Source organism: Ananas comosus, linkage group 3 (genome assembly GCF_001540865.1).
Source record: "Ananas comosus cultivar F153 linkage group 3, ASM154086v1, whole genome shotgun sequence".
Lineage (NCBI taxonomy): Eukaryota > Viridiplantae > Streptophyta > Magnoliopsida > Poales > Bromeliaceae > Ananas > Ananas comosus.
In genome coordinates, this window is record NC_033623.1 from 13,439,275 (window position 1) to 13,503,897 (window position 64,623).

Genomic DNA, 64,623 nt, shown 5'->3' on the forward strand with positions numbered 1-64,623 from the left:
CTCATAAAGTTGTTTTCAATGATGGAGCTTCCGAATCGACGATCCACTTCGTTAAATATGATCTAGAGTATTTGAAACTTGTAGAAAATAAATTTCGTAAATTTTCAAAATCATAATAAAGTCCATCAAGCGGGTATAAAATGAATGGTCAAAATCGAACGACGTCCTAAAAAGTATGATCAGATCCTTTAATTCAAGATCAGAGTTATTGATCTTTATCTATGTAGTGAATAGAATTTTCTATCAAAAAATCAACAAATTTCGATTCTTTAATACCGTTAAACTAGCAAGTATCTCATACCGGCCGTTAAAAATTGTCAAATTTGTGACCTCTTGATCGTAAGGTAAATGATGTCGAAAAATTATAAAATTTGATTTCTAGAAGTTTTCAACGCTGTAAATAACGTTTAATGGTGTGGATTGTCGATTCGGAAGCTCTACCATCGAAAATAACTTATGAGTACAAGGGCGATCGTACTCATAATAGTATAGTAGCCGGACCCTATAGTATATATATATATATATATATATATATATGAATTTAGCTATATATATAATTACAACCTGAAGCTGAATCCACTGAAGGAAAGATGCAAAATGACATGAAGATGATGAATAATTGGGTTTCAGCCCAAGGCCTGATCAGGAATGTCCAGGGCTAGCCCAATCATCAGCTGATAGACTCTGGCCCATCTGGATATTTAATTCTGCAAACTTATGAAGAGTATCCCTTTATCATCCTAGCATGAGCTGGAATTTGTTGCCCAGGTTGAGATCTGGAGTTTGATCCTGCTTGTGCTTTTGTCGAATTAGGCTCGCGCCTCTTATTAAAACAAAAGTACCATACATACCAGAGGATTCGAGCCAGAAACCTACAGACAAAGCTCCAAGAAACAAAAAGAAACAGCAACAGCAACAACAACAACAACTTGAGCTATTTCTTTATGCTAAGCGGTAGGCTCAGTATCGTAAATTTTACAAAATGCTTCTGATTAGATTGGAGTGCGACTGCATTGAGAAGATTCTCAATGAAATGACCTCACCGAGACAATTTGAAGAGCTGTGTGATTTACCACACTTTTGAAACTTAATTGTTTATTTCAGTATAAAGACACTCTGTCTAAATCTCAACATGATGGGTGATAGATCTCGAGGGGCCAGCAAAAAAGAATGAGATGCTCCTAATACAAATATTGTTTAGTAGTATTGACTCGATCCAAATCCAAATTAATGTGACGAGCACGTACTTAATTACTTTCTTGTTATTCTCCAGAATCAATCTAGTTTTGAAAAAATTGAAATTTAAAATTTTTAATTCCTTTATTTTTCGTTTCCTCGCAAAATTGAGCAACGTTGCTCGTGCATGTTATTCACCCGAAGAATCCGGCACCACGTCGGGTCAACATAACGACTTTGAAGGTAACTCAATCAACTAGATCTTTAATAAAAAGAAAGAAAGAAAAAAAAAAAAAAGTGAATTAAAAACTACTAAACTTGATCATTAAAAGATCTGTGTAAACTTTTACACCGACATGATGACCATTTAATAAATATAGAAAATTTACGGCACGACTTTGTTGAAAAGTTTATTACAGGAATTATTAAAATAATTTGATGGACGGTATAATTCATACCGCGTCCGAATTTTAAAACATTGTTTTAAAATAAAAGTAAATTTTTCACATGAATGAATTTCACTACAACATTGAACATTGATAAAATATAATGAGGCGCTCCTCACTTTTAAGTGTTTTCTGAAATATTTGAAACTGTTTAATTGAAGGGTTGACTTTGTCCATGATTTTTGGGTAGGAGCATTTCATAATTTGGAACTCTTTAATTGTAGAGTTGACCCCAAGTCCATGAAGATAATTAAGGCTCCAGCAGCCATGCATATTAACAGACATGTAGAATTAATATTTCTCATTATGTGCAGAGAGAGAAAATGAGTACCATGAAATATAATTTAGATTCTAAAAACTAAATCTTATATTTTTTAACATCATATGCCGAATTGAGCTAGACTACTTTAGAAGTATCATCTCTTTTTTACTTCTAAGTTTCTAGCCTTTGGATCTATTTTTGATTACTAATAGCCTTTGGATCAAATACTATTTTACCTACCACCACCTACTACCATCATTCCAACCTTACTTTTCTCCATCAAAGAGTTAAAAACTCAAAAACACTAACCTCTTGTCGCTTTTGAGAGTATTCTAGCCCAACTCTCATATACCTTACGATCAATGGGCATCAAAATTGATATTTTTAACGATCGGTATGAAACGTTTTTCAAGTTAACGGTCTAAAAGAATCGAAATTATTTAATTTTTAATAAATAATTTTATTCACTGTGTAGATCAAGATTAATAACTCTCCGTCTTAAATTTAAAAATTCTATCCTCTGTTTTTAGAATATCATCCGATTTTAACTATTCTAGAATATTTAATTCTCTAAATTATATATATTTATTAGTATTAATAGTTGAGTCAAAAATTTCAACATCAAAAATAATTTATAAACACAAAAGGGATCATACTATAATAGTATAATAGTATAATAATCCTAACCTCACAGTGTGTATATATATATATATATATGTAGAGCTAGACTGGTATACTATCGGTAGCACAGAGGCCTCCGTGCTACCAAGTTGTTTTCAATGATGCGGCTTCCAAATCGACGATCGGCCCCATTAGACTTGATCTATACTATTGAAAGTATTTGAAAACTAAATTTCATAATTTTTCGGCATTATTTACCTATCAAACGAATAATCTAAAAATGAACGGTTGAAAATAAAAATCTCATAAAAAATGATGATAAAAAAGTTGAATTTAAGATCGGAGATACTGATCTTACTCTAAATAGTAAAAAGAAATTTCTATAAAAATTTCATCAAATTTGGATTGTTATATACCGTTAAATTCACAAACGCATCACATCTATCATTAAAATTGTTAATTTTGAGACCTTTTGATCACTAACTAAATGATGTTGAAAAATTATAAAATTTAGTTTTCAAATACTTTTAATATTGTAGATAAAGTTTAACGGAGCCGATCGTCGATTTGGAAGCCGCATCATTAAAAACAATTTGGTAGCACGGAGACCTCCGTGCTACCGATAGTATACCAGTCTAGCTATATATATATATATATATATATATATATACTAGTATATATATATAGAGAGAGAGAGGAGAGAGAGAGAGAGAGAGAGAGAGAGAGTTGAGGCTAGAATACTCCAAGCATAAGGGTTATGCTTTTGAATTTTTAGCTATTGATGTTAGAGATGTAGAGTTGAGATGATGATGTAGCGTGGTAGGTGAAGTATTGTTTGAATCCAATAATTTACTTAGTAATCAAGGAGATAAGATTAATTAAAAACTAGAAAGCACCAAAGAGGTTGGCTTTTTTAAGAGTATTCTAGCTCAATTAAAATATATATATATATATTAATATATATATATTATAATAAATATATATATTTTTAATTAATTAAATAATATATATATATATCTGGAATACTATTATAGTAAAACCCTCATTTTTGCTATCAAGTTTTTAAGCCTTTGGATTAAAAATTGTAGGGTTAGGAATGATTATTTAGTTAGTTAGAGTTGAGTGGTCCCCTAGGGTTGAGTGTCTCTACTGGGTTATACGTATTAATCCAATGGTTAGAAATGATGAAAAAGATTGTTCAAAAGCTTAAAAAATTGGGTAGCAACAATGGGATTTTGCACACCGACCGTCCCCTAGAGCAAGTGACAACAGGACTTAGTGGTTGTAGCGCGAGGCTCCAAGTTCGAATATCCTAATTGATTCACTATTTCAGCTAAGTTTATTTTTAAATGAAATAACGAAGGCGGGTTACGCGTGCTACCGTATTTTCTCAAAAAAAAAAAAAAAAGAATTTTGTTAAGCTAATAGTAGCCGAGTCCAACTCTCTCTCTCTCTCGGTCGTCTCTCGTCTCATCTGTCTCTCTGCTCTCTATATTATATATATAATAAGAGAGAGATGGGAGAGAAGAGAGAGAGAGGAGAGAGAGAGAAGAGAGTTGGACTGGCTACTATTTAGTAGCAAAATTCCATTATTGTATCAGTTTTTTTTGACTACTCACTCTAACCAACTAATATCATCCTGACCCTACAGACATTTTTCATCAAGGGTTAAAAATTTGAATAGGCAAAAAACCCGTTTGCTCTAATAGTATTCAGCCTAAATTATATATATATATATAGTATATATATATATATATATATATATAATTATATATATATATAATAGTAGGGCTAGAATACTTTTACAAGTATCCTCAAGTATACTTGTGTGTTTTTAGCCCTTGGAATGAAGAGGAGTGGTGAGATGAGGTGGTAGGTGGTGGTAAGTGGAATAGTGTTTTGATCCAGAGGGGCTATTTTGTAATCAAACAAGTAGATGCCAGATGGTAAAAACGTGTAGCAACATGGAGATGATAGTTGTAAAGTATTCGCTAGATCAACTATATATATATATATATATATATATATATATATATATATTTGTAAAATAAAAAAGGACCCATTATCCCTACAATACCTACTTGCATGCTCAGTTGACTCAATGACATTAATTTCACAAATCACAAACTTACTTATTATATATACAACTTATCAAGATCGAGATCAAACAATCGATAATGGAGAAGGAAAACAAGGAAGATTACACCCTCATTCACATTAGCCACCTCCACCCCCTGCACCTCACCGACATCCCCCCCGCGGTCGCCGCCGCTCCGACGTGCCATGCCTGCCGCTTGCGGTGCAGCGGCTCCATCTTCGAATGCGCGCCGTGCCGCTTCGCGCTCCACCCACCGTGCGCCCGCCTCCCGAAGATGCTCCCCCACCCCTCCCACCCGGCGCACCCCCTCTCCCTCCTCCTCGCCCCCGCCTACACCGATGGCGGCATCGGCGGCGGCTTCTTCGCGTGCGACGCGTGCCGCCGCGGGGGCGTCGCCTTCGCCTTCCACTGCTCCCACTGCAGCTTCGACCTCCACCCGGCCTGCGCGGCGCTCCCAGAGAGTGTCCACCACCCGTCGCACCCCCACCCGGTGGCGCTCACCTATGAATACCCTTTCCCCGCGGGCACACATTTAGTATGCGACCTGTGTCGAAATTCGTGCGACCCCATGCAGTGGTTTTACGTGTGCATTGAGTGTCAATTCGGCGGCCACGTCGGGTGCTTCGTGCCCACGTCGCCGGCCAAGGAGTTTTACCAGCAAACCGGTCCGGTTCAGAAGGATGCAGCGGCGGCGGCGGCGGAGGCGGATCAGGCGGCGGTGCTTCTGCGGCAGCAGCAGCAGCAGCTGATGAATGCGATAAGTACGGCAAATATGATGTCGGCGAACGCGAACAACTTCTTGAAGTCGGCGATGATGGGGGGGACGATGCCGGGGTCGACAGTGCTCCGCGACATGTCGGAGACCAACCTGGAGATCAACTTCAACAAGCCGGGGAGCGAGCATACGAGGAGGGAGAGGGAGAAGTTCTACGCCCAGGTGAATTAATGTTTTCCCCAGTTTTTTATTTTATTTTTTTTTGCTAGATTTGTTTTTGATGCAACATTTGTAGTTAATTAGAGCACTAGTTTTATGTCATAAGAATTAACCACAGTGTACTTTGCATCACGTACGATTAATTAGTGGCTACATTGTGCCATGTTTTTTAAATATTCAAGATGATGCATCCTTTTTTTTTCCGCCTATATATTTGGCTTATGGAGCAAATTATTTGGTGATAACAACCCCGAGATATTTTTTTTTAATATAAAAAAAATATCTAAAGATTTTTTTTGCCCCTTGATTGGAGTTTTAACTATAAGTTTATTTTTTTTGGCTTTTTAGTTTAATTTTAGTTTATTTTTTTGTAACAGAGGAGGACATATTTGAACTGAAGAAGATGAGGGCTGTGCATGCGAAAACGATGCTGAGAACGAAGAAGAGTGTTGACTTTTGAGTTGCATCTCGTCATCCTGGTCGTTGATTTACTTATTACAGTAACATTGATGAACTTGTATCATTTATTTGATTTGATAGCTTAAGAACTCAACCTAAACTAGTATTTGGGGTTTTGCTCATCTTAGTTGCGTATTTGTTGGTCATGAATATCGTAATTTTCGCGGATCAGTGGTTGCGAATAATACCATCTTTTCTCCATTAAATTGTGGCTCTCTTTTTAGATGTCACTGATCAATTGATGATCAGAAGCACTTATTTGATGCGTCAAATTACCACCTCTGTAATATTCCAAAGTAAAAATAAGCTTTGAACTTAGAAATATGTTATTTATACATTAAAAATGGAAATATAAATTTTAAACTTTTTTATTTTGGGGCTAAAAAATTCTTTGAGTTTTTGGTATATAAGTAAAACAATTTTTTTTTTATTAACTAGATAAGGGTCCAATAAAAATCCTTCAATGAGGAGCTGTAAGATGCATATATAGTATTGCTCTTTAAAACTTATCGTGTATAATTTTTTTTTTCACAATTTTTCATATAACATAAACAAAGTCCAAACATTGTGTTACAATAAATAAACGTAAAAAAAAAAAAAATTAATCTCATCAGATACAAACTACAAAAAAATGAATCAAAAGAGAGAGAAAATAAAATATAAAAATAATTTACGTAATTTTACAATTGTCATACACGAATGGAGATAGAATAGAAGCTTTAATTCTAACCAAATTAGAGTACAAAAAAAATCTCTCTTACTTTTATAATATCCTTCGTCACGTCCACCTAAGAGTCCACCTAAGAGCTACAAATTTAAAAGTACCAATGAATTAGTACTTTTAAAAATATCTCAATTCACTTCGAGTTGAACTATATTATATCTAAAAGTACTAATTTATTGGTACTTTTAAGTTCTAGCCTTTTGATCTACGTATGTTTTGATAATTAGTAACTTTTGAATCAAACACTATTTCACTTACTATCACTATTCTAGCCCTGCGTCATCTTCATCAAAGAGTTACGAACTTAAAAGCACTAATAGATTTGTGCTTTTAGAAATATTCTAACTCAATTCTCTAATTTTATATTAATAACTAAATTATAACAACAACAACAATAATAAGAAAAATAATTATAAATACTTTCATAAGCCAAAAATAGCGAGGCCGTTGATTTTTTGTCACGGCGAATCGTATTCGTCCATCAATCATAGGAGTGCACAAAAGCTATAATCCAACGTGAAGCGTTTCCATCATAAAAATGTATGATATCAACTCCGCACCACCTAAATAAAAATCTCTCTCCCCACATTTATCGATCCGCTCCAAAATCCCAAGCACTCGACCACCACTTCATTCCCACCACCACTCTCCTCCACTCATCCCAACCCCAATCCCCTCACCCCACTCCACTCCTCTTCTTCTCCCTCACCACCTCTCCCCAATACCTCGTCCTCTTCCTCTTCCTCTTCCTCTTCCTCTTTCTCCTCCTCCGTTGCTCGCTCCAAGCCATCGACAATGGCCGCCGCCGCCGCCGCATTCGCCGCGGCCGTGTCCCTCCCCTCCTCCTCCTCCATATCCTCCCCTTCTCCCTCGCTCCACAAGGTGAGACCTTTTCCACCCCGCCCCGCCATTAGAGAGCGTGCTTAAAAAGCTCACTTTTTGTGGGTTTCTCGTTTCGTTCCTTGCTTCGTAGACGTGCTTGTTGTACCCGAGAGGCGTCGCAAAGGCCGCAGTCGGGAGAGGGGGCGGCGTTGCGCCGTTACGAGCTCAGGTGACCACCGAGGCTCCGGCGAAGGTTGAGAAGGTCTCGAAGAAGCAGGACGAGGGGCTCGTCACCAACAAGTTCAAGCCCAAGGAGCCCTTCATCGGCCGCTGCCTCCTCAACACCAAGATCACCGGCGACGACGCCCCCGGCGAGACATGGCACATGGTCTTCAGCACCGATGGTCCATCTCTCTTACTTTCTGCGGTTTCTGCGTGCTAGGGTTTGCTCAATTTCGAGGAACATGAGGTGGGTATTTCGTTTTTTTTTTTTTTTTTTTTTTTGCAGGGCAGGTGCCCTACAGAGAGGGGCAATCCATTGGAGTGATCCCTGATGGGGTGGATAAGAATGGGAAGCCCCACAAGCTGAGATTGTACTCCATCGCCAGCAGCGCTCTCGGAGACTTCGGCGATTCCAAAACCGTGAGTGAATTGTGAATAGAATTACCGACGTTTCGATTCATTTCCTCGCAAATTCGTAAATTTTGATTCTTGCATATGCTGGTATGTCCTGAGGAGTGTGCCATTTAAATCCTTGTTAAGTTGCATGCAATTCGAAGAGCTTCACAGCAAACCACCGATCATGTTAGCACTGATTTTAAGTTCTTTGTGAATCATGGATTTATCATTTTGGTTGATTACTTGCTGATTGGCATGCATTTAACATACTAAAAAGTAGGAAAATTTTCACATGCTTTTTATTGGGTGGTTGAAGTTCAACTATATTGCTCTGATATTACTGTTAAAAGAAAACTGATTGGATTCAGCATGCGGGGGGGTTTGGCGTTTCCGCAGGTTTCTCTCTGCGTGAAGCGGCTTGTTTATACCAATGAGCAGGGGGAGATAGTGAAAGGAGTTTGCTCGAACTTCCTATGTAAGAGCTTCAACTTCTCTCTCTCCCCTGTGAATTACCGAATGATTCGGCGCAGAATTTGAGATTTTTTTTTTTTTTCCATTTACGAGAGTACTCTTAAACTGGTTTCCTGCTGTTTGTTCCCCAGGTGATCTCAAACCTGGTGCTGATGTCAAGATTACCGGACCAGTCGGAAAAGAAATGCTTATGCCAAAAGATCCTAACGCAACTGTTATAATGGTAAATCTCATTCCCATAAGTTTAGTTTTGCTTATGGGTTTCACTCGACGACTTTATTTAGCATCTTATCGAGATATGTTGGTTCATGGCAGCTTGCGACAGGAACTGGGATTGCTCCTTTCCGCGCATTCTTGTGGAAAATGTTCTTTGAGAAGCACGAGGATTACAAGGTAATGTTTTTCGCATGTGCTTTGGTTTGCGGTGGAATTCCTTTCAAATGCAGAGCAATATCAAACGGAATTTATGTGTGAAACCATGTGGCTATTTGGTTTGCTACACAATAACACAAATTGACCTGGAAGAGATATTTAGTTTACGCCTCAAACTCCCACGCTTGAATGTATTGCCATTTCTGATCTTGTTTTTAGCGTGATTAGTTTGCGATGAAATTATGCAGTTCAATGGACTAGCATGGCTCTTCTTGGGAGTTCCTACAAGCAGCTCCTTGCTTTATAAGGAGGTGAGCTATCTCATTTCCTCTGAGAGTCTCTAACTTTATTTTAGTCATCGCGCGAAAGGACAAAAAAAGAAGAAGTTTTCTCAACCTTTTTGTGATGGGTTTTGTTTTGAATCTCAGGAATTTGAGAAGATGGAGGAGAAGGCGCCGGACAATTTCCGGCTCGACTTTGCAGTGAGCAGAGAGCAAACTAATGCCAAAGGCGAGAAGATGTACATCCAGACTCGCATGGCAGAGTATGCCGAGGAATTGTGGGAGCTACTCAAGAAGGACAATACCTTTGTATACATGTGTGGACTAAAGGGGATGGAGAAGGGTATCGATGACATTATGGTGTCTTTGGCCGCCAAAGACGGTAATAAAATTGTCGGGTTTAATGATAAATTGTCGGATTGTATTAAACGCAAAGCGTAGTTTCCTACTTCAGAAACTCGACAACTTGACATGCAGTATTTATGTTCCAATGAACAGGTATCGACTGGGCGACGTACAAGAAGGAACTAAAGAAAGGAGAACAGTGGAACGTGGAAGTGTATTGATCATCCTTGCATTTTTCATGCAACCTGCGTCTCTCGTGGAAGGAGATGTACATGCTAGAAAATTCGGTCCCCTCTATGTAGATAAGCAGTCTTTTCCTTTGAGCTTATATTACTTTCTTGTAAGAGGCTCAGTTACTGTATCCTTCTTGGTTTTATTCAAAAGGAAGCATAAGATGTAACATCTTGTAAGCAATCTCTACTCCATTGATAAACTTCCTCCTCCGGTTTTCTTATGCCAACGTTTTTATTTTTTTCAAGAAAATATCACGTCTGGTACGACCTGTTTGGCCTAACTTCTGGAATAACTTCTGGAAAAGTGATTTCCGTATAAGTGATTTTGATTTGGAGAATTGATTTTAGTGAAAAGTGATAGAGCGTTTGACTGAGTCTAGATAAAAGTAATTTTTTTAAAATAATTTTCTAAAACTGTTTGGTAAAAAATTTTTGATACTTACATACATTAATATTTTTGTTAAATTTTATGTTAAAATAATTTAAAATTTGAATGTAAATTAAAAAATTAAATTTGAATTAAAAGTATACTTTTTAAATTGCACATTTGTACAAAAAATAAATTTTAAATTTTAAATTTGAATTTTTTAAATCTAAATTTAAATTTTTAATTTTCCAATCTGAATTTAAATTTTGAATTTTAAATTTTAAATTTAAGATTTGAAATTGAAAATTCAAAAATTTAAAATTTAAAATTTAATTTGAAAATCTAAATTTTTAAAATTTAAACTTAAATTTTCAATTTTCAATTAAAATTTAAAATTAAAATTTAAAAATTTAAAATTTAAATAAAATTTAAAATTTAAAAATTAAAATTAAAATTTTAAATTTAAATTTTAAATTTAAATTTTAAATTTAAATGTTTAAATCAAATTTAAATTTAAATTTAAATTTCAAAAATTTAAAACTTCAAATTCAGATTTAAAATTTAAAATTTGAAATTTGAAATTTAAAACTAAAATAAAATTTTAAATTTCAAAATTTAAAATTTAAAATTTTAAAATTTGAAATTTAAAATTAAAATTTAAAATTTGAATTTTCTAATTTGAAAATTAAAAATTGTAATTTTAAGTTTTAAATTTTAAAATTTTAAAATTTAAGTTTTAAAATATGAAATGTCAAAAAATAAATTTTATCTTAAATTTAAAATTTAAAATTTTGAATTTTAAAATTTAAAATGTGAGATTAGAAACTTAAATTTAAAATTTAAAAATCTAAATTTAAAATTTAAAATTTGAAAAGTTGAGATTTAAAAATTCAGATATGAATTTAAAATTTCAATATTTAAATTAAATGTTAATTTTTTTTACTTTGAATCTAAAATAAAAATAAAAATTTGAAGTTCGAATCCAAAATCATAATCAGTTTTGGATAAGTAGTTTTTTTCTGTTTCTCATTTAGGAGCCTTCAAAATTAGTTTTCTGATTCTAAAAAATAAAATCAGATTTTTCATCTGTTGTTTCCAAACGCTCTACTGAGCTCAAAAGTGATTTTGGGCTCAGAATTACTTCTGAGAAGTTAGACCAAACACCCCCTAAATCTATTTACTGGTTTGATTGCTGTAAAATGGAGTCACTAAAATGATTTTTTTTAACAATCAGCACTCTTTTAGCTAAGTGCATGTTGACTACTTACTATATGTCAGTATTGTTGACAAGCATTTTTACCTCCTTTTCTTCGGAACCAGTATCTATGTTTCTCAACATTATTGGCTTTCTTTGTTTTTTTTTAAAAATTATTAGGAGTATCCTCTAGTCTATGGAAATATTATTATTATACTAATAATAAGAGACTTTTGAGAGTTATCTTTTGGCTGTCCAACTTGATCACCTCTTTCAGATGGGAGGAAAGACTAATTGGATGACCGCAATAGAAAGATGGAAGTTATAAAAAGAAACAAAAAAGCACTGCAGGAGAAAGCACTATGACTCTTCCATGTAAGAGGCATGGAGAAGATAGTTATCAGCGCACACTAGGTTATTCTTGAACACCAAAAACAACAATGTGTACATATCATGCTAGTATTCAAGTGGCGATAAAAAGATGAAGCATGATGCTACTTAGCTACAACAATGGCAGAGAAGTGCCAACCCTTGGTGAAATTAAAATTCAGAATGCAATTAAACTACAACAACAACAAAAGCTACCAGATTAGATTGCTACGTAATACCATCCAACACCGAAAAAGTTGAGGGCATGACTGCATCTGTAAACCCGCGGATCGAGAGTTCCGGTATAGATGGATTACTCTCTTGCAATAGCTCGTGATCGATGAAGATAACAATCACCGTAATGTCATCATGGAAGAAACGGCGGATCCCCTTGTCCAGTTTCTTGAGATCTGCATAGCTCATTTCCCTCTTCCGTGCAGCTTCTTCGAGAGCTCTTTTAACCAGTCTCCTAGCAATTCCCTGTAATATGTAGCATAAAATAAGTTAGCTAGAAGTCGATGGGAAAGGAGGTTAATTACTGAAATTATCAATATAAGAGAGGGCGAGTTCTTACTGCTCTTGGGTAATTATGGACGATCTCGACTGCTTGTTGGTTCGTCAGGTGCTCCCACAGTCCATCAGATGCAAATATTAAGAACTTATCTTGTGGACAAAGCACTCGCGTGTATAGGGACGGCTCTGCTGTCAGTACGGGGCGACGAAGAGGTTCCGACAGCCGGAATCGCTGCACAGATGGATCCACGGAGAACTCCGGCTTCTTCAAGTATGCATCACCAATAGATCTTGAAACCTACGAATGGATCACAGAAAAGCTGCTATAAGAAAGTCACCTTACATCAAATATATAACATCATATTCCGACTTAATAATGAATCTATAGAAACAACTTAAACAGATCTACGCAAACAAAAAGAGCAAAGGTGGATGACTATCTCACCTGAATAATGCCTTTGATACGCCATACCCCATGCTTAAGTACCACAATATGTGAATCATCCGGATGAAGAGATCGAAGTTCTTGTCTCACTTCCTCCACACTAGCATTATGATCTCTTGTCAGTTGCTCAGCGACAATTTTGTTTGACCTACCCAAACAACCAATGACAGCTCGAGAATCTCCCACATTAGCTACATAGAGAGTTCCTCTCCATATAACACCAACCAGACAACAAGATCCAACAGCAGCAATCAAAGGCTTAAATTCACGCATTCTCCGAACAAGTGCCAGGAAGCCATTCTCAGTTGCAGAAAATGCATTTCTAACAACATCCTCAGATATCGTTCCACTTTCCCGAGCAAGCCCTAAAAATTGGGAGAAGAGTGTCGGATAGCGAAGGTGAAAGAAACACAGAACATGTAATAATACCAAAAGAGACGAAGAGAGACATGAGTTTATAGTGTAGGTCGTGCAAATTAAAATCTGACACATCTTGCTTGATGCTGCAACAAAACAGAACAAGCTCAGATTAAGCAAGCCAGTTTTGTCCTATTAGTGAGACTAGGTCCTTTGGTTGATTATTCATTTCTCCTCCGTTACCGGAACACATACTAATTCACCATTTGTACCCCATTTTCCATCAATGCAAGAGACAGACCCGGCGCCTCAAAAGCTACCTGATAAGTAGGCACCAAGGTTTTTAGTGGCTCAACGGTTTAAGGTCAACGAGCAAGCGAGAGATCCAGAGATTTTCCTCGGAATTGTAAACAAAATGACTAAACCAAACGGAAAGTGATTTAAGAATAACAAGAACATAAAATCCGGAAAGTGAATATTATCCAGCAGTAACATAGGAAACCACACTTGAAACTTCTGTAAAGATAGCTCAAAATGATCTACTGTTGCAACATTATTGACTACGTCTATGGTAAAGCAACTGACTCCCACACTGGGGAAAACTATCTAATTATTAAACAAATTTCAAATGATATGTCAATTATAGACGAATTTAGATGTACGTTATAGCAAAAGAAAGGGGAATCTGACAAACAATTAAAATGACCAGGAAATAGGAAAGGCCAAACACCAATCTATTCTGTCTAAACCAAACACTCAAGCAGAATAACTAGTCGACAATCATTCTTGAATACTGTTTAATTATCAAACCCATCAAAACGTTAAGATAACGGATTTTATTCTTCATGGACTACTTTATGCTTCAGGTTAGTTGCAAATTATACAACAATAAACAAACTCAAAACACATGCTTCACAAGCAAAAATTATGTTTCAAGTACGTTGCAAACTACAGGGTTCATTATTCTAGTTGATAAAGAATAGTGTGTTTTCTCTCACCTGCAACTGCGGTTTTCTCAACCATAAGTGCAAGTCTTCCCCATCAAATGCTTTGCAAGTAATTACTTCCTCAAAATAACAAGTCAGATAAGTATAACACTGAAGTGCAGGATCTGACTAGGTTTACGTTTCCACAATCTTGATATGATATGACCGATACACGAGATATACATACATGTTGTTTTACTTTGAAATCAATCCTTCACAAGAGCTTTAAATAATTGTTTTCCATCTCTCATATACATCTTTCATATACTCTATTAACACAAGTTAATTCTAGAACAAACTTTTTCCATTAACCCTGATCAACTTAATGACGATGCAATTATTGGCTTAACTAAGAAATCCAACGCTTTCCACACTAGCAATTACAAAGAGTGCACACCTATAAAGAAGCACTCCTCAAGGCGTTTAAGTTCCATTCAATCCTTCTGTCGCCTACAACAATTCTTGAAAGGTTTCTTAGGCATTTTAGAAAAAATCCTCCACACTGCATAATGCTTGTTCTCACTTATTTTTGGCAAAAGAGGAAAAAAAAATCTGAGACTAGTTTAGAATGTTTAGGATGTTGGGAAACAGGAAGTCTATCATATGGAACCAAAAGAGTATTCCAGTTCAGAAGACAACATATTCTTGCATGAAAACAAAATGGTGTGATAGAGGAAATGGGAATCTAGGGCAAACTCCCAATTATACCAATTCATGGCTGATTTATAAGCATTTAGTCAAATAGGCTAATACAGACCTTGCAATCAGTCCTATGTTCATCACCCTTTCATCACCCCCAGTATTTCCTTACTAGCCATTCTCATTAATAACAACTCACCCGTAAATTTCTGAAAATAAATTGCTACAAACAGAGACAGCGATTTCTCCGTTTTAGTGGCTATTTAATAAATTTTGATATCAAAAACCTATAAATCCCACACATCTACCAAAAATATGTTTCCAAACACTTCACTTTCGGCCTTCTCTTGATTTATACAAATAAAAGCACGTTTCAAAAGGCTAATCATCGTTATGTACAAGAAAAAAAACAAGACAACAAATTTAAGCAACCCCCCTCACTTCACATACAACGTCGCTTAAGCTATCAAAACATCTCAAAAAAGGAACTGCGACAGAATATTTGAAACCCATAAAAGCGAAAACCAAACCAAGAGAGAACAAATGGACCTGTGCAGGATGAATTTAAATAAATACTGAATAGCAAAGATAAAAAAATATATGTATATCACTTCGATGCCGAGAAGAGAGGAACTTACGAACGAGGTGGAGGAAGAGGTGGTCGGAGATGAATCGCGAGGCGTCGGCGCCGCCGTGGCCGTCGTAGACCCCGACGAAGGTGGCGGCGACGCCGGTCTCGACCTGGCTGTGGTCCTCGATCACCTCGTTGGCCTGCACGACGGCGAACGAGTACTCCCCCGCCGCGTGGCGCCCGATGTCCCGCGACCACAGCAGCACGTCGTCTCCGCCGTCGTCGCCGCCCCCCTCATCCTTGCTCATACGCGCGTACCTCCGTACCGGGCCCATGCACGCCGCCGCAATCCTCGACAACCACGAAAACATCCCTCATTTCCCTCCACGCAAGATCCCGTAGGGTTTCCGCACCGAGATCGCCGCCGCGTCGCCGCCCACCCGAGACGACCCCGATCCCCCGACGCGAACAGAGTTTTCGGACAGAATTAGGGTTTCGAATGTAGAAGCCACCGGAAATTTAGGGTTAGGGTTTCGATCGAGAGCGAGGAAGAGGTCGATGTGGCGAGGGAGGCGCGCGAGTGGAGAAGGGGGAGAGAGAGAGAGAGAGAGAGAGAGAGGGAACCGAAGAAAGAGGACTCCGACAAAGGCTCATTAAGCTACGGACAAGTCCCCGGACATTTATAACGGATTTTGCGAAGTAAGTGCCACTGTGGTTGGACAAATTTACGAAGATGCCACCGACGGAAAACAGCGGAAAAAGTGTTGAGGGAAAAAGCGCGCACCGAGACGGGGGGGAGGTCGAGTTCCGGACCGTGATAGGCGCGTTGACTTCCACTGTTCGAGAACGTTTATTTAAAACCTTTTTCTTGGCATTTTTTTATTTTTAATATTAATTATTAAGCTTTACTAATCGTTCCTAGAGTAAGTGATAAAGAACTTAGTGATTGATATTCGAGACCCAAATTCGTATTTTTATTCATTTATATTTTCAGCTAAATTTATTTCTAAATAAAATAAATGAAACGAATACTGTGCTATCTATTTTTCAAAAAAAAAAAATAATTATTAAGTTTTGTATCATTGTATGTGTTATTTTCTCAAATCTTTGTTTCCTACTTATGAAAATAAACTTCCTCGAATAATTTCAACGCGCATGAATGGTTTTTTTTTTTTTTTTTTACTGTTCCTGTTTAGATTTTTCTCTTATTGTTATTTCTTAAGAGTTGTATTATATTTCTCAAATTAAAAAGAACCTCTTAAGCCACCTCGAGCAAAAGTGCATGCTCTTAGTAATCCTCCAATAAAAAATTAAAAGCCAATTGTAGCATAGAACAAATGATAATCAATTAATAATACTCTTCAGGAGCCCGAGTTGCCCCACTCTTGTAGCCTAGTTCATCTTATTATTGAATGAAGCAAGTAGCGTGCTACATTTATCTCAAAAAAAATTAATAATACTCTTCAGTCATGCCATTTCATTTTTTATCCAAAAAACTGAAGCCATTACATATTATTTCAGGTTACGCACGACTTAGCTAAAAAGAAAAAGAAAATATAAGAGGACCTGCAAAATAGTTCTTTCGTTCAGTACCTTCGTGTATTTGCATTAAATAGAAAGATATTAAACATATATGTTAGGAGAATGGTGATTTGAACCTAGTAATTCAAATTTTAGATCTTCTGAAATTTTTTTTTTTTTGATTAAACAGGAATTTACCCTATTTGAAAAGGTACAAAGACCAGGAGAGAAGGGAAGGAAAAGAGGTGGAAGGAGTATCCGATTACAAATAAAAAGCCCCAGACACGAATCAATCAGCACACATGGATAATTTATAAATTAATATAAATTAATATAAAACAATAATTTTAGATCTTCTTATTTGATACTATATAAATTAATATAAACAATAATTTTTTCGAATAACTTAACGTACCAAATAATGGTATATTTATATTTATATATTTCAACATATGGCCCTCCTGAAATATAAAAATAAAATTTTCAATTGAGGAAAGGATTTGCTAAAAACATTTCTTTTTCTATGTATTCCCATGACTCCAAAATTGCTAATTGATCAGATATTTATTTACCTAATAGTATCTCAGCAATAACACACCTAGAGTGAGTTATATAGCATTTTGCTACAAATATAATAGGTAAAAATAAACATAGGGTTAAATCTAACGGTGGAAAATTCGATAGCACCAAATTCTTGGTGCTATCGATAGTACCCCAACCGGATTCTAAAAAACTAGGCTGAAATACTATCAATAGCACCAAGCTATTGGTGCTATTGATTTTTTAGCTCTTGAATTGAGAAATAGATGGTTAGGATGATGTGGGCCCTCTAGGGTTAAGTGAGTGGTTGGTTGAATAGTATAATCTAACGGGTAAAAATAATCATAGAGTTAAATCTAACGGTAGAAAACTCGATAGCACCAAATTCTTGGTGCTATCGATAGTACCCCAGCCGGACTCCTAGCTAAATCTATAAAGATAAACAATATATTCAAATTTTGAAGTCAATATATTGTTTACTGATGGAAATTAAACAAATTAAAATATTGGACAGTAAAATTAAAATTTTAAAATATTAGGCAATCGGCTGAAAATGATCCACTTCTCAAATTAATTCTATACCTTTTTAAATTAATTATATATTTAAATATAGAGTCCGGCTTGGGTACTATCGATAGCACCAAGAATTTGGTGCTATCGAGTTTTCCACCGTTAGATTTAACCCTATAATTATTTTTATCCGTTAGATTATACTATTCAACCAACTACTTACTCAACCCTGGGGGGCCCACATCATCCTAACCATCCATTTCGCAATCCAAGGGCTAAAAAATCAATAGCACCAATAGCTTGGTGCTATTGATAGTATTACAGCCTAGTTCTTTAGCTAGGAGTCCGGCTGGGGTACTATCGATAGCACCAAGAATTTTAAAATGCTGGATAGCTAATTCAAAATGATTCATAATACACGTAAGTTTTGTATATTTTTATCTATATATATATTATCATAAAGAGTTTACGGGACCGGTAGACACGCATTAAAAATATTCATCAAATTACCGNTTTTGAATTATTCACTCAACTTCAAAGTTTAATTTTTTTAAAAAAAATAGATTTAAAATTTAGACATTATTTCAAAATTTTGATGTAAAATTTCAATATTTAATTTGAATTTAAATTAATATATTATAAGATAATGTTAATATATTAATTTGATTACGTTTTTTATATCTACCTGAACCAAACACCGACAATGGGAATGATTTATTCCGATTCCGATTCTGGGGATGAACCAAACGGAATTAAGTAATGGATCATTCCGATTCCGATTCCACCTTATTTTGATTCCGATTCCGATTCCGACTCCGACTTTGAACCAAACACGCCCATAGAGTGAGTTATATAGCATTTTGCTACAAATATAACGGGTAAAAATAAATATAGGGTTAAATCTAACGGTGGAAAACTCGATAGCACCAAATTCTTGGTGCTATCGATAGTACCCCAACCGAACTCTAAAAAACTAGGCTGAAAAACTATCAATAGCACCAAGCTATTGGTGCTATTGATTTTTTAGCTCTTGAATTGAGAAATAGATGGTTAGGATGATGTGGGCCCCCTAGGGTTGAGTGAGTGGTTGGTTGAATAGTATAATCTAACGGGTAAAAATAATCATAGAGTTAAATCTAACGGTAGAAAACTCGATAGCACCAAATTTTTGGTGCTATCGATAGTACCCCAGCCGGACTCCTAGCTAGATAAACAATATATTCAAATTTTGAAGTCAATATATTGTTTACTGATGGAAATTAAACAAATTAAAATATTGGACAATAAAATTAAAATTTTAAAATATTAGGCAATCGGCTGAAAATGATCCACTTCTCAAATTAATTCTATACCTTTTTAAATTAATTATATATTTATATATAGAGTCCGGCTGGGGTACTATCGATAGGACCAAGAATTTGGTGCTGTCGAGTTTTCCACCGTTAGATTTAACTCTATAATTATTTTTACCCGTCAGATTATACTATTCAACCAACTACTTACTCAGCCCTGGGGGGCCCACATCATCCTAACCATCCATTTCGCAATCCAAGAGCTAAAAAATCAATAGCACCAGCACCAATAAGTTGGTGCTATTGATAGTATTACAGTCTAGTTCTTTAGCTAGGAGTCCGGCTGGGGTACTATCGATAGCACCAAGAATTTTAAAATGCTGGATAGCTAATTCAAAATGATTCATAAAACACATAAGTTTTGTACATTTTTATCTATATATATTATCATAAAGAGTTTACGGGACCGGTAGACACGCATTAAAAATATTCATCAAATTACCGACTATTCCTAGTATGAGTAGCAAAAGGCTTGGTAGTTGGTACCTGAGGTCCCAAGTTCGAATTCTAATTGATTCATATTTCCAACTAAATTTATTTCTAAATGAAATAAATGAAGTGAATAGTATATACTACCTGCCTCTCTCAAAAAAAAAAAAAAAAAAAAATCACCAAATTAAATAAATTATTAAAAGATCGGCAGAAGTCAGATAGGAGGGTTGTTACTGGAAAGATCAGTCGAGCGTTCGGGGCACTCGAAACCTGTGAGAAAGAGAGAAAGAAAGAAAGAAAGAAAGAAAGAAAGAAAAGCTTTGACCAGCTACATGGGCGGAGGGGGCCACGAGGATACGAGCGTGGTGTTTTTAATGCACACCTACCGTGCAACCAACGATATCATCATCGATATGCCTTGCCTTACATATATGAGAGCTCTGATGCTCTGTACACTGTGGATCCAAAATATGATATGATGATCACTACGCGTGCAATCATCATCGTTATCTTCTATTCACCCAAAAAACAAGAAAAAGAAAAAAAGAGAATTGATATTGTCAAAATAATTTTTTGCTATTACCGGAACCAAATACCCTGAACTCCTAAAAGTACCGTAGGTAGAGACGATAGATTTCGTTTGGTATTTGCCAAGCTCAGCTTTGACAATATCAATTTTCTTAAAAGAGACGACTAGATTTTTAGCAAGTGTTGCAAAATATTTAAGTTGAAATCCTTCGATTTTTCTATTATAAAGTAACATATAAATCCATACCTTTTCTACAAGGAAAAAATAAAAAAGGTAAGTTCAAGATTTTCTTAATTTTCAAACAAACATAAAGATGTAAAGTTTACAAACAGGCCGTCGTGCATCAGCGCATTTAAAGCCATATATAACTTGAGAGGAGATGAACCATACGTTTAGCCAAAAGAAGCATCAAGTACCATGTTTTTTTTTATTAGTGGTTAGGATTAACTATGACATAGCCAACTAGCTAGATGGACAATTAATCAGCTCAAAGGATCAATGGTTTTCCAACAAGTGCAATAGCATCCACCTTGTATTGTTAAAGGCACCCAATTTTGATTGTCATAGATAATAAGCTCATATTACTTAATCCTCCTAGCTGTGGGTGAGTGATTTAGGTTGCAACACAACAATTTCTCAACATAAAATAGAGGCTATTACGGAGTTTTTGCGGCTCTCATCTTATCCTAACTCCTTATCTCCACTGGCCTTTCTAATAAGATTTGGTGAGTAAGAGTGCGATGAGAGAAACAGAGGATCTCGTGAGTGAAGAGGTTGACGTGTATCCACTAAAGAACAGTGTCCTTGTAATTGTCACGTTTAACTCTTCTTTGTAGAAGTGCTGCTCCTGAAACTTTTCAAGTTGATGATGAAATGAGGATGCTCTTTTCCTTTGATAACTAAAGCGAAAAGATAAGCGCCTTGCGACCAAGAACAAGAGGTTTGTTTGGCACCACTAGTAAATCCATCAATTAGCGCACTTTTTGCACTTTTTTGTACCCTTTTTTTGCACTTATTGTCGCACTTTTTCTACCTCTTCTCTCTCTTCTCTATATCCAGAAGAACCAGAACTATCCATTTTCAACCGCACAAAATGTAAATTGTTCGTATCGAAGACCAATAATCCTCACAACTAACTTTATAGCATAGTGGATAGGAAATGATAAAATCGGATTGCGGTAAATTAAAAGTTGCAAAAAGTTGTAGCAAAATAGTGTTGGTGTGAGTACATTAAAATTTAATACTTTCCTATTACTCCCACAATCGCAACAAAGAAGAAGATGAAGAAGAAAATGACGGGCTACCACCTACTAGTATTGCATATGAATTTTCTTCGCATTAGGTTCGCTGAATCTGTTTTGGTGACAGTGATTTGAAAGTTCTGTTAACTTTAGTGCTCCCAAACTAGGCCTTACTGAGATCAAAGATTAAATTTGAAAGAGCTACTGCTCATTATAGTCTGAAAGTTTCCTAGGATTGTTTTTTTTTTTTTTTTCTTGAAACAAATGTAGTATGTTGTCTGTTTTGTTTATTTTTAAAAAAATAAATTTAATTGAAAATATAAATTAATTAAAATTCGAACTTGTGATCTCGAATACTAACTATCAAGTCGTTTACCGCTTACGCTAGCTATAAACGGTCAGTAGTTTTCTAGGATTGTTGATCATGCCTATTATGCTGGTCCCTGGGGGCTATATTTGAAACGGATGAAAAATATCAAGAAAAAGTTTTCTTGAAGTACTTCCTTTCGCCAGAAGTCTTCAATTGAAAGAATCCAACTTTCACTCATCTGACGAAGTAGCAACGCATGAAACTCAGACAGATCAAGCATTTAATTTTTTATTAGGGTAACTACATATGACTCTATGTAAAGACATCAAATAACAAATATATTTCTACAAAACTTANGCCACAGGGCAGGATGCTGGCCCATTTAAGCCAACAATCCTCCCTCCAGCACCTGCACACATTTGCAGCATGCAGGAATCGAACCCGTGACCTCTAGCTCTGATACCACTTGTCGGATCGTTGGCGCTAACCATTAATTCCAAAAGCTCGAGCTGTTAGAAATACGCAACCAATTTACTTAAGGCGTACAGAAACAATGCCCACGGGTCTCAATTGTGACTCGGCCCACCTGGCCTCACGCCACTTCGAACATAACTCGGCCCAACCCAGCCTCACGCCATTTCGAACATGACTCGGCCCACATGGCCTCCCGCCACAGGGCAGGATGCTGGCCCATTTAAGCCAACAGTAGCAACGCATGAAACTCAGACAGATCAAGCATTTAATTTTTTATTAGGGTAACTACATATGACTCTATGTAAAGACATCAAATAACAAATATATTTCTACAAAATTAAGTTATCAAATTTATTTCTCCAAAAATTCTTCCATCTACAAGTAATTTTGATAATCATGAGTTTAAAAAGCTAACCACAGTTAGCTAAGAGGTAAAATAATTTTTTATCTCCTATATGTATAATTTGTATTTTAATGTAGAGTCTCATCATCTTTCTCGTCCCTTTATTTTTATTCATAGTGACAACGAGACCTACGGCAGCGGCGACGTCAAAGGTGAGACCCTCGATCGCGATAAAAATAAGATACGCTACATGTGCCGCAAGGAAGGCGAAGAGAGAGAAAAAGAAAAATAGCTTTTACGGACCCATCGCTAAAAAAATTAATGATGAATCAAACGGGAAGATCATATACGAACTAACGGAAACTTTTGAAATGATATATTTATAAATCAGAGAATTTTTTTAAAAATAAATCTGATAACTTAAGTTTTGTAGGCCGTATTTGCTATTTCATATCTTGTAGCAACCTGTATAAAATTAATCTCTCTTTTTAGAGACTGCTCATAGTTTGCTCAGCGCTACACCCACACAAAAGTTATTTCTTGGCTTTCTTGCACGGCAGAAACGAGCGACTTTGCCCGGTGGCTGTCTGATGTTGAGTTCATTGAGCTCGCCGACTGCGGGCCTGCGGCCTAAAGCGGCCTGAAACTTCTTTCCAGGCCGTAATTCTTAGGTCCGTTTGGTCCGGTCCAACCCGGCTCCCCCACGACCTTCTTCTCAATCCTCACGTGAGTGCCACGTGTACGATGCCACGACAAGCGACCGTTGGCGCCAAAAGGGAGTGGGTCGCCGCCTCCGCGCTACTTGAATAAAATCGCTCATTTTAAAATTTTTTTTTTAAAAAAAAACTTGCTTGGCCGGCCGAAGAGCCGGACGATTTTGTTCCCCTTCTCCCATTTGTCACCCTCGCTGACTCCTCTCTCTCTCTCTCTCTCTCTCTGTCGTCCTCATCAATTGTGCTAATGTCCTCGTCTACTAAGTCACTCCCGTCCCTCCACCTCTTCCACTCTCCTCCCCACAATCCCCTCAAAACCCTAGAAACCCACCCTAGGGTCCTTGCAATGGCTTCCTAGCTAAGATTCTTGAATATTCTTGATTTTGTTGAGCTCGTCGGGGCATGGCGTCGCTGGAGGAGCTTCTTGCGAAGGAAGGGTTCAAGAAGGGGAAGGCGAAGCAGGGGCTGAGGGGATCGGCCGCGCCGAGGGCGGTGAGTATGCCTCTTTACCCCGATCGCGGTCAGAATCTTTTGGATCGTAATACGGAGTCTAGGTTTCAGAAGAATAGGGCAAGATCTGGTGCCTTTGATAGGGGGACGCGATCCGGTTGGTCGGAGAATGGAGGAGGTAGAGGCGGGAGGCAGAAGTATGGCCCGGTGCGAGGGGAGAGCTCCGTTGATAGCTACGATGAGGAATTCCTCGAGATTGAGGGTTTTGAAACTGGCGGATCGAATCAGTCTCGAGAAGTTAAAAGTTTTAATGGAAGGTCACGTAATTCTCGTTTAAATAGTGTTGACGAGGCAGAGAAGTATAAAGCCGACACAATTGTTAAGCCCAAGGTTAGGATGGGTAGAAACCCTAAGCAAGAAGGTCCTGGAAATCTTAGATGCAAGGAGGCCGACTTGCATGATACGATTTGTGATGAAAAGCTTCAGAAAAGAAATATTACAAACATTCAGATGCAACCAAGCTTTAATTATGACGTTCGGAGTAGAAAGGATGATGAACCGACCCTTGATGAGGCTGCAATCTGGGCTGTTGTCTCGATATTGACTAGTTATATAAAGCTATACTTTAAAGATGGAAACTTCCGTGCATCAATCCGTCACAGCTGTGCTGCTTGCCTAGGCCTTGGTGCAACTAAACAGAAACAACAAAAGGATCATAATGGAGCAGTCGCTGACCTAAAGGAAGCGATTCAAACTGTTGAAAGAGTAGTTAAAGATAATTTGGATTCGGTTGAAGTTACAAAAGCTTTTAAGAAACTAACTGTTATCTCGGGATTGAGTTCAACAGATAGAAAGGATGGATTTGCATTTGGAAGTCTTGATTCATATCTGGCTGCGTGCGCCCATCTCTACCTTAGTGTAATTTATAAGCTTCAGAAGAAAGATAAGCTTTCGGCTAAGCATCTTCTTCAGGTCTTTTGTAGTTCACCGTACCAGGCGCGGACTAATCTTCTCCCGGCCTTGTGGGACCGTCTTTTCCTTCCTAATCTATCTCATTTAAAGTCATGGTATGAGGAAGAAGTCAAGTCTATAGCACAATCACCCATGGGAGAGAAGAAGACAAAGCTTCTCGTCAAAATGTACAATGATGTATTGGACAAGGGTACTCATGCTTTTGCTACTTATTACAAAGAGTGGCTTATAGAGGAGACTGAAGCTCCAGCACTTCCGTCTATTCATGTCCCTTTTACATCTTATCATGGAATTTCACAAGAGTCAAATGTTCCCACTGATTCTGATGAAGGTTGTAGTCCTGGCAGTTCTGTTACCACTCAGCTGACGATAAGCAATAGCTTGTATCTATCTTCTTCGAGCCAATCAAAGAATTCGGATGCAGCTGATAGAATAGAAAGTAAAGATGAAGAGGAGGAGATTGATGAAGAGCAACTAACCATTCATTCCGACAATCTCAATCAATACTATGAGGAAACCAGGATTTCCTCTCAAAAGTTCGGGATTCAAAACCGTATTATAGGGCAGATACAAGAACATCACAACCCTTTCTTGAAGGACAGTTCTATTGCCACTCAGCTGATGATCAGTGATAGCTTGTATCTATCTTCTTCCAGCCAATCAAAGAATTTGGATCCAGCTGATGCAACAGAAAGTAGAGATGAGGAAGAGGAGATTGATGAAGAGCAATTAATCACTCATTCCAACAACCGCAATCAAGACTATGAGGAAACCAAGATTTCCTCTCGCAAGTTCGGGATTCAAAACCATATAGTAGGACAAACACAAGAAGATCATAAACCTTTCGTGAAGGAGCTAAATTCATCTATTAATGTAAGTGCTCTTATTCTTCACTTGTTTGTTTTGCGCTTTCTCTCCAACTTGTACATATCTTCTTTTTTTTTGGGGGNAGAAAGTTGTCGAACATATTAAGTTCTAAGGAGAAGAAAGAACTCATCAGTTGTGAGCAAGTAGGTCGCATGGGCCTGTTCTATATTTTGAGAAATGCTGTATGTGCAACCTTCTATGCTTAGTGCTGCTGTATAGGTTCTGACAATCAGTGTCACACTCATATGCTTGGGGATTTGGTGGTTCACATACTCCAAAGAAATTTCGGAAGGTGTTTCGTAATTCAAATTGTCCCGGAATTGAATACGGATATATGTATTTGCAAATTCTTGTGTGTGTGCACGCGCATGCGTGTGTGTGTTCATTCAGATACACTTCATTTTGTCCACCTATGATTAAGGTTCTCATTCTTGATCAGACAAATCTGGTCTGCAGTATTGTTTTCTTTCCAGTTTCTTTATAGTTAAACATCCTTTGATTTTCAGTACCAATCTCATCTTTTCCTTTCTCAAACTCAAATGTTCTTCAGGTGAATAACTTCTGCATGTGTATATGATGTATATCACTTGATTTCCCTTTTTATCTTGATTGTTTTTCTATCTTACTATGCAGGCTGAAGAAAGTGAGCTTTACCTTAAAAAATTAGCACAGGCAGTTTTCAAACCACAGGTCACTGATTTTTTTTGTTATGATAATGAATATAGTATGTACTATGATGATATTTCTTGTTTAGTGCAGTCGACAAAAAAACTATTCTTGGAATTTAAAATTAGCCATTGTACTTAAATCAGTTTACTCTGAGTGGTAAACCCATTGTGGTCTTTTTATTTTTGCAGCTTAGTACTGTATCTGAGCTGACAAAAACTAGGACATTTGCTGAGATTGCTGATACAGAGGTATTGGCAGTTAGTTTGAGGTAGTTCTTTTTGTTTGTGAATGAACTTCACTATACTTATTTAAGCATCCGTAACCAAGCTTAACAGTAACTGAAGTTTTGTTTCTCAGCGCAGAGTCATTTACAAATGACAAAGATGCTGATGAAGGGTCCTTTTTCTCTGCTACTCCACAAGATTTTGTCTGCCCTTTAACAGGGCAGGTCTTTGAAGATCCTGTGACATTGGAGACAGGACAAACCTTTGAGCAAGCAGCTATAAAAGAATGGTTCAATCGCGGCAATACAACATGCCCAGTTAGTGGGCAGGAACTTGAATGTTTGTTGGTCCCAGAAACTAATTTGGTATTGAAGCACTTGATTGCTAGTTGGAAATCCGAACATTTTAAAAATCTGCTAGGTATTGCTGTGCAAATAGCTGGGTGTGTGATAACACAAGATCGTGAATCAAAAAATGAGTTAGTTTTGTCCATAATAGAGCAACTTCTTGGGGGTTTAAGCTTGGAGGAACAACTTGAAAATGCAAGACACCTTATGGCTTTGGGTGGCTTAGATTTTCTTTTACGCAGGTTTGAATTAGCAAACGTGGATGAGAAAACACGCATAGTTGGACTTCTGTTATGCTGTATCAAGGCAGATGGTTGTTGCAGGAACTACCTGGCGGTGAAACTAAACAGTGTGTGTATCCTTGAGCTTCTGCACAGTAAGCAGGTCAATGCACGAACAAACATAGTGTTGCTGCTGACTGAACTACTCTACCTGAAAAGGTTTGTTTAGCGTGCATCGACCAACGTCTTTTTGTTGTTTAACTATGTGTTTTTTTGTTAGTCTTGCAACATTTTATGTTTTCGTTACGAAATTGGCAAAAGTTGTTTCCCTTGCTCCATAGTGGTGTCTCTTTGAAGCAGCCAGGAAACTTTCTACCTGTGTATTTTTCTTAGGGACAAATGTGCACAAACCTGCAAACATGCAACTGGAAGCCTTTTTTTTTCACTCTGATCCAACTGTGTGTTCAGCTATTTTCAGAATTAAAGAAATAAGGTTACCTAGTTTTCAACTTTCAGCTACTGAACCTAGTAACAGTAGTTCAGGAAAGAAATCTTACAATAATTCATAATATTCCATGTTGATGGCATCGTTTTTTTAACGATGCTTTTGCTGTTCAGTCAAAGTCAAAAATCTTCTCCCAACTTTGTCCTCAAATTTGATGACATTAAGGCATCAAGCCTTGAAAGTTGTCAAAGCAACATAGAATGAGTTGTACATTTACATGTTATTTCTTTTATTTTCAACTTCTCAGAAGGGCAACGCTCACATTGTTCTTAAGTGGTTTGCACACGGAGGCAATTGTGAATACAATGCATGTCCTGCTTGTGTATCTTCATAGTTCCCCACCAGAAGAAAGAGCTCAGGCTGCTGTTCTCCTTTTACACTTTGATCTGATGGTATTGATCAGAATTCTCATCCTGTTTTACATTGTTCAACTCCGCTTTTCTTCTAAAACTGCATAAATAGTTACTGCCACTCTTCTAGGAAAGCTATTGTTGAATCTGTTACACAGAGTAACCGTATTCTAAACCAGAAATTTGTCAAAATAGTAGAACTTTGTTTAAGGGAGCTATAATGATATATTAGACACCAAAAATTCCAGACATCTTTGATGACTGCATTGAGCGGTGTATGCCGTAAATCTAAGCCAAGCATTTGAGAGTCCATGCTTAAGTCAAGGACTCCAAATAGTTGCTTAATTTTTTGTCAAACTGGAAGCTTTCACAATTAAGATGGTCGACCAGAATTCTCCTGAAAAGGGTCGTTGTCTTGTGCAATTCTTTTGCTATGCTTCTGCGTTGTGCCTTTTTTTTGTTCAATGGATAAGATGGTTCTGTAGTTTTTATTAGTCTTAGCAGGAAAGCATCAACTGGCTTCCTTTTCCCTGAAACCTGAAAGGGTAAAGCATAAATTTTTTCCTCTCTAAGATAAGTTTCTTATCCAAGTCATCCAATTTGGTTTATTTGTTCCACAAATATCATCAAGATGTAATTTTGGTTTTTTCGCCTTACATAAATCATATTTCTGCCGTTATTCCATGCTAGGGTTAATTTTCTGTTGGGTAAGATTTTATGATGACTACCAATGATGATCTCTTTTTGTTCTTTTTTAGAGTTAAATATGTTATTTCAAAACAAGAAATACTTAATGAAGTATCTTGTTAGTTGCTATGCAATTGCTTTTTAATAATTTTGCCTGGATTGCGTAGACTTTTGAGACAATTGTTTAACAGGTAGATTCCCGTAAGTATAGCATATACAGAGAAGAGGCCATTAATAGCATTACACTATCACTTAATGGCTGCTTATCAGACAAGAATGTGATACCAAACTCTCGGAAAGCGCTTCTGATGTTAGGGGGGCACTTCTCTTCTTCTGGAGATATATTGACAGAGGCTTGGATGCTGCAACAAGCAGGATTCATTGATGGTCCTAGTGCCGAATATATTGATAATGACGAGGAGATTGATGAAAGTGTGCTGGTATGCCAGTTTCTGGTCATTCCTTTTATATATATTTTACTTCCGTCATCAATGTTCTTGATTTGTACGGAATTGATTTTTTTTTTTTTTTTTAAGCAAGGAATTTCTTAATTTGTAGCTACTATCATAGAAGTCTCACACTGGGCTACTATCAAGGCATACATGTCCATATTGTATATATCTATATAAGATTCGCATATGCTATGGTGTGCTTGCTTTTCATGATTTACCATGTTTAGCGTGCTCATCTGCTAATGTGTTCCCACTCCTTTCATACTTGTTTTCTCCTGTGCACCTAGCATTCTGATGTCTTTGGGCTTCTCTATTCTACAGGCTTCTAACTTCGACCATGACAATAGCCATAGTGCCTTCATTGGATTTGTTTCTCATATGTTATGATTAAACACAAGTTGTTGCATTCACTAAAATTGAAAAACGAGTAATGAATTTACCGTCTATCATGTTTGTTATCTGATGGTGTTTTCTGTATTATCATATGCTTCTTTTAGTTTTTGAAACTTCTGGGTTTGCTGATTCCAGAACGAAGAAACATCAGAAAAGGAGAAGTGGCTAAATAATGTCACCATGGCACTTCTTGGTAATGCAAGGCGATCGTTCCTTGAGGCTCTCTCCAAATGTTTAGATTCTGGGAATGTGGAGCTAGTAAGGGCATGCCTGACCACAGTGGCATGGCTTAGCCATTCACTTGTATCACTTTCTACCAGTGAAATTCAGCTCTTTGCGTTCTCCATTCTCATTCCTCGATTAAAAGAATGTTTGGGGAACAGCATGGAAGTAGAGAACAGAGTACTCGCTTGTATTTCGCTACTCAATTTCAGCAATATTCCAGGTAAGTTAGTTTAAGTTTAATCCTAAGGGAGGGGTAGGAAAAAAAAAAAACCTCTGGATGTCCTTTTATCTCTATATAGACTGTTAATATGCAAATAAGATTTATCCATGATAAAAGACATAATAATTGACATAATTCCAGCCATATAGGATATCATCGTGCCTACCTTTTGATCTTTGAGTTCCTCTTTCATCTTTCCGTCTCTTCATTTGATCCTTCCTGCTAAACCAAATTGGTAATTTGTATTAGATTGTAAATGTATTTTTCTATCTTGCTTTTTTGGGTTAAATTCGTCGTTGTCTCAGAATATAGTATGTCAGTCCTGTTTGTCCCTGATGTCGATGGAAGTGTTCAACCAGAAGCACTTCCCCCAGAATTGGTTCTGAGTGAAGCTCCAATTTGGAGCTCACATGGAATGTGTCAAAACTGAATTTCACGGGTAAAAGCAGCAGCAGCAGCAGCAGCAGCTAGGCATCTTTGCTTGTCAAACAAAGGGAAATGCTCAAACTGCCGCGCTCTATATCCAAATGTTATATAAATGAGAGATCAGAATTTGTTTAGTTTTTTTTTCTCTTTTTGACCATCTTATTTGCAGAGTGCAGGGTCTTGCTAAAGTCATTGGCAAAGGAGATGCGCCATCATTTGAAGGAGCTCAGAGAACTAACTTGGACGGCGAAGCGGCTTTATACAACAATATTTGGATGAATATATTTGTAAGCCCCAAAGGTTGCAAAAACCACCTCCCATTTCTCGCGAGCTTTGATTCTGCAGGTGTAACAGCTAACTGGAGAAAGTACCGGATCAGAAAAACTTAAATAAATAAATAAATAAGTACAACGGGTAAGATATATGAATATTTCCTGTACATTCTAATGTTGTAGCTTGCCCTGTAGTTTTTAAACTTAAAACCCTTAGTTCTTGAAAACGTATCCTAGTTATTTATAAATTAGTTATTTTATTTTACAAAGTAAAGTAGTAATTTGTGTAAACAAATTTAATTTTCACAATCCACGAAAGTTCAAAAAAAAAACAAAAAAAAAAAAAAAAAAAAAAAAAAAACTGTTACTAGAAATAGGAGTGATGCTTTACTGTAAACTGTATCAGCATTGTCTAATCCGAGTACAGTAACAAGCATCCAGAGATTGAACCATTTGGATAATATTATAGAGGAACAACTTTTCAAAATCCCAGATACAGGCATACAGCCAATCACAAAAAAAGAAAAAAGAAATACCCAATCAAACAGTAGCTATAATACACTAGTAGAGGCTACATTTAAGAGCGAGGCGCATACATAATCAAACCAACAAGCCACACAACGATGGACCCAACAATCCAACAAAAGAGAAGGAAAACTACAAACGCGGCCAAAACGGTCAGGGGCGGGGGGCCGTTATCTGCCGCCTCATTGCTCTTATTAGCTTTGCTTTTGCCTGAAGCTTCTGGGGCAGAAGAGCTTGAATCTGAAGCAAAAACAACCTGTGCTCGGTGCCTCGAACTCGAACTTGCTGCACCTGCAAGCCTGGAAATAAGAATTTGCATTACTATTACTGTGCCTGAAGATTCATTGCAGACACCAGAAAATGCTACAGAATAGTATGTAATGAATGTAAGGCTGCACCTTGAATCTCAAAGGATCACTTCAATGTGAGTCCTGGCTTATTAATTGTTGGTATTATATAATCAGGAGAGTCATCAGAAAAGGCATGAGAGCATATTCTGTGGCAAAGATTGGAATGATCTGTAAGGTCAGGGCAGAGAACTGCAAGAAATTTAAGTTTTATATCCAACACAGATGTATCAGAAGCAATGTCTTCAAGACTAGCCAGAGTTGCCATTAGCACCGCTGTGTGTGGCTTTTCAAATTACATATTTTTTTCTCACAATTGATTTTTTTTTTCCCTACTGTCGATACAAGATAGAAGGCTAAAGTTTAAGAATAAGGATTAAACCTGAACAATCAAAAGCATGTTTTTTTTTGTTGTTGTTCTATAGATCTAGCTGTCAGTTAAGAGGGAACAACGAGGAAACAACAATGTTGCAGGGCAGTAAAAGCACAATTTTTTATCCGGCATTGTGTCTTTTTATTCAGTGTGTGAAAAGAAGAACACAGTTTGTCGACCGAAGGACCGTTTTCTGAATATTAGTTTCTGTAACAGCTAATTTGAATAGAATGTTTGCGACGCTTTAACTCCTCTGCGCCCTAAACCCAGATCCACTGTGATCGACAATACCGGCGCGATCGACTCATCGGCGATATTTCAATCTAAAGTTAGAAAAACAGCAATTCACACACAAACAAAAAGTGGAGAGAACCAAATTAAATAAAAAAAAACACAAACTGGAAAAAAAGAGATCATAACAGTACAAATGCACCATAAAGCCACTCCTCCGAGAAATCCAAACAGGATATTAACAACGAGATCGATCGATCGATCGAAATGCACCAGAAACAGATTCAAAAAAAAAAGAAAANAAAAAAAAAAAAAAAAGAGAGAGTACCAGGAATCGTGGAAGATAGGGCGGAGGTTGGAGAGGGGCGGGAGCGACGGGGCCGCCGTGAGAGTTCGGGTTCGGAGAGGAGGGGAGCGGCGAAACCCTAGCGACAAGGAGGTGGCGCACGAAAGAGAAGAGGACATGGCGTTTGTTCTCTCTCTCAGTGGAGGAGGTAGTGGCGCGGGAGGAGATGGGTGAGGCGTGGTGTGAGAGGCGCTAGAAAAATAATAATATTATTATCTGGATTTGTTAAATGCTTTTTTCGTAAGCAATATCTTTCTTTCTTTCTTTTTTTTAATACATTTTAATCATTTTGGTTACATTTGTCATGTTGCTCGTCTCAAATGGGCCCTATAGGAGAGAGAAAGGAACTTGGGTTGGGCTCGGGTGCGAAATTCGGAGGCCCCGAACGAACCCATTAGTCCTTCATTTAAGAGCTTGTTTGATCACACTTTTGCGTCGGATAAAATACGGAAAGAAAGGTATGCTCAAAATATCAAACGAACTCATTCCATAGTCTCAAACTTCGACACAATCATACACTCAATATAGCATGCTCAGTATCATATGGTTGTATTATAGAATACAAATAAAACATCTTTCCAGAGGTAGAAACTACGGCTGCGATACAAGTGAGGTAAAAGATGCGGCAGCAAAAGTGGAATCATTCTATAAACTTTCGAACAATAGTTCATATCCAGAACATGAATGAAGAAAGCCTAGCATTTCTAAATAAGCAATACACTTAGTTTTGTAGTTGACGGTAGACGATCACCTCCGATCGAATGGAAGCTGCGTTCAAACTCAGCACTCCAAGTTGGTCGAGAAAGTGAGAGCATGGCATTCCAAGTTTCTCAGATTGAGCTGCATAAACATAGAAATGGCGAAAAAGATAATCACCAGCAAATGCTGAAAATTTTGTAAAATATCGATAAAGAATTCAAAATGGCAGGTTCATCATCACCGTACCAGCATTGTAGCGAAATATTGGGTTGGCTAGACCCATCTCAAGGATTAGAAGACCTCAGAGGAATAGAGATTTTAATTATCAGCTATCAACCTAAATCTCCAACTAACAATGGAGATGCTCGCCACATATATATATATATATATATATATATGCAGGGGCAGTTGGCAGGTAGGGCAATGCATTTTGTTGATTGTGATTTAGACTCATATAACCCAGTGGCAACTCTCTAGAAATTCATCTAAAGACCATTATTATTTGCAAATAGATAAATATTATAATTTCCGAGTTACAGGTCTGTCTTTATAGGTAATAAGTCCAAAGAAAACTGGAAAATTAATGTTTAACTAATAGATAGTGGTAGAATGATTAGAAAATGCAAATCGCACAAGACATTGGGTTTGTAATCATCATTGATCCAATTATTTCACATCCATGCTTAGGAGGACAACAATATCTTGATCTTTCATTTCGGCTAACAATCCTCTTAAAGCATTACCAACCGTCGTAAGTGATTAAGATTGTAATTTCACATGCATGCAAGGACATACCATTACAGCAACTCCAGTCTCGGAAAATTTGGGAATGCAGATAAGCCTCACTAGTTGTTTCTCAGGTCCTGAATAAGATGAAAATCAATTAGTGGTTCAAAACAAAGATAAGACAGAGCATTCTGATTTAACAGTACCTTCCAATAAACGAGTCTCATATTTATCTTGATTGCCAACGAAATAAACATGAGGACAACTTTCAAGGAGGAATGGGTCCTTATCAGTGTACGGGTAGCATCCTGAAAATATGAACATGGAGGGTCATGTTATAAGTAAACACACAGATACAAGATAGGTTAATTGTCAGATATGCAGAATCTTGTATGCTTTACTTTTTCAAAATTATATCCTGATAAATGATCTCGTTCACTTATACCAAACTAAATTAATTAAGCATAAGAATTCCATATTAAGGTCAGGTTGTTACACAAACCCATGTCAATTTAAGGGCAGGGAAAAATGCAATTCATTGCAATCAGAAGTTAAAGACTACCAAGGGTGTTTGGAGCTGTTGGTGCAAGGTGCCTCCATCTTAATGTCCTCTCCATAAACTCAAGCTTGTCTTTGGCGTCAGAGTACTTATTGAGATCGTCTATGTTCTGACCAGATGTCCCAAGAAACCTAAATCATGCTAGTGATCAACTATTATCTCCAGATTATGCATTAGCAAATTTACAAATTCCCAGATGTAATGATGCTTACTGGACATTATCAAGCTCAAACTGATGAGGATTTGTGGAAGACACAAAAGTATTATAGGCGGATGCTCCAGAGAAAAGACACCTATGCAATGGCTAGATATGAGTGGAAGACAAGTTAACAATCGAGTCAAATGGGCGACTTTGCGCATACGAAAATACTCTTCTAAATTTATTGCCAGATCAATAGAAAAACCTGCTGAGGTAAGGAGAAATTTGCTGGATCATTAGATCCGGGCATTATATCCACAGGCATAGCAGCCACCAGCTGCATGGAGAAATACAACAAAATGGTGATGTCAGAAGGATGGTATGAAGCAACCAAACTCCTTTCAATGCCTTAAGGGCTTGTTTGGTTCATCCATTTTAGGTATGAAATGGGAATCGGTTTGATCAAATCCGGTTAATTTTGTTTGGTTCGCATGAATCGATTTGGGATTCCTATTCCGGACTGGAATGGGAATGGCCCATTAGCCTTCAACTTGATTCCGGTCTTCTAGCCTGGATTGAGATTTCATTCCGGAAGCCCACTAAGTTCTCGAAGCCCATGTGACCATCTCACCCTCCTTCTCTTCACCCCTTTCTCATCAANAAAAAAAAAAAAAACATATCCTCTCTCAAAATCCTATTCCTAACCCACATCAATAAAAGTTTTTAAAAATAAATTTGATATTTTTTTTGGAAAACTTATTAGAGAATAGTATTATATTTTTCATAAATTTTAAATAATATAAATTTATATTTGAGAGTAAAATTAGTATTATAGTATCCTATAATTTTTTTAATTTATACGAACCAAACAATGAAACGTGAATAACATATTCCAATTCCCAATCCACAAATAAACCAAACGTCTTGGAGGAGTGGGCCATTCCAATTACCATTCCAATTCATTCCCATTCCATTATCCATTCCAATTCCACCCCTGAACCAAACAAGCCCTAATAGAAAAGCATTTAGCACCTGAGTTAACATTATGTCAAGCTCTTTGAGTGGCTCTGTTATCTTGGAATGATCCTTGGGCGCTATATTCTGCAATATCAGAATGGATAAAGTACGTAACTGTCAAAATATGCTCTAAAATAAGACACAGGAGGCCCTTTTAACTGACAAGAAAACTAACAAAAAAATATCATATCAAAAGATAAAACTACCTGACCATTGACAAGGCCTTGTGAAATTTGTACAGAATTTCCAGCAATTAGAAGGCGAACTATCTCGGATGCAATGCTTTGTTCCTTTCTCCATTACATGTGAACCAAAACAATCAATGACACACTCGAATAATCAATAACTAGGATCATATCAAGAGAAAAGTCACACATTCTCATCACCCAAGTGTCCAGTTATATGGTCGACAAGAAGTTGGAACTGCAGAGGGTTGAATTCGCTACTCCCAACACTTAATCCAGACACAAAAACCACATATTTGTCTTCTCCTGCAGTGTATCAAATTGCAGTTTCAGAACATGAATTTTGCTTTGATGGAGCAAAACATCTACTATTGTTTCCAACATCAAAGTTACATGATGTGAACCAATTAAGGAAACATTCAAACTTTCAGTAAGCTAATTGAAGGTTTCCGTAGAAGACTAAAATAATCTAATATGCCAGATGTTGTTTAAATGTTACCCGGGCCAATTGGTAACTCAATTTGAGGGGGTAGACCAGCTTCCAGAACATCTTGAACACAGAAATCACCATCACTTGTTTCCTTTCCATGAAGAGCTACTACGACCCCTGAGTAATTTTGTGCAGGTAATAATCAAAGGAACCATAATTACTGATAAAGAACTCTACATTGATGATAAGAAACTACCATCAATATCAACTGTGGAATTAAATTTCAACATCAAAATTTTGAAGGTAGATATTTTTCAAGGTTAAACCTGTTACAAAAGCTGCAGGAGCAAGAACTGATCCAGAAAGTTTAACTCTTCCACTCTCATCTTCCAAAATAAGATGATCATCATGATGAATGAAATTATGCGGCTTGGCAAGGGGAAGGGCGGATCTCTGCACATAAGAGTGGGCATAAAGGAGCACATTATTGCATGAGTCATCATGACCTTACAAGGGCGATGTAGGATAACATTACCTCCTTGGAGTATTCATCGAGTATAGAAGGTTTGAGTTTCATATGCTTGTATAGAGTTCCGACTAAAATGCACTCTTTTCCTTCTTCCAGCCCTAAAACCGTATTAACTGCAATACCAAAAAAGGTCAAAATGTTATTGGCACAGAGAAAAGATTAAAGTTGTTGAAGCAACAACACTTCTGTCTTGTTTGTCACTAAATTTGCGAACAAGTATAGTTTTATCTTTCTCTCCCAAGCATTTTACAGGGTATCAAGTTGTCGAAGTGGGACGAATGGTAAATATTTGTAGATTAGACCAGCTCATGCAAACATTTGAGCTACCTAATGATTCCAAAATAAATAAAAAAAAAAGTACACAAGAACTAAAATTTATCACGATTCCAAATGGCGCCATCTCCTATGGCAGCTTTGCCCAATCGCGAGCTCTATGAATTAGGGTTTCCATGACAAAAGAACCAAAAACAGTGTTAAAAACCAATTTGCCCTCTACACCGAGCATCAAAAACCCTAATTCTAAGAAGATCTCTACTACAGCCACAAAATCGAATCGGAAAACCCCTATCCCAATAAAACCAAACAGGGAGAAAGATAGAGAGGGATTGCTCTACCCGGCATGTTCGGTTTCCATTTGGGGACGAGGGAGCGGAGGAGGTTCCTCATGTGGTGGAGGCGCATGAAGTAGATTTGGCTATACTGTTGTCCTCGATACCTCTCCCCATGGATCTCGTACCTCTCATCCTGCGACCAAAGAGAGCAACCGAGGGGTTGGGTGAGAGCGAGCGAGCGAGCGAGCGCGCGCAAGCGAGAGAGAGAGAGGAAGAGGAGAAGGGTTTTAGGGTTTAGGGTTTAGGGTTTACGAGGCTTCGATAGATCGATTGTTTCCGGTGGAAGAGCATCGCGGCGCCGTCGCCCATCTCCGCGTCCTCCGCCATGGCGGGAAAGTGCGAGTGAGGAGTGAGCGGGGAATTTTGCAATGGGCGAGAGTTTCCCTCCGGACGTTAATAAATCCCTAGTCCCCCTACTTATAAAAAGCCAAAAAAAAAAAAAAAAATTTGAAACCTCGTTTCATAAAATTTTTAAATTCCTTTTATTCAAGTGAAATTTAAAATAGCAATAACGAAAAAACATTATTTGTAAGCTGAAAAAAAATGCCATACTTTTCACAAGAGGGATTGTTTTTCTGTACTCAACGATATTGCTCTTGTAAAAGCGTTCCACTTATATTCTACATATTACTAAATTATTTTCAATAATGTTTCATTAGACGTGATTTGTATTATTAAAAATATTTAAAAATTAAATTTAATATTTTTATAATATTATTTGATTAGAAGTGAAAAGGTTTCAAAATTATCAATTTTAATAACTTACATGATGCATTTGTGAGTTTAATAGTATAAGATAATTCAAATTTAATAAATTTTTGATAGAATATTTTTTTACTATTTAGAGTGAGAACTGGATTTTGATATGAAACGTAAGTTTATTATTATTTTTTTATTAAAATTTTATTTTTCAATTGTTCATTTTATGATTATTTGTTTTAAAAAATAAATAATGTTGAAAAATTAGTTTGTAGATACTTTTAATATTATATATCATGCTTAACATAGTCGATCGCTAATTGAAATATTCAATTATCAAAGATAATTTGATACTACAGAGGTTTTCGTACTACCGAAAATACTCTAACCTAGTTCCTTATAAAATGTATGTTATTGTGTTTAGCATATCTATGTGGTACTTTTAAAGTTTGCAAATGAACATATTAAAAACTTCTACATTTTTAGAACACCAATACCATGGTATGCGACGGTATCGTTGTAAAGTGACCGTGATATTCTCGTACTAAAACTTTAATTTATTATATTTTTAAAATTAAACTTTACAAATTATTATAATTAATCCACACAACTCAATTTAGTTAATAAAATATTATATATTGCTAATATAAAAGTAATGAGACATTTTAATTATTATCCCAATCAAAACTCTGTTAAATTATTTCAACATTAGTCACATATTAATATTTAGTCAGCTAAATTATGTTGTGCGACTTGATTATAATAATTTAGAAAGTTTTAAATATAAATTATAACAAATTCAAATTTAAGAAACAAAATATCGTGCCACGTATAGTTTAAATACCTAAAGTGTAATTTAGCCGCCATAACATTGCGTCACGTAAATCATAATGATATGATTTTAGGGGCTGCTTGGTTTCCAAATAAAAGGAAAAAAGTTTTCATTGGAATTTCAATAAAAATTAATTTTTTGGAAAGTTTTTTATGCAAAATTGGTGAAAAATTTCTATTTTTTCAAAATTTAAAGAATAAGAACTAACTTTTATAAAATCTGAAAGAAATAATTTTCAAAAAAAAAGGCTTTTTTAAAAAACCAAACCGTTTTTCAAATAATAAAGAAAATTATTTGCTTGGAAAATTACTTTCCCCTTTTTCTTTTTGTTTTTTTGTCAAACAAAACATGCGGTTTGGGCCCCACGTGAAAGAAGGGAAGATGGATGGGAGAAAGCCCAGCATTTCCATGAAGCAACACGGCCCCACGATTCTGGTTTCTACAGTCTTCCAATTTTAGAACCCTTAGTTTGCCGACATTTTGGAAGACAGCTGCTCATTGACCGTCCGTCTAATTTTCTTCCAACTTTAGAAGGCAGGCTGCTCATTCTCTTCATTTTACAGTGCTGATCTGCAGTTTCGCTCTAATCTCTCTATCCCTAGGCTTTAGGGCGTATTCATTCTCAACCGTTAATATTGTTCAGTTCGTCAATCTGAGAGTACCGACACGTAGCCGAGACCGATAAAGTCAGAGATTGAATGCGGAGAGCGATTAAAGACATACAGACTGTGATAACTACCTACGCCCTTGAGCACAGTAAGAGATCTCGAAATTGTCCTCTACCAAGACGAAATCGATATTGGACATACGTTGTGATCCTTGCGAAACAAACAGACACTAAGCAGCTGCAGTTACTCGGCATTGATCATAAAAATCGTACAAAAGTGTTTCGCGAAATTTTATCCTCCTAGTCGAATCAAATCGATCTGTTCACCATGCTTGCGCTCAAACCATTTGGCAAAAACAGTGAACATGTAGTGTCTGATTGCTTGACATCCATAAGAGTTCACTGGAGTGGATCTAGTGACACAGGATACAAATATATATTTATATAGTAGCATTATTATTTGTACAAATAGTAGTTTAGATTCGTTTAATCTAATCAAAGTTAATTACTAATAAACAACAATCATAACTAATTATAATTGAATTTTATATATCAATATATTCATCAAATTTGATATAGAGTACACTTCAATTTGCCCCCTTGAGGTTCAACGTTGTCTCGTTGTTTAAAAAATTATACTAATTAATTATACTGTAGGTTTAGTTTAATTTCACTGAAAATTTCTAGTATTAAATAAGATAACAGAATAAAGCATATATTTTTTTTTGCAAATTATAAGATAGTAAACTGAATATCATTAGGTGGTAAAATTTTATATTACACCGTCCTATGATTTGCAGTAAATATTATTTTGTCAACATGTTTAATGGTTAAATCATATAATAGATTTGAAATAAAATTATAGAACAATAATTTTTTGAAGCCAAATTGAATTTTATGGTTGGATACATTAATAATTTAATAATTAAAAAATATACCTTCCTGGTGAGTCGTGATACATAATACACAGTTGTTACAACATGCTTTCATGATTGGACCATTGTCTTTTTAACAGGTCAACTCTCTGAGCACAGTGTTTGTTCCCTACACACCGCATGTGTACACATGATCTTACCTGTACAGCACCCAAAATAATATACGCACTTTTTAATTTCTCGTTGTCCACAAAAAAACACCAAACAACATGTGAACCGCTGATCCTAATCATATACGCCTCATTAATCTAATCCAACACCCAAAACACATCCGAGCCGGTGAACTTTCCTACGCAGCTACGCAGAGAAATTCCTATGCGCGCGTGAGAATCCACCGTCGAGTTCGGCAAGTCGTGCGGTGGATGCGCGTCACGCATAATATTTTTATGGCGACGACGAAACAGTTGCGGTACGGCCGCGGTCAATGCGCCCTAACGTCGCGCGCTAGTGCGCGGTCGTGAGCAGCCTGAATTTGGCTCACGCAAAAATGTCAAGGGACTCCGTCAACAAGAGACAATTTTATAAAAGGTCCTAATTTTTTTTAATTATTATTTTCAATTACTCAAATTTTATGATTTTATTAATTAGATTTAAAAAATTTAAACTAAATTAAAGAATGTTTCTTTTTAGCTGATAAAGTTACAAATAGTAAATGGTGAAAGGGTCCATTTTAAAATTTTGTGTACTTGAGGGATTTTTTATATATTTTTGAGATAACGAGGCCATTCAACACCTTCCTTCTTTACGGGCTCCTTCCTCGTTCGTCCCCTCATCTCCCTCTCTGAAATTAAAAAAAATAGTTTTTTTTTAAAAAAAAGTTAAAAGATAAAATAAATGTTTGATGAATTAATCGAATTATTATTATTATAATTATGTTAATAATAATTTTTAATTGCACAAGGAAATGAAAATGGGGCCCTTCGCTTTCACCAAAATTGAGATGGAGAAATCGCCATGAAGGATCCTCCGCCCGCCACCGCCGACCACGACGGCGCTCGCACCTCTGCGCTTTAAATTCCCGCGCGCGCACGCCTTCGATTCCCCCGCTCCCCTTCGATCTCTTCTTTTCCAGTTTCGGAGGTGATTTTGATCTCCGGAGCGGCTTCGGTTGCTTTGGATCGATCGAATTTGGGGTATTCTCTTTTTTGCTGTGGATTTGAGTAGAATCTCTGTTCTCGGTGTCGGATTTGGGACGAGGAGCTTCCGATTTCGAAGCTGAGCTCGGTCAAAAGGGAGAAATTTTTTTGTTTAAAAAAAATTTGGTCCTGGGGTTTGGGTTGTCGATTTCGTGGAGAAAAGTTGGGGAAAAAAGGGTGCTTGATGCGATATTCTTGATCGATCACGCGTGCGTTTGATGGGCAACACATGCCGCGGATCTTTCGGGAGCAAGCACCTCTACGAGCCCGCGGATCGATCCGACTCTAAGCGGAACCAGAACCTCCACTCCTCCGACGCGCCACCGACGAAGCCCGCCGCCGTCGCCGTCGCCGTCGCTAGCCCCAAATCGAAGCCTCCGCATTCGCCGACCAAGCCCGCCGTCATGAGGCGCGCGGGGTTCGACCCGAACACCAACTACGTCCTCGGGCACAAGACCCCGAACATCCGCGAACTCTACGAGCTCGGCCGGAAGCTAGGGCAGGGCCAGTTCGGGACGACGTACCTGTGCACGGAGATCGCGACGGGGAACGAGTACGCGTGCAAATCGATCTCGAAGAGGAAGCTGATCTCCAGAGAGGATGTCGAGGACGTGCGGCGCGAGATCCAGATCATGCACCACCTCGCCGGGCACAAGAACGTGGTCACCATCAAGGGCGCCTACGAGGACCCGCTCTACGTGCACATCGTGATGGAGCTCTGCGCCGGAGGGGAGCTCTTCGACCGCATCATACAGAGGGGCCACTACAGCGAGCGCAAGGCCGCCGAGCTCACCAGGATCATCGTCGGGGTCGTCGAGGCGTGCCACTCGCTCGGCGTCATGCATCGCGATCTCAAGCCGGAGAACTTCCTCCTGGTCAATAAGGACGACGATTTGTCCCTGAAGGCTATTGATTTCGGGCTCTCGGTGTTCTTCAAGCCTGGTGAGGGACAAAAAAATTTGATTTTTTCTTTGTTGATTTATTGCCGAATTTGATGCCGAAGGGTTTAATTATTTGTCTGATGCATTTATATTTTGGTCATTCAATACATTGCATTTAACTTTAACAATGCATACCTTTGTTATGGATATGCATGAATCCATGTGTCAGATGCCATAATCATTGTATCAGATGTACAGCTGGTTGAGTTTTGATGTTCAAAATTAAGGTTCCTTACCTTGAGATCGGCATGCTACCGGGTTAAAAACTGCTTTTTTTTTTTTTTTTTTTTTTTTTTTTTTTTTTTTTTTTTTTTTTTGTTGGATATGCTGTGTGAAGGGTACTGGATATTTAACAATTGTTGGTGCTTTATTTGCTTGCATTATTAAGATTGCAGCTGCCAAAGCTCTTCAATGTGCCTTGCAACTGCTATAAAATACATAATTTGTTCCATTTGTATCATAATTTAAGACTGTTGAATACGCGTACAGTTCATCTGGTTTTCCAATGGCTTGTTCACTGTCACTTTTCTCGATGGATAACTTCTTTGCTACACATAATTAGGGTTGTTGCTTAATATGATCTCCTGAGTAAGTATCTTTTGGACTATTGCTTTGCGCTTCTACTCATTATTGCCCGTTCTTTTCTAGCTCATAAATCATTTCATGCTCGGCACCCTTTCTTCGCACTGCAACTGACAAAAAGTAACTCTCGTAACTGTCTTTGGTTCGGATCTTATGCCCCTGCAGGTCAGATTTTCACTGATGTTGTCGGAAGCCCGTACTATGTTGCTCCTGAGGTACTGTGCAAGCACTATGGACCAGAAGCTGATGTCTGGACGGCTGGTGTTATACTTTATATATTATTGAGTGGTGTACCACCATTTTGGGCTGGTAAGAATTGTGTCTGCCAGTTCAGAAACTTCATAATCTTCATGAAATCAGTTGAATGATTTTTTGTTTCTTTCTCTTTCTCCAGAAACGCAGCAAGGAATATTTGATGCGGTTCTGAAGGGGGTTATTGATTTTGACTCGGAACCATGGCCTGTGATTTCTGATAGTGCAAAAGATCTTATAACAAAGATGCTCAATCCTCGTCCTTCAGAGCGGTTGACAGCCCATGAAGTTCTATGTTAGTCTTCTTCACTTCTAAGATTATGAATTTGATTGCTTTGCCGTTGTTGATAAATATCCACCAAAACGACTGTTGCCTTTAAACCTATAGATTAGTAAGCGGATAAATACATTCGCGTTGATAAGGGTTTTTATTTTCTTGAGAGTGAAGTAATTATTATTCTCTGCACCTTTTTTGTTTCCACCACCAAATACAAAGTAGCATAAAATGATAAAACAGTAGCGTTAAAGGATAGCACCAGGACCTTCGGTTCATATTCTGTAAAAGCATAGGTGCAGCAAATCATAAGAAGATTTGGCATTGCATTTGGTGGGATAATCTTGAAACTATGCTACTCTTTTGCCCAAATTCTCAATTAGTTGTCAATACCTGGTAGAATTTGCCTATTGCTTTTTAATTTACTGTTTGATTTTCTTCATGAGTTTGATCTGGTGGAGATAATGCTATTGAGGTTTTCTGTGATCCACTATCTCTGCCAACAGACCAGTTCGCATGTAGAATAGTTAGCATTAATATGTGAGTTTCAAGATATATCATTGTTTTCATGATAGAGTATAATCCTTCGATTGTGCTCAGGTCACCCCTGGATATGTGAGAATGGAGTTGCTCCTGATCGGCCGCTGGATCCAGCTGTCCTTTCTCGCCTCAAACAATTTTCAGCCATGAATAAGTTAAAAAAAATGGCTTTGCGAGTGAGTGCATTTCTTGTGCTTTAGATATGAAAAACTGAAAATTTGATTTATAAAGCAAGATGCTTTGATCTGTTTCAAAATTTTACTCCTGAGAAAAATTCTTTCGTCGTGCATGATCTGTACAAAAACTCATTAATTTTGATATTCTGGTCAACAAAAAGTTGACGACAGTAATACTTTTTGGGTTCTTTCCACTCACTTGAACCCATTTTTTGTGTATATTTAGGTTTAATGCTTTGTTTATTAAAAGTTCTATGCCTAAAAAGGGAATCAAGACTGCAAACATGGGGTACAAACAGTTACTTGGTATCAACAAATTGCATTACATGAATCTAGAATTACGATTCATGCTGATGTAGCAGTAACACTGGTTCTTTGCTCATATTTCTGCTTCAGCTTAGCATATTTAATGAACTGCAGCCCTACATTGTACTTTAAGTGCTTTAGTTTTTGTCAATGTGAACACACTTTTGTGATCATGCTTATAAGAGTACTTTACATTTGCCAGGTAATAGCTGAAAGCCTCTCAGAGGAGGAGATTGCTGGATTAAAAGAAATGTTTAAGACGATGGACACTGATAGCAGTGGTGCTATTACATTTGATGAGCTAAAAGCTGGTCTGCGAAGATATGGTTCTACACTGAAGGATACGGAGATTCGTGATCTAATGGAGGCTGTAAGTTTCTTTAATAGCAGAGTTTTTTTGGTTGGCTTAATTCATATGTGATTAAACTAACATTGTTAGCCTGTGGATTCCCTGGTTTTGTTAATTTTGCCAATGTTTATAAAGTGTGCTAGTTTTTAAAGCTTGTTTTCTAGATCTTTGAACACTAGACCTATCAGTTTGATGTTATGTACCAACTTGACTTATTTAGAGAATTATTGAAATACTTGAATGAAAAAGTAATCCGCCAATTTGTGCCATATCATGGACAAAATTTGAAGCATCAGTATGCTTCAGATATATGATTTTCTCATTAATGCATATAGTGGAGGGTTTAGACTGTTAAAAATTCATCATTTGTCCACAGTTCTGGTTTCGTCTTGGTTGTGCATTATAAGTGGATTTGAGGTTTCCGGGTTATGAGGCCAACAGGCTATGTCAAAAAAAAAAAAAAGAAAAAAAAGAAAGAAGAAAGGAGATATTTTTACATGGATATGAAGGAGGCAAAGCTCTAAATCTTAAGCATTGGTATAAGCTGTTAATTTAATTCGTCCCTAATTAAATAGAAGTACCCATTTAAAGATAGGGGATATTGCATAGGTATACTTGGCACCTTAAGAAGCATCAGGTTCTGCATGAACTTTGATGATTTGTCTGAGAGTGGATTTCTTTGATGATTCATTGATTTGTCTGAGAGTGGATTGAGTGGCTACAAAGTAGAAATTTAGATACTTTGCTACCGCAGGCATTACTTGATATTGATACCTTCCCCATTGCTTATTATCTGTGTGCTTTATTGTCTTGTCCTTTATTAAAAGAATTCAATTATTTTTCTGAAATTTGAAAAGAATACAAACGCCTTTTTCAGTAAGATGTAGACCTTTTCTTTCTATGACCAGCATCACCGAAGATGTTTTTACATAGATATTGCAATTCTTCGCTATTTTGAGGAGAGTCATTCTACGTGGTTTATCTCATTGGTTTTTATCATTTTTAGGCCGACATCGACAACAGTGGTACTATCGATTATGGAGAATTCATTGCTGCGACTGTACATCTTAACAAACTGGGGCGGGAAGAACATCTGGTTGCAGCTTTTCAATATTTTGATAAAGATGGAAGTGGCTACATAACAGTTGATGAGCTCCAGCAAGCTTGTGTGGAGCACAACATGACGGATGCTTTCCTTGAAGATATCATTAAAGAAGTGGATCAGGATAATGTAAGTGCCCATCCCGATGAAGATTCATGCACAATCCAGTATCTAGTATTATTCATAAATATCTTGCATACTTTAGTGGTCATAAGCTGGAATGCAGTCAAGCACAACTGTGTGCCATCCTAGTGATAAAATAAATGACAAGATAAAAATAATGGTGCTAAACCTGTTGAGTTCATATCTGGCATACAAAAGAAAGTTTTGACTCGTATATCATCTTTTCTTCTACTTTCTTTTATTTCCTTCTTCTCCCACCTATCATTGTGAGCCACTCATTTTGTCACTGAAATTGAAAGCTGCTATATCTACTTGAGCAAGGTCTGGTCAACAAATTTGTTCAACTATGTATCTTGAACTTTTTAAAACTTCCTGCAGCCATAATTAAAAGCCCTCTGGCATTGCATGGAAGAAATAGATCTAGAGAAGATATTTGATAACTTATTACATCTATGTTTCAATTGAAAGTTACGGCCTTTCGTCACTTTGTCACATGACATCATGTAAGAAGTTGGCCATTCACAAGTCAAAAGGTCCGATTTATGAGAAATCATGGAACTACATAGAACTTCCAGATGTACTTTGCTTTGTTGAGTTTCTTACCTATCATGGTTTTGTTTTGTTTCAGGACGGTCGCATTGACTACGGCGAGTTTGTCGCAATGATGCAAAAAGGCACTATGGGGCTTGGAAGACGGACGATGAGAAACAGCCTGAATATAAGCATGAGGGATGCAGCTGGCACTCGCTGAATTTTTCACCGTGTACAGGTTTTGTGTTGTTTCTGCTGATCTTTGCCTTTTCCTGTCATCTTTTTGTATCTTGGGTTGTGAGATGACTGAAAGTGTATGAGAAGTGGCACTTCCTGATATATTTGGTTTAACTGTCACGGTTTATTATTTGAGTAATTATTCTCTAGTGCAGGTGTGTGGTCACTCTGGGTAGGTTTAACATGCTGCAAGAGCCCATAAGCCTACTCTTAAATGTACTATTAACTAGCATATATTAAGTTATTAGATCTGTTCAGGGAATTTAAAGAAAATATGGGTCGAGTTGAACTGCAACAACCCATTTCATCTGTATCATACCTTTTGTTTATTCCAGTTTAAGGTCATAGAATCTGTTAACTGTGCATCAGATGATAAAAAGGCACAGCAAAGTTGTGAGAAGTTGGCCTCTTCGTATCATTCTAGGGTTTAATCGGGGTAATGAGTCTGCTGGGCCTTTCTATCCTTTTCCATTTCTTTCTTTGTTTTGTTTTTCCTTTTTTGTTTTTTTTTTTTTTTTTTTTTTTTTTTGTTTTACTCAGTTGCATTAGTCTAAGATAAATTTATCTTCCTGCTTCTGAAACTTCGACTTAAATCTATTGATCATTTATAAGTATTGCACGTACCAAAAAAGAATGTGCATTATGTATTCTCCAGAAATGGCAAAATGAGGTGTTTTTTTTTCTTCCGTATGAATGACGCACTTGAATTTTAACTTAAAAATCAACTAAAAAGTTTCCCAAAAAGCAAAAAACAAAACTGATTCTCAGATATCAATAAATTAAACGCAATATCATTTTGACAATATATGACTTGAAATACAAGATAACTATTATTTATTGAGCTAGATACATTTGTCTAGTAACAAATAACATGTAACAATTTATAGACTTTATAAACTCGAAAGCTATGCATCCTCCGCAACTGCTATTTCATGACCAAATGCCATCTCCTGCAAACAGAAGCCAATAAAAAGAAAAAGGCAATATGAGGAAAATCGCCTCCTTACCCTTGTAAAATTTCAGAATTTTCTATTTACTCTTTTGTCTCAAATATGCTTCTACAAAGTTTATCTTTTTTTCTTATATACCTGTATTTTGCGGATTTATTTGAAAGAATTTAAATTTTTAGAAGGGAATATCCAAGGATAGATGTCGTTGAGGGGTAGATATGAAAGTAATATCCTAGGACAGACGTCGTTGAGGGGTAGATATGAAAGTACGTTTATGTTGAGGGATATGTTTAAATCATCCATTTAAACAACAAATCTATAGGAATTGTACCATGTATTTCCAACTATCAATCTGTAGGTTCTAACTAAATGAGTCATCAGTCTAAAACTTTTTTGATATAAAAAGCATCATTTTCAAACTCCTAATTTTTTTTTTTCAAAAAAAATGTGGCCTAGGTATAAAAGAGAAAGCTCTAAAAAGAAGTGTTAGTTTGAAACTCGCCTTAAGTTTTCTATCCTTGGAGAGGAGGCATCTCGATGTGATCGCTCTACCGTGATCAAACAACCATCCAACTTCCCCAGTTATCTCACCATCATCTACTTTGAAAGAACACCATAATTGCTTTGGCAGTGTAACAAGGCCAAGCTGATCTCTAACAATCTTTCCTGGCTTACTGGGAAAGAGTTCTTGTAATATTTCCTGTTGATGAAGAACAACAAATTAGGGGGTAGATAATGATAATAAGATATTCCTCAAAAAGGAAAAAGATAATAAGACATTATGCTCCATTAAATCTAAAATTATGCATGATAATTGAAGATCTTGTGTTGATATTGTGGGGAAATATTATTAAGAAAAAGGATAGGTCTAAGCAGAAAGGCGGTAAGAAATTTAAAAGAACATGGATACAACTATGACATGGGAGTATCAACAAAGGAACAGTGTGTTTTGATAAGAGACAGCAGAAAACTATACCAAATACAGTTGTTAACTTAAATACTCCATTCTGTACATACAGTTAAAAGTGCCATTGAAGAGCATACTATCTCCTTTGAGTAAAAGTACAAATAGCAGATAACTTCAATACTCCCAGGGACTAAATAACTGATTGTTTGTGGACCCCGCATTGACCGACATCAAATTGTCTGAGTTTGATCATCATATCAATAAATACTTCTTAAAATCTCCTGAAAACATGATCCAATGTTCGGCATGTGCTTCATGTGTTCAATATAAGCAAGGATATTTTCAATGACTAGTACTTGGTACAAATCACATGTCAAAACTGAAGTACTTGCAGGGCTAGCTTGCCAAAGGGTCATATATTGGATAAGATATGAGGACACAATGCATCTAGCTGAGGTGGATTCTCTCTTATAGATACATCCACGAGAAGCCTCAATCAAACAACATAAGAATCTGCATCTCCTTGACCATATTTGTCTTTGTGAGTATATTCCTAAATATTTTCATCAATCCAAAATGAATTCCGCCTAACCCTACGTTCGGATCTTAGTGGTCCGCATCCTATTCCTACCTTATATAATATTAAAGTTTAAAGCCACCTTTAACTCAGAGACACACATTGACCTTTCATTGACTAGATTGCTACAAATGGCACAATGAAATTTCCTAGCTAGCACCACCAATTTAACAGCATAATTGAGTCAATTGTTATAATCTCAGAAACAAAAACTCAGTACATCATGCTATGTACATTGGGCTGTTTATCATGCGGAACAATAACAATAAGCCAACTAAATTATCAACCAAATCAAAAGAAATATCGATAATGAATCTGTATATCAAACACGAAGACAAATTAATTGGGTCGAACAATCTATTAATCAACTAGCCAATCATGAAGCATAACATACTTAAAAAACCAGAAACAACTTTAAAGCTCAAAGAACTCACCATTTGCTCTGCTCCGAATCTAGCAACCGAAGAAGTTATCCCCTGCCAAACACCCACAACATCAGACACCCTAAGTGCGCTGCTCGACGCAAAGCCTGATTCCCTAATTGCGCACCCTCCAAGCTGCTCCCCATTCCGGAAGGGTCCATACCACTGCTCCGAGAAGACCCTAATCGCCTCCAATCTCATCCCCTCTTCCTCCGCCGCAGTAACCTGAATCACTCTCACTCGCCCTTCCTTATTCGCAGGATCCACCAAGCAATGCTCCACTTCCAACAGCTTCTTCCCTCCCTGACCATCGACGGGCCATGCGGCGACATACGAACCGCTCGGATCGAACCCTAATGCGGAAACCCTACCCTCCGAGCTCCCCGCGATCCGCTCCTCGACGCTGTGCCTCGTGGCGGCGTCGGCCTCGCATCCGACGGTGGGGAGCAGCTTGATGAGCTTGTAGCAAAGCACGGGATCGCCCGATTCGGACGCGAGGGTAGGGCACTGCGTTTGCCAATCGAAGACCTCGACCCCCCATTCCCGGAACGCCTCGGGGACGACGGACTCCGGGAGCTCGATAGGGTTGCCCTCGGGGGTGAACTCGGCGCCGAATCCGTCCCATTCGCCGGATACTCGCCTCGCGAACTCGCCCCAATCTGAATCGATTACAGGAAACGGATTAGGGTTAGATGGACCGAAGCAAGAATCTTACACCGGAATCGAAAGGGTTCGAGGAAGGACCGAACTGGATAGGGTTTGGGGGAATGGTTTCGTGATCTCCTGGAGATCGGGATCTGCGGAGGCTGCGGCGGCGGCGGAGAAGGAGGAGGAAGAAGCGGATACGACGAGGCGCTTCGGAGGAGGGGAGGATAGGAGGGGATTCAGAGGGGAAATGGGGGAGAGATTAGGGTTTCTGAGGAGGTCGAGGGAGGGGATTAGGGTTTTGTTGGGGGAGAGGAGGTTCGCGGAGAGAAGCGCCATTTCTCTCCGCTGCACGTGCGTGGGAAGAGACGGGAGGGGAAAGGGTGGCGTTTTAACGATCAGGATTAGATTATGATCGTGGGGTACGGCAATAGTGGGATCTTAATGGGCCGTTAAGTGGGCCGTTAGAAGGTCGAAAGCCCATTGCGTACATAGCAACTGTTAATGGGCGAGCAAATTGGGCCTCCTACGAGGCCCATTAATTCTCTATTGAGTAATGCGTATTATTATTAGATAAAGAACATATAATCTCTCCTTAAATATTTTTGTTTAAAAAAAAAAATAAAACGCGTAATAAGTTGAAGAACCATAGCTACTTCATCACCGTAATTTGCAACAAGAGAAAACAGGATCTGCAACCTTTTTTTTTATTATTATTAATGAGAAAAAAAGTAAGCAAGCTTCTTTTTTTGAATGTAAATAAATAGACTTCTAAATGCCCGATCTTGTAAAAATGACATCTCTCATTGTTCTTTGAAGTTTGAAAACATCATCTTCCCTGTGGAAAAGGGAAACAATTTGTCACATGATCCCACGGGTAGAGTGATCCCTCAGATATACGGCACTCTACAAAATGCCTTCCTAATGGTTGTACTTAGGACACGCTCAGTAAACGAATCCCATTCACAGCGCTTGGAAGAGAAGAGCTTCTTCAAAAGCCCATCATTAATTGCTTCCCCAACTACTATTCTCAATTATGAGAATATTTCCTACATTAATGCAATAGGAACCTGTTCCCACTCCTCCCCTCGTGAGCCATTTATTGCACCAAATCATGTGGGTTCCGTCTACGACCACACCACCTCCCTGTGGACCTTTAACCGCATCACGTCTCCCCCCCCTCCCCTTACAAAATATTTACCGACCATATGCACAATCGTATCTAACACAGTTAACTAAATATTTAATAATTAATATTCAAAATTCTAAGTTCGAGGCCGTAGAAAGAAGTCCTTTCTCTCTCAAAAAAATAGGGAAAAAGAACTCTAAGCCTCCGTTTGATTTGGGGTTGAGAAAAAAGTAACTATTACAGGGATAGAGTTAAGTTCAGGATTAAAGTGGGGTTAAAATTTTTTGTGTTTGGTTGGGGGTTGGAGTTAGTCTAGAATAATGAAAAATAGTGTTTGGTTGGAGTTGGTGGGATAAGAAGATAATGATTGATAAAGAAGGATAATGATTGGTTGGAGTAGGTGTGATAAGAAAGATAATGGGTTATTATGAATAGAAAATAGTGTTTGGTTAGAGTTTGGTGGGAGTAGGTGGAATTAGCTAACCCGGGATAATTTATTTGAGGTGGGATTAGCTTTGGGGTGTTTGGGGATAAAATGGGGGTTAAGGGGTTATTCCACCCCTTAACCCCCAACCAAACAAGGGCTAAAAAGATTTTAAAAAAAGAGCTCTGGAAAGCACATCAAAAGTTATATACACATTACCTACCAATGCGTCTTACCCAACGGTCGACTTTTCAGGTGGAATTTAGTAAGCATGTATCGGCTCCCACGTTGTTACCTCTTGGCGCCAAATAAAGACTAGGAGTTATTGCTTGAAAAGCTCCATCACTAAAAATTTACAGAAACAGGCTATATAACATAATACTTACGCTTCCATTGTCTCTTCCATTCGTTTCACCAGTCCCTTTGTTAGTAATTAGCACCATTTTGTACCATAAAACCCTCCAAACCCTTTGATTTCATCGGGACCGTCTCACAAAAATATAGCTTCCGACAATGGCCAATCAACCAGGAAGAAGAAACTCCAGCGGCGAACTACTTGCAGAGATCGCGAGCTTAAGTCAAACACTCAGCCGACCCCCCACCACCGGCAATCGTCGCCGCACCGCCTCCCTCGCCCTGCCGCGCTCTGCCGCCCCGACGTTGGCCGACTTCGCCTCTGATGGGCCGCAGATCACCGATGGGGCTCCTCGAACCGACCGCTGGAGCCACTCCTTCCGCTTCATGCCCCTTTCTTCCTGGCGCTCCCGTCCGAAACCTAAAGCAGACACGGAAAGTGAGGGGACCGATGCTGATGAAAACCCTAATTTCACGGCCCGGCCTCCGGATGGGGAGAAGAAAGGTATATGGGGTTGGAAGCCGATGCGAGCCCTCTCGCACATCGGTATGCGGCATATTGGGTGTTTGTTCAGAGTTGAAGTAGTCGCAATCCGCTCCCTCCCAACTTCTATGAACGGCCTCCGCCTCTCGGTCACGGTCCGGAAGAAGGAGAAGGCCAAGGAGGGAGCTGTGCAAACAATGCCCTCCCGAGTGATGCAAGGAATTGCCGACTATGATGAAACCTTATTTATTAGGTGCAATCTCTACTACAGCGGAGGTCGCGGCACAGGAAAGCCACTCAAGTTTGAGGGTCGCCCTTTTGTTATCTCTGTGGTGGCTGTCGATGCCCCTGAGCTTGGTTTCGGAAAGAGAACCATCGACTTGAGTGCGATGATTCTCGAGTCAGTGGAAAAGAGTTTGGAGGGGCAGCGGCTTCGGCAGTGGGAGAGGACTTTTGAGCTCTCTGGAAAGGCAAAGGGGGCTGAATTAGTTCTCCGGTTAGGGTTTCAGATCATGGAGGACGGACACCTCGGTATCTACAATCAGGCTTATGTTATAAAGTCGAAGGATCATGGAAGGAGCTCCTCTTTCTCCATTGCACGGAACCAATCAAAGTCTACTTACAGTGCTCCGAGCCCAAGTATCACGAGATCAGATTCACCTATCACTGATCCAGAGAGAAAGTTAAAAGGAGTTGATTACTTCAATCACAATGATCGTGGAATTTCATCCTTGAATCCCTGGTCAATTCAGAAGTCAGAGCAAGAGAGAGTAGTGGAGGATTTTGATATCCCAGAATTTGAAGTCATTGAGAAAGGAATCGAGATTCAAGGACAAAGCAAAGTTGAAGAGGTACAGTCGGAGTCCACGGAAGGGACCTCGGCCTCAAATGGAAACGTTAAAGAGATTGTTCGTGACAGTGCTCATTTGGTTAGGCTTAAAGAGCTTGACTCGATAGCAAAAGAAATTGAGGCTCTTGAGTCAATGATCATTGGAAATAATGCAGATCCTATTATATCACTACAACGATCCCAAGAGCAGCAATTAGATGCTAAAGAGGAGAGAATGACAAGGGAGTACCTCCGAATGCTTAAGATGCAAGATAATAAGCAGCTGAAACAAGAGCTTCTCTCCCCAAAATTAGCAGGAGATGGTGAAAAAGATGGTGAAGTGAAGGTTCTCCTTCCGGATTTAGGGAAGGGTCTGGGCTCCGTCATTTGTACGCGGGATGGAGGCTTCTTAATTTCAACGAATCCATTTAATATAGAAGTAGCAAGGAAAGAGAGTCCAAAACTGGCTATGCATATCTCGAGACCATTCGTCTTCAAGAATCAGAAGCTAGTAAGTGGGTTCGAAGTATTTCAGAGATTAGCTGCCATGGGATCTGAAGAGCTGAGTTCTAAATTGCTCTCATTGGTTGATATGGACGAATTGACGGGTAAAAGTGCAGAAAAGATAGCATTCGAGGGCATTGCATCGGCCATCATAAGTGGGAGGAACAAGGAAGTAGGAAGCTCGAGTGCAACTAGAACAATCCTGATTGCTAAACAGATGGCTGCAGCGATGAGCGAAGGTAGAAAGCAAAGGATTTCCACGGGAATTTGGAGTACAAAGAAGGACCCTATGATGATAGAAGAAATCTTGGGGTTCTCTCTGCAAAAGATGGAGGCCATGGCAGTGGAGGCTCTGAAGATTCAGGCTGAGATGGCCGAAGAAGAAGCCCCATTTGATGTTTCTCCACTTATCTTGAAAGATAATCCAAAGTGCTTCTTGGATTCCACCATTTCACTTGAGGAGTGGGCCAAAAACTGCAGCAAAAACAGTGCAATTACAATGTCAGTAGTCATTCAACTGCGAGACCCGTTAAGGAGTTACGAAGCTGTGGGGGGTCCCATGATTGCTGTGGTGCAGGCAATGAAAGCAAATAGTGATGAAGAAGATGGGTTTCAGTTTAAAGTGGAGAATCTCCATATTGGGGGTCTGAAGGTGAAGGAAAGAGGGAAAAGGAATGCTTTGGATGGGGAGAAACAGAGGCTGACTGCTATGCAATGGTTGGTGGCCTATAATTTGGCGAAAGCAAAGAAAAATAAGTTGGCGGAGGCAAAACCAAAACAAGATTTTGTTTGGAGCATGTCCTCACGAATCATGGCAGATATGTGGCTCAAGCCGATGCGAAACCCTGACGTGAAAGTTTCTAGCAAGAGTAGATGAGATGTTGTTTAATAATATAGGTTTAGTGCTATTGTTTAATAGTGAAAGGACAACTTGCTTTCGTGGATAATGCATGTATCGAACATCTTGTTTTATGTATAGAAATAGTTCATGTTATGTAAGTCTGACTCTATTGTTGACTGATCAACAAAGTAGGTGAAGTGAAAAAGTTTCCTTAGAGTACATGCCAGTACATTTTATGTTATTTTCCCATTTTTCAATTGATGTTCTTAATAACAACCTACAAGCACCAAAAGGAAGAAGATTCTTTTCAGGACAATCAGAAGAGCTTCATCAGCTATCTCTAACTTTAATTCTTCACACTTTCAAAGCTAAGAAATGAGCAAGGAATCAACACATGGTAGGATAACCTAGAAAAGCTGCGTAATTTCTATTAAAAGCAATAGATAAAGAACTCCCGCCGAGATTCATACCGTAATACAGCAATTAGAAGAAATCAATGAAATTGTAATTTATAAATAAAGCTTACAAAGCAGTATGTTTACCTATCTCAATCTGTCAATTGTTGCCTGCATAGACAAGAAAGAAAATGCTGCAACCCAATCAAACTTAAAAGATTCAGTGTATCTGTAAGCATAATTTATGCAATTGTTGGGTAACAAAGAATAAATGAGTAAAACATAAAAGGTGAAGGAACAACCTCCACTTCACCAGTAGTCACTGCAAGAGCAAGATCCTTCTCTAAAATGGTGAAAGCGAATGCCATCCCTAACTATCAATTCCCTACCAGCAATCAATGATATTAACTTGATTACGGTGTGACAATCACTGCATATCCGAAGATTCTTCATAATATGGATGGGCATCCAAGTAGGCAAGCTCATTAGTCCAAAGGCCACAGCTAGTTTCTCACTATGATGTCTCTCTGATCGTAAGCTCATTGTTTTAATGTACCCAACAGCTTCAATCTTTTCAATCAGTTCATCAAGCTTTCGTTGAATATGAATAATTTGAGGGTGGCTAACATCATCCGCTTTAAAAACATGAATCATATTCTCAACCTCAATCCAGCTATGCCCAGGATTCTTTTTAATCCCTCTGTCTCTCATTAGTTTTCTTACTTGTGCAGAATCGTTTGACTTTCCAGCATCACAATATATCTTTGCCAGAAGCATATAGCTTCCAGAATCTTTTGAATCTAACTCTAATAGATGTTTCCCGGCAAGCTCTGCAAGTTCTGCATTGCCATAGTTCTTGCAAGCTGCGAGAAGAGCTCCCCAAACTTCAGCACTAGGTTGGATTGGCATATTGACTATGAAATTTTTAGCTTCTTCCAAAAGCCCTGCTCTGCCAAGAAGATCTGCCATGCAAGAAAAATGCTCTAAACCTGCGCATATGTTATGAACTCTAGTCATGGAGTCAAAATAAAATTTGCCTTCCTGTACAAGTCCTGAGTGACTACAACCTGCTAAAACTGCAACATAACTTATATAATCTGGCTTTATTCCCTTAGCTAACATACTCTCGAAAATCTTTATTGCTTGCTTTCCCATGCCATGCTGCGCATATCCAGTTATCATAGCATTCCAAGAAACTAAATCCTTATTTATAACTGAATCGAAAACCTCTCGAGCTTCTGCTATCTTTCCACATTTCGAGTACATTGTGATAACAGCATTAGCCACCGAGTTATCCAAATTAAGCCCCACTTTAATGGTATGGGCAATGATCTGATTGCCAAGTTTAACTGCAGCTATTTCAGCACAAGCACTAAGCAACGACACGAATGTAACCCAATCTGGTCTCACATCATTTTCTCTAAGCATGGCGGAGTACATTTTGAGGCCCACTTCTTCATCCCCATTTTGTATGTACGTGCCCAACATTGCATTCCAAGTGACTATATTCTTAGCAGCCATTTTGTCGAAGAATGTGCAGGCCTTATTTATATTCCCCGCCTGAGAATATGCAGTTATCATGCTAGTCCACGATATGACATCTTTCTCGGCCATTAAATCAAAGACCAACTCAGCACTCTGAACACTACCGCCCTTTGCATACATTGTGATGAGCGAATTAGACACAGGAATAGCTAAATCACAGCCACTCTTCAAGGAAAGTGAATGCAACTGACTCCCAAGGCATACATCCACCTTGCCACAGCAAGCACTTATCACAGTTGCTAGCGTGAATTCATCATAAGTGAGAAACTCAGCTCTCATCTGATTAAACAAATCTATAGACTCATTGATGTACCCATAAGTAGCAAATCCCCCGATAAGAGATGTCCATGATACAGTGTTGCGGTCAGTTAAGGAGTCGAATGTTCGTTTTGCTGCCTTCAGATCGTCACATTTGGCATACAAGTGGACTAGCGCACTGCCAACAAATGCATCTATTCCCAGTTGGGTTCTGATTATATGAGCATGAAGATGCTTACCCCAATCCAAATTAGAGACATTAGCACATGCACTAAGAATGCTCGTGTAAGTCGTAGAATTAAGTTCTAGACCATTGTTACGCATATCTTTCAACATGGAAAGGGCGTCGCTATCTCGTCCATGTTGTGACAATATTGATATCATCATATTCCACGAGACAATATCTCGTTCCGGCATCCTATCAAACAACTCGATGGCACGTCCTACACCGTAGAATCTCGAATAACCCAAAAGCATGCTGTTCCAGAAAAAAAGGTTCGGGCTTTCCAGCTGATCAAACAACTTGGAAGCTAAGTCCATTGCTCCACATTTAACATACATATCAACTAGAGCTCCCTCGACCTGCGCATCTCTTCCAAAATCAAACTTCTCAACAAATCCATGCAATTGAAGGCCCAACCCCTGACACCGAAGGGCGCCGCAAGCTTTCATTGTGCACGTGAGCGTAAACATATTTGGTCCACAATCTGCGGAGCTGTTCATGCAAACAAAAGCCTTTACGGCGTCCGAGAACCGTCCGTTTTGGAAGTACCCCGACATGAGCGTGTTCCAAGAGGTGGTATCCCTCACGGGCATTTCATCGAACACCTTCACCGCGTCATCCAAATGAGCAAACTTGGAGTACCCATTAATCATCATGTTGTGGGAGATCACATTGGGCGCGGCGATGCCCTCGAAGACGCGGCGCGCGTCGTCGAGGGAGCCGCAGCTGAGGTAGGTGTGGAGGAGGTTGTTCTGGAGGAAGGTGGAGGAGGCGAGGCCGAGGGAGATGAGGCGCGCGTGGAGGCTCCGCGCGGCGGAGATGGAGGAGGAGGAGGAGGAGGAGGAGGAGGGGGAGGTCGCGCACGCTCGCATGGCGTCGGAGAGCTCCTGGGTGAGGGCCATGTACGCTTGGGGAGAGGGCATGGGGGTAGAGGAGGAAGGGGTTCGTCTTTGGTGGGAGAAGGGGAGAGGCGAAGAGAGCTTCGAACGAGGCCATGAGAGCTTGACCATCCAACAATGGCGCCTCTTCTCGTGGCGGGGTGTCGCATTCCACGCTTCGCTCTGAGAGCTCCTCGAAGTGTTTGATCTGCGCGCGATCCAATTGGACTTCGCTATTCTATTTATGGTTTTTTTTTTTTTTTTTTTTTTTTTTTTTTTTTTTTTGAAAAAGCTTACCTGGTACATTGGTGAAGGGATCGTCAATTTACACTCCTTATTCCATAATTCATAAAAAATCTAAATAATTCATAATAAAAAAAATATTAATATGATAACTAAAAAATAATAGTCCTTGAATGAAGAGGATATAATTAGCATTGTTTTTTTGTTTTCTATGTTTTACGAAATTTTGTTAAGTTGTATCTATACGGGGGATAAGTATTGCAGTAACTTCGAATTTGTTTGGTAACACGGAGCTCCAACCCGTAGAAGACGCAGGTTTTGTCTGTATACCAACAACTTTACGTGTGACGGACGCAAGGTTGCGAGTTCGCACTGTATACAAACATATCGCTCTATGAGATTGTCTTACCCATGCAATAAGGTGTGGACAACCGAAAAAGTCGGAGATTGAAGTTCCTCCAAACTCCGATGATCTCGAGTTACACGAGCTCACAAGTTTCGTGCCTGACTTCGATCTGAACAAACACCCTAAACTCCCTCTCTCCTAGGAGGTTTGAGGCATTTAGAAAATAAATTTTGATTTGATGGCATAAATGAAATAGGCAACTCTCTCTCTCTCTCTCTCTCTCTCTCTCTCTCTCTCTCTCTTTCTCTCTCTGGTATAGAATATTTTAGAGTGCTCTAAAAATAAGTGTTCTAGAAACAAGTGTCTCTACTTGCTAATAAAGCACTCTAGAGTGCTCTAGAATATTCTAGAGTGCTCAAGTTGGTAGGTTGGGAGTCTATAAATAGATGAGGACTCCTATGTGTGATGTTGTACGAAACGTGGGTGGTGAGATAGTGTAGAGAGTGAGAGTGTATTGAATAGTGAAGTTAGTGTATCTTTTAATCTTTTTGGTGTATGTGATAAAACTATATATGAAAATTATTTTATGTGTAATAAAAAAAATTTTATTATTAGTTTTGTACGCCAATATTCTATAATAAACCCAACTTTGAGCAAAATTTCGACTTTTCTTATTGATCGAAGGCCAAAGTAACTATACAAATTCTCTACTACCACCCTTTTGTTGTGATATAATATAGATTTTTTGATGGTTGACCACTGCAATGAGGTTTAACACCCAGTCCGAGATCTATGACTCAATTTTTCTGCAACCTTTTTGCAGCTTCAACTAGCTAGCTATTAGGATATTCTGCATGCACGGATAGCAAAAATTTTAAAAAATAAAGAAAAATACGAATTAAATTATAATTTAAATCAAATTTTCTGGATCAAATAAAAATATCCTAATTGTAGATACATCTTACATCTCTTTTTTTTAAATAAACTGCTTAAAAACTAGAAAAAAAAAGATCTGGTATAATCTAATTTTATTATTTGAATTGTGTAAAACCTGATCCCCGATCTAGAGTAGTCAAAAAAATTTATGTTTGAACACGGATATTAATCCGGATAAAATAATTTGTCTTGACATGATTTTCGGACGAAAATTTTCATTCGAATTGTCAAACAAATGTTTGGAATTATTATATTTATTTAAATACATCCAAAAATTGATAAAATTATTCAAGAAAAGAAGAACTCTTCTTCTAACTTCCAAAGAGAGGTTTATAAAAAAAAAAATAAAAAAAAAAGGAAAAAGAAAAAAAGCCAGCATATATTGATGGAACCTACTCGTACGTTGGTGACGTCCTCATCTGAGTGACAATAATAATAATGATAACATTTCATTTAAGTGACATAATTAATATAATAAGATCTTCTAGCATTATGCTTTGAGGGTCATTACATCAACTTTAGGAGCAAAATTTTCCAGCATGATGTAACACATGAAAATAAAAAAAACATCACAATCAAAATAGTTTCAATGACTCAGCATTCATATTTTTCCACCAGATTATTGATTCAATTCAACTGCTATATAAGAACAACCAACTCAACGCAATCGCGACCTAACGTACCAAAATGCAATAAAAAATTAAAAATTAAAAAAATTAAAATAATCTTAATATTTGTACTCATATGTATGATCCGTATTAACATGTTGCGTCTACTGACTAAAAAGACCTATAAAGTGTTAAATGGAAGAGATTTAATCCATTAAACAATACATATAAAAGAAAACAAAATTATAATCTTGTGCATGATCCTACTTTGAAATCATATTTCAAAAGATTTTATAATATTATTAATGTGCTAATCAATTTATATGTTATGTTAGAATTCATGTACGAGCTAATTAAAAATTAATGAATTAGAAAATACAAATAAATATATTTTAGAGGATCAGAAATAAATATATTTTTGTTTATATATACAATAATGCATATTCTGTTCGCATGTATGAATATCTGATTTAAAATATTTTTTTAATATATATTATAATATATATATATATATATTTATTTATTTATTTAATATGTCAGAAGCGTGACTTTTAGATTATTTTTTAAAAAATTTATTTCAACATTGAAATAGGATCATAAAAAATAGAAATCAAATTTAGACTTTTGTACTTTTTTAAGTATCATATGAAATAATTATTGAATGTCTATAAAATTATATTTTAATAAAAATAATTATTTAATGTCTATTAAAATTATATTTAATATTTTTTTATATATTCCATGAGCCATGTGGCATCCATTGATTGGTTCGATCATCGGTGGGTAGGACACGTGTACGAAAATAACAAGGTGGGGACCAGTGACGTCAACTGACGGCCTCATCTCCTATTGAACCTGGACACCTGTCTCCTGTGGTGTCAGGCATATTTCTTTTTTTATTATATAAAAAATAAATATTTTTATTTTTATTTTTTTATTTATTTTGTTGGGTTCCGTAGGAGTCGCTACCGCACCACGGCACCCGAGACCCGCCTCATCTCCGGAGCACTTTTGTCGTCTTCGTCCACGTGGCCACGCCTCCTTTAAAATGCACCGATACAAAGCATTTTATATAATTTTATGCGCAAAAATTTTTAAAAAACTTTAAAAATCCTCCTGTGATTTCGGAGTTTTTTATTTTGCCTCCTTATGGTTTAAAATATATCAATTTACTTTTCTGTGATTTCTTTTTTCTCTTTTTCTGATCAATTTTATTATTTTTTTCTTAAATCAGTGATAAAGTTAAAATTAAAGAATACTAAAATATATATTTGATAAATCTAGATGGGTATCTGAAGTTTTTTTTGTATATAATTTAATGAAATATTAACGAAAAAGCTACCGAAAAGATAAAAACGAAACCACAGGAGGACAAATTGATATATTTTAAACCACATGGGGGCAAAGTGAGAAACTACGAACCGACAGGGGGGTTTTTGAAGTTTTTCCAAAATTTTATATATACAAAATTATTTTATCATAGCAATCTAACCGTACAGTACAACGACGAGATCGATTTGGACCAGTGATATCAAACCCATGAACTTGCACGGTGAGATCGAACTAGACAAATCAATCAATTACTCTGGATGGTGTATTAAACTCAAATAAGTGGACTTGTACCGAACTCACCGCTATACAGTATACACAACTTTGTCCGGATATAGAAGTACGTCACGTTCGCGAGTTATATTTGTATTTGGTTATGGATATATATACAATAATCTCTATCAATTTACAGTAAATTTTTAAAATTTTAATTTATGAACATGTTGTTTTAGTCGTATTAACATTGTCGTGTTTGACGGACCGTCCCTAAAGCAAGTGGTAAAGGATTTGATGGTTGGTACCCGAGGTCTCAAGTTCGAATCCTAATTGATTCACATTTCAAGCTAAATTTATTTTTAAATAAAATAAACGAAACGACTAACGTGTTACCTACGAGAGAAAAAAAATAAATATTGTTGTGTTTGCGACTTTAGCATATTTGTATTATCATGTCGTGTCTAAATTGAAGCGACTGGAATCGCATTGGATTCTAGATTTCATCACACGTGGCACGCTTTTTAAAGCGCGATGGATTCGCGTGGAAAAAAAGTTAGAAGCTCTTCCACGCATGAAGAGGAATCGCACACAATCCTTGGCAAAATTATTAACGTAATTAATAACTAAAAAAAAAGTAATATGAAACTAAAACGGTATTAATTAAAAAGAAAAAAGTGAGAATGCTATTTCAGAGGAACCTAGTTTATCCCTCAGGACTTGGATAGATAATGCATCTCAAAACTTAGAAAATATATAATTTATCTGTGATTTTCAAAATCGCCCTTTTTGTTTTCAAATTTATCTCTGAAAATATCATGTTCATTCAAATATGCTTCTGCGCGCCCTTGAAAAATTATTGAGAAACTTTGAATTTTTACAGAATATCGTCGTGACGAATATAGGAATAAATTTTAAAAAATATAGTGTGGCATGCTCAGTAATGAGATCTCGAACCAAATTATATATACAACTCACATGCCGTAAGAGAAGCAAAATGGGGACAACTCACTTTCTGCTTATTTGCACTAATAATGCACTCATTTGTTGTTTCTTGTACGCAATTACTAGACATATATTGACTCTAACTGTATTGCTGTATCAGCATCTAAATATTGTAACTAAAAGAGCAAAAAGAGGTTATGTTGATATATTTATAGAGAGAGAGTTCGTACTTTTATCAGTGTTTTTTTTGTACTCATAAGTTTTCGGCCGTTAAATTTATTCGTTAGATCATACTATTCAACCAACTACCCGTTCAATCTTAGAAGGCTGGTATCATTCTAACATGAAACAGCTATTATCCTAACCGCACATCCCTTCCATCCAACGACCGAAATTTATGAGTATAAAGGGTTTTATGCTCATAAGAGTATAGTAGACTTGGCATATATATATATATATATATATATATATATATATATATATATTTTCGAGAGATAGGTAGCAAACTACCTGTTTCGTTTTTTTCTATTTAGAAATAAACTTAGATAGAATTGTGAATCAACTAAAATTCGAACTTGGATACTCGGGCATATTGGTGCTATTACATTTTCGGTTCTTGGATGAAGAGATGCGCGGTTAGGATGGTTGTGGTCCTCTAAGATTTGGTGGGTGGTTGGTGAAATAATATGATATAATGGGTGGAAATGGTCTTAGGATCTAATGGTGGAAAACTTGGTAGCACCAAGTATTTGGTGCTTTATAGCATCGTAGTCGAACTATATATATATATAGTAGAGCTACTATGCTATCGGAAGCATAGAGGATCTGGTGCTTCCGATTTTTTGGTCCTTAGATCAACCCCTTTAATCATTTCTAATATTTGGATTAATACTATTATCTTGTGGGGACTACTCAACCCTAGGGGTACTACTCAACCCTGGGGGACCGCAATCATCCCAACAGTATAATTTTTGATCTAATGGTCAAAAAGTTGGAAGCATGAGATTCTCTATACTTCCGATAGCATAGTAGCTCTACACACACACACACACACACACTCACACATCTATATATATATATATATATAGAATTGGGCTCATATGCTTTTAAAAGTACCAAGTTATTGGTGCTTATAGATTTGTGGCCATTGGATTAAGGAATGTGCGATTAGGATAATGTGCCTCCTAGGGTTGAGTGGGTGGTTGGTTGAATAATATAATCTAACGGTTAAAAATGATCAAAGGAGTAGATCTAACAGTACAAAATTTACAAACACCAAGCTACCGTTTGGTTCGGGGTTAAGAAAAAACTAGTTATTCCAGGGATATGGTTAAGTTCAGGATTAAGGTGGGGTTAGAGTATTTTTGTGTTTGGTTGGGGGTTGGAGTTAGTCGAGGATAGTGAAAAATAGTGTTTGGTTAGAATAGGTGGGATAAGAAAGATAGTGGGTTATTATGAATAGAAAATAATGTTTGGTTGAGGTTTGGTGGGGTTAAGTGGGGTTAGCTAACCCGGAATAGCCTATTTGAGGTGGGGTTAGCTAACCTCACCCATTTTTAGAGTGTTTGGGGATAATATGGGGGTTAAGGGGTTATTCCACCCCTAAACCCCCAACCAAACAAAGGCCAAGTGTTTGATGCTTTTACAAGCACCATAGCCGGACTCTCTCTCTCTCTCTCTCTCTCTCTCTCTCTCTCTCTCTCTCTCTATATATATATATATATATATATATATATATGTATATATATAT

General features: G+C 37.6%; 10 protein-coding genes across 17 annotated transcripts; 5 read left to right on the top strand and 5 right to left on the bottom strand.

The window, feature by feature from the left end:
* Positions 4,683–6,156, top strand: LOC109707844. The gene is made up of 2 exons (XM_020229371.1): positions 4,683–5,540; positions 5,915–6,156. Exons 1-2 carry the CDS (start codon positions 4,683–4,685, stop codon positions 5,933–5,935), a joined length of 879 nt encoding a protein of 292 aa, XP_020084960.1. The 3' UTR covers positions 5,936–6,156.
* On the top strand, positions 7,381–10,112 carry LOC109707331 (ferredoxin--NADP reductase, leaf isozyme, chloroplastic-like). The gene is made up of 9 exons (XM_020228506.1): positions 7,381–7,602; positions 7,694–7,946; positions 8,051–8,184; positions 8,557–8,635; positions 8,763–8,854; positions 8,947–9,024; positions 9,252–9,314; positions 9,432–9,666; positions 9,783–10,112. The coding sequence occupies exons 1-9, from the start codon at positions 7,516–7,518 to the stop codon at positions 9,848–9,850; spliced, it is 1,089 nt and encodes a 362-aa protein (XP_020084095.1). The 5' UTR covers positions 7,381–7,515; the 3' UTR covers positions 9,851–10,112.
* On the bottom strand, positions 11,816–15,955 carry LOC109707330 (probable protein phosphatase 2C 25). 2 transcript variants are annotated; one of them, XM_020228504.1, is made up of 4 exons: positions 15,372–15,955; positions 12,752–13,116; positions 12,368–12,604; positions 11,816–12,273 (listed from the first exon to the last, which is right to left on the bottom strand). In XM_020228504.1, the coding sequence occupies exons 1-4, from the start codon at positions 15,673–15,675 to the stop codon at positions 12,022–12,024; spliced, it is 1,158 nt and encodes a 385-aa protein (XP_020084093.1). In that variant the 5' UTR covers positions 15,676–15,955; the 3' UTR covers positions 11,816–12,021. The 2 variants fall into 2 exon arrangements, with proteins under 2 accessions (XP_020084093.1, XP_020084094.1); XM_020228505.1 differs by lacking the exon at positions 15,372–15,955 and adding an exon at positions 13,201–13,349.
* LOC109707089 (putative E3 ubiquitin-protein ligase LIN) lies at positions 23,428–30,778 on the top strand. 4 transcript variants are annotated; one of them, XM_020228167.1, is made up of 8 exons: positions 23,428–25,564; positions 26,192–26,248; positions 26,416–26,495; positions 26,585–27,238; positions 27,772–27,916; positions 28,753–29,001; positions 29,542–29,851; positions 30,454–30,778. In XM_020228167.1, exons 1-8 carry the CDS (start codon positions 23,672–23,674, stop codon positions 30,462–30,464), a joined length of 3,399 nt encoding a protein of 1,132 aa, XP_020083756.1. In that variant the 5' UTR covers positions 23,428–23,671; the 3' UTR covers positions 30,465–30,778. The 4 variants fall into 4 exon arrangements, with proteins under 4 accessions (XP_020083756.1, XP_020083758.1, XP_020083755.1 ...); XM_020228169.1 differs by having other exon boundaries at positions 29,542–29,599; positions 30,447–30,778; XM_020228165.1 differs by having other exon boundaries at positions 23,430–25,564; positions 30,447–30,778.
* LOC109707074 lies at positions 30,970–32,588 on the bottom strand. Its single transcript, XM_020228145.1, has 2 exons — positions 32,354–32,588; positions 30,970–31,373 (listed from the first exon to the last, which is right to left on the bottom strand). The coding sequence occupies exons 1-2, from the start codon at positions 32,488–32,490 to the stop codon at positions 31,127–31,129; spliced, it is 384 nt and encodes a 127-aa protein (XP_020083734.1). The 5' UTR covers positions 32,491–32,588; the 3' UTR covers positions 30,970–31,126.
* Positions 32,873–37,670, bottom strand: LOC109707416 (DNA polymerase delta small subunit). Its single transcript, XM_020228656.1, has 14 exons — positions 37,519–37,670; positions 37,270–37,399; positions 36,662–36,768; positions 36,453–36,579; positions 36,196–36,303; positions 35,887–36,002; positions 35,718–35,801; positions 35,527–35,595; positions 34,760–34,831; positions 34,568–34,659; positions 34,359–34,486; positions 34,003–34,104; positions 33,866–33,933; positions 32,873–33,211 (listed from the first exon to the last, which is right to left on the bottom strand). The coding sequence occupies exons 1-14, from the start codon at positions 37,591–37,593 to the stop codon at positions 33,152–33,154; spliced, it is 1,338 nt and encodes a 445-aa protein (XP_020084245.1). The 5' UTR covers positions 37,594–37,670; the 3' UTR covers positions 32,873–33,151.
* Positions 41,169–47,319, top strand: LOC109707415 (calcium-dependent protein kinase 26). Its single transcript, XM_020228655.1, has 7 exons — positions 41,169–42,417; positions 43,164–43,307; positions 43,393–43,545; positions 44,125–44,240; positions 44,749–44,916; positions 45,902–46,126; positions 46,749–47,319. The coding sequence occupies exons 1-7, from the start codon at positions 41,694–41,696 to the stop codon at positions 46,869–46,871; spliced, it is 1,653 nt and encodes a 550-aa protein (XP_020084244.1). The 5' UTR covers positions 41,169–41,693; the 3' UTR covers positions 46,872–47,319.
* LOC109707417 lies at positions 47,629–50,779 on the bottom strand. The gene is made up of 4 exons (XM_020228657.1): positions 50,494–50,779; positions 49,757–50,403; positions 48,341–48,538; positions 47,629–47,838 (listed from the first exon to the last, which is right to left on the bottom strand). Exons 1-4 carry the CDS (start codon positions 50,726–50,728, stop codon positions 47,794–47,796), a joined length of 1,125 nt encoding a protein of 374 aa, XP_020084246.1. The 5' UTR covers positions 50,729–50,779; the 3' UTR covers positions 47,629–47,793.
* Positions 52,295–58,520, bottom strand: LOC109707414 (pentatricopeptide repeat-containing protein At3g24000, mitochondrial-like). Of its 4 annotated transcripts, none has more exons than XR_002215487.1 (3): positions 55,652–58,520; positions 55,497–55,543; positions 52,295–54,587 (listed from the first exon to the last, which is right to left on the bottom strand). XR_002215487.1 is itself a non-coding variant. In XM_020228654.1 (2 exons), the coding sequence occupies exon 1, from the start codon at positions 58,383–58,385 to the stop codon at positions 55,659–55,661; it is 2,727 nt and encodes a 908-aa protein (XP_020084243.1). In that variant the 5' UTR covers positions 58,386–58,520; the 3' UTR covers positions 52,295–54,587; positions 55,652–55,658. The 4 variants fall into 4 exon arrangements, 1 of the variants encoding a protein (XP_020084243.1); XR_002215486.1 differs by having other exon boundaries at positions 55,497–55,550; XR_002215485.1 differs by having other exon boundaries at positions 55,497–58,520.
* Positions 52,456–54,990, top strand: LOC109707845 (protein PLASTID MOVEMENT IMPAIRED 1-like). The gene has a single exon (XM_020229372.1). It carries the CDS (start codon positions 52,456–52,458, stop codon positions 54,988–54,990), a length of 2,535 nt encoding a protein of 844 aa, XP_020084961.1.

Coding starts and splice junctions, on each gene's coding strand:
- LOC109707844 (XM_020229371.1), top strand. CDS start 4,683: ATGGAGAAGGAAAACAAGGAAGATTACACCCTCATTCACATTAGCCAC. Junction 5,541..5,914: donor GGGAGAAGTTCTACGCCCAG/GTGAATTAATGT, acceptor TTTTTGTAACAG/AGGAGGACATATTTGAACTG.
- LOC109707074 (XM_020228145.1), bottom strand. CDS start 32,490: ATGTCCTCTTCTCTTTCGTGCGCCACCTCCTTGTCGCTAGGGTTTCGC. Junction 31,374..32,353: donor CCTATCTTCCACGATTCCTG/GTACTCTCTCTT, acceptor TCTTATTTCCAG/GCTTGCAGGTGCAGCAAGTT.
- LOC109707845 (XM_020229372.1), top strand. CDS start 52,456: ATGGCCAATCAACCAGGAAGAAGAAACTCCAGCGGCGAACTACTTGCA.
- LOC109707417 (XM_020228657.1), bottom strand. CDS start 50,728: ATGGCGCTTCTCTCCGCGAACCTCCTCTCCCCCAACAAAACCCTAATC. Junction 48,539..49,756: donor GATTCGGAGCAGAGCAAATG/GTGAGTTCTTTG, acceptor CTTCATCAACAG/GAAATATTACAAGAACTCTT. Junction 47,839..48,340: donor CCAAGGATAGAAAACTTAAG/GCGAGTTTCAAA, acceptor TTCTGTTTGCAG/GAGATGGCATTTGGTCATGA.
- LOC109707331 (XM_020228506.1), top strand. CDS start 7,516: ATGGCCGCCGCCGCCGCCGCATTCGCCGCGGCCGTGTCCCTCCCCTCC. Junction 7,947..8,050: donor CATGGTCTTCAGCACCGATG/GTCCATCTCTCT, acceptor TTTTTTTTGCAG/GGCAGGTGCCCTACAGAGAG. Junction 9,667..9,782: donor GTCTTTGGCCGCCAAAGACG/GTAATAAAATTG, acceptor TCCAATGAACAG/GTATCGACTGGGCGACGTAC.
- LOC109707330 (XM_020228504.1), bottom strand. CDS start 15,675: ATGTTTTCGTGGTTGTCGAGGATTGCGGCGGCGTGCATGGGCCCGGTA. Junction 13,117..15,371: donor CCTCTTCCTCCACCTCGTTC/GTAAGTTCCTCT, acceptor CCCAATTTTTAG/GGCTTGCTCGGGAAAGTGGA. Junction 12,605..12,751: donor GTATCAAAGGCATTATTCAG/GTGAGATAGTCA, acceptor ATCCATTCGTAG/GTTTCAAGATCTATTGGTGA.
- LOC109707415 (XM_020228655.1), top strand. CDS start 41,694: ATGGGCAACACATGCCGCGGATCTTTCGGGAGCAAGCACCTCTACGAG. Junction 43,308..43,392: donor TGTACCACCATTTTGGGCTG/GTAAGAATTGTG, acceptor CTCTTTCTCCAG/AAACGCAGCAAGGAATATTT. Junction 46,127..46,748: donor AAGAAGTGGATCAGGATAAT/GTAAGTGCCCAT, acceptor GTTTTGTTTCAG/GACGGTCGCATTGACTACGG.
- LOC109707414 (XM_020228654.1), bottom strand. CDS start 58,385: ATGGTCAAGCTCTCATGGCCTCGTTCGAAGCTCTCTTCGCCTCTCCCC.
- LOC109707416 (XM_020228656.1), bottom strand. CDS start 37,593: ATGGCGGAGGACGCGGAGATGGGCGACGGCGCCGCGATGCTCTTCCAC. Junction 36,304..36,452: donor TCCTGCAGCTTTTGTAACAG/GTTTAACCTTGA, acceptor AAAATTACTCAG/GGGTCGTAGTAGCTCTTCAT. Junction 33,934..34,002: donor TGAGACTCGTTTATTGGAAG/GTACTGTTAAAT, acceptor CATCTTATTCAG/GACCTGAGAAACAACTAGTG.
- LOC109707089 (XM_020228165.1), top strand. CDS start 23,672: ATGGCGTCGCTGGAGGAGCTTCTTGCGAAGGAAGGGTTCAAGAAGGGG. Junction 26,249..26,415: donor AGGCAGTTTTCAAACCACAG/GTCACTGATTTT, acceptor TTATTTTTGCAG/CTTAGTACTGTATCTGAGCT. Junction 27,917..28,752: donor TTTTACACTTTGATCTGATG/GTATTGATCAGA, acceptor ATTGTTTAACAG/GTAGATTCCCGTAAGTATAG.